The 71,225-nt window shown below is 43.8% G+C and overlaps 2 protein-coding genes and 1 pseudogene across 4 annotated transcripts; all 3 read right to left on the reverse strand.

Moving 5' to 3' along the window:
* Nucleotides 1-2,449: 2,449 nt before the first annotated feature.
* ELK1 (ETS transcription factor ELK1) lies at nucleotides 2,450-17,138 on the reverse strand. Of its 2 annotated transcripts, XM_058714862.1 has the most exons (7): nucleotides 16,966-17,138; nucleotides 9,605-9,662; nucleotides 8,438-8,711; nucleotides 5,777-6,226; nucleotides 4,694-5,140; nucleotides 3,925-4,026; nucleotides 2,450-3,839 (listed from the first exon to the last, which is right to left on the reverse strand). In XM_058714862.1, exons 3-7 carry the CDS (start codon nucleotides 8,645-8,647, stop codon nucleotides 3,741-3,743), a joined length of 1,308 nt encoding a protein of 435 aa, XP_058570845.1. In that variant the 5' UTR covers nucleotides 8,648-8,711; nucleotides 9,605-9,662; nucleotides 16,966-17,138; the 3' UTR covers nucleotides 2,450-3,740. The 2 variants fall into 2 exon arrangements, with proteins under 2 accessions (XP_058570845.1, XP_058570844.1); XM_058714861.1 differs by lacking the exon at nucleotides 9,605-9,662.
* Nucleotides 17,139-18,302: 1,164 nt separating this feature from the next.
* On the reverse strand, nucleotides 18,303-27,187 carry UXT (ubiquitously expressed prefoldin like chaperone). Of its 2 annotated transcripts, XM_058713123.1 has the most exons (7): nucleotides 27,064-27,186; nucleotides 26,775-26,881; nucleotides 25,306-25,387; nucleotides 25,099-25,166; nucleotides 24,721-24,828; nucleotides 18,622-18,685; nucleotides 18,304-18,403 (listed from the first exon to the last, which is right to left on the reverse strand). In XM_058713123.1, the coding sequence occupies exons 2-7, from the start codon at nucleotides 26,870-26,872 to the stop codon at nucleotides 18,350-18,352; spliced, it is 474 nt and encodes a 157-aa protein (XP_058569106.1). In that variant the 5' UTR covers nucleotides 26,873-26,881; nucleotides 27,064-27,186; the 3' UTR covers nucleotides 18,304-18,349. The 2 variants fall into 2 exon arrangements, with proteins under 2 accessions (XP_058569107.1, XP_058569106.1); XM_058713124.1 differs by lacking the exon at nucleotides 18,622-18,685 and having other exon boundaries at nucleotides 18,303-18,403; nucleotides 27,064-27,187.
* An 8,826-nt stretch (nucleotides 27,188-36,013) lies between these two features.
* Nucleotides 36,014-37,529, reverse strand: LOC131502367 (tubulin alpha chain-like; annotated as a pseudogene).
* Nucleotides 37,530-71,225: the final 33,696 nt, after the last annotated feature.

Below are 71,225 nucleotides of genomic sequence, written 5' to 3' on the forward strand. Positions count from 1 at the left end.
GAGTCTGGGCTGGTGGTAAAAATGTGGGCATCGCCGCTGAGGGGATAAGTAGAGTCTCAAGGGCCGGCACTGGAGCAGACTTCCAGGAGACCTCACCTTGTGCCAGGTAAAACCCCGGGAACTCCAGCGTTTCAAGTTTTGGAGAACTGGGAGAAGCCAGCGCAGGGGACAGAAGAGACAGGACCCGTAGAGGAAGTGACTTTCTCCCAGGCCTGGCATATTTGCTCCGTGGTCTCTCATACAGTCTCATTTGGCCTTGGTCATTTTCTCTCACCTTTTTTTTTTTTTAAACACAGTTACACACAGTTCTGGATCTCTAGTCTCTACTAGAGTGTCTTAGGAGCAGGGCTCATTTACATATTTGGTCTCACAGCCTCTCAGACTTACCTTCACACACTCAGGGAGTCATTTTCTCTGTCATGGATTCCTGGTCTCCTACAAACAGCTACACTCTCTCTCTCTCTCTCTCTCTCTCTCTCACACACACACACACACACACACACACGTCTTACAGCCTCCCTCATTTGGCCAGTACCACCACCATGTCCTCTTACCGGTTTTTCACATGCACACAATGCAGTCACGCCTTTAGATGTTTCTACCACTTAGTCACATATCAGAATAGTCACTGATTTATAGCCCCTGCTGGTCTTTCATGAACTTTCTCGCACACAGACGAAATCGCCATCTCTCCTACCTCTTCTCACCCAAGCCCCCATCCATCTCACACAGCCACAGTCGCCGATGGTAGCTAAGGTGCACACGCATGCAGTCATACGGTATCTCAGACACTGTGTCAGTCACCTCGTGTCACGTTTCTTCTCCAGCGGCGTTCAATATACCCAGTCCTGATTTACAGCCTTTAACAGTCTCTTGCAAGGAGGTTCACATACACTCACACCATCTGTATCTCAGATGCTGTCTCAGTCACCTGTTCACTGTCACGGTCATGTTTCTTCAGTCAGCCTCTGCCATCTGTAGTCACCAATTCTCAACTGCTATGAGGCTCTCAGTGTCACTCACACACACACACACACGGTCTCTCATGGCCTTGGTCCTTCACACCATCTTTCCTTAGCAGGGACACTTGAACACAGCTACAGCCTTGCCCGCTTCTCCCACATACCAATCCCATGGCCTCCCAGGGCCTCATTTTCTGATTTTCACACACATTAAAACCTCTAACTAGGGGCACCTGGGTGGCTCAGTGGCTTAAGTGTCCGACTTCGGCTGAGGCCGTGGTCTCACGGTTTGTGAGTTCGAGCCCCACACTGGGCTCTCTGCTGTCAGTGCAGAGCCCACTTCAGATCCTCTGTCCCCTTCTCTCTCTGCCCCTCCCCAGTTTGTTCTCTTTCTCTAAATAAATACACTTAAAAAATATTTTAAAGAATCCCTCTGATTAAAGTCCCACATGAGATGTTTCACAGACTCGCTCACACACTGCTGGGCTGTTGATTCTCTCTCACACAGTGCCGTGTACCTTCTCGGCTCTCACTCACAAACACTTATGTGGTCTCTCGTACTGTTTCAGTCACTCGGCCTCGCCATCATTTTCTCTCCTGCTGTCACAGTCCCCCCTGAGCCTCTGGGCTAGACTGGAGTAGAAACTGTAATCAATCTTCCACTCGTCTCAGGTATACACACACACACACACACACACGCGCGCGCGCGCGCACACAAAGCAAACGTACACATGCACATGCACACTTTGCAGCCTCACGCTTCCCTGGCCAGAGCCATCTTTTCTCAGGTGCTCAGTCTTTGCTAGTCTCACACGAACAGTGTCGACACACACAATCACGCGTTCCTGGATCTCATGTCTCAGGCACCCATTTGGCCTCACAGCCATTTTCTCCTCGTACCATCGACTTTCCCCACAAGGCTGCCATGGCTTCCGTTGCTACCACAGCCTTGCGTGAAGTTTCACACACAAACCATCTCCCGGTCATCTGCTTATTTACAGTGAAGTGTCTCTGACCATCTCCACTGCACCTTCGTGCCCGTACAGGCTCACACATCATTTTGGTCACTTGGTCTGTCTCGCTCACCATCATCAGCCTGTCAGTGTCAGGGGTGTGGCCCCCGCTACCTTTGCCTAAACAGGACTTCACACACACCTCCGGTCTCTTGCACAGTACCTTAATCAGTCATTCCGTCCCACAGTGATTTTCTGCCACACAGCCATAACTTCTCACATAGACACGATGTCGCTTGTGATTACAGCCACCACTCTCTCATACACGGTTTCACACGCATGCATGCACGATCACAGCTCTCCACACTGCTCTCTTCTTCACACATGTGGTCACCGATCTGCAGTCTCTCTCACACACACCGCCATGCTACCTCTCGTAGTCAATTTCACACCCTCACCGCCCTTCATACAAACTCCTGCCTGTCACAGTCAGTCCCAATGGCTTCAGGGAAAAACGGCTAGCAGACTCCAACATCACCTTTAAAAATATATATTTACAGGAACAATTCCCCATTCTCTGGGACTCTTAGAAAAAAAAAAAAAAAAGATCCATTTTTTTGGGGAAGTAAAACAAACGGTGGAGACAGGTGTAGCACCGTCCCCCAAATCACCAACCCCCAGGTCCCCAGGCCCGGGCTGGACCGGTGCTTACAGGAGGTGAGCCCAGGAGTCTTTTGAACCCACCCTCCTCTCCAGCCTGGAATTAAGATAGGATAGGCTTTATGCCCCCCATTCCTCCCTCCCAACTCCAGGGACACTTAAAGGGTCCTTTGTACCCGCCCGCAGGAAATTGGGGGGCTGGGAGGGAGGGAGCTGAAAATACAGGTTTGGTATCAAAAATAAACACTTGGGGGTGGCAGGAAGATTCCCCCCCAAATCCCTTCCTTCCCACCCACCCCATCTCAGATATAGGAAGAGATGCTCCCCTCTCCCCTATTGAAAAGCCCTGTTTAAAAATAGATTATACTATCAAAATGGCAAGGGGTGGGGGACAAGGAGACCTGGAGTACTGGCTGGAGGGGCCCCCCAGACGGGGACCACTCCCCCCAAAAAAACCCTCCATTGGGAGGTAACAGGCAGGACCCCAGGAGTTTGGCAGACACAGGAATGGCTTCTCAGGGGGAGAAGAACAAAAGGAGCATTTCTCCCTGGCCAAAAAGATGGTATCTGAGAGGCTGGGGAGGTGGAAAATCCTATTTCAAGGGTGTGAGACTTCCTCGGCCAAGACTCCCAAACCGTTAAACGGCACAAATTCTTCCTGGACCCTTGGGTATGGCCAGGAATAATAAACTACAATAAGCTACCTCTTCTACCCACACCCCCAAATGGAGACAGGGCTCCCTCAGCTTCCCAAGGGCCGGCTGAGAAATAAATAAAGAAAAGGTCCTTCTCAAGCCAGACCCCGATTATCTCATCTTAGGGGAAAAATGTGGAGATGGGGGAGATGTCCTCACCACCCCCCTAAAAGGGTTGGGCCAGACTCCTCCCAGTGGCCTTCAAAAAATAAATAAATAAACCGCCCCCACCATTGCAGTAGGAGACGTATAAGGGCGGCCACTGGGGAACTGACCAAGAAGAGAGAAGTTGTTGTGTTTCCTGTGGAAGGGTTATTGAGTGATCCTTCCTAAGAATCCCTACCCTACCACGACTAGAACACAAGTCTGTCAGCTGAACTATGTTTCTCCTTGAGACGGCTGGCTGGAGAGAAGTTCAGGGCCATGGATGGAGTGACCCCAGAAGGGAGTGGTGGCGGTGGTGATGGTAGTCATGGCTTCTGGGGCCCTGGGGAGAGCACCACGGGGGTTGAGAGGCCATCCACGCTGATGGAAGGGATGTGCACCTGGGCGCTGCCACTGGACGGAAACTGGGGACAGAAATAGGGAAAGGTCAGGGATGGGGGCCATGCCAGGGTCTCTCACCCTCTCCGAGATGGGGAAAGGGGGTCCTACCTGGAAGGAGAGCTTGGCTGGGCTACGGGGTGCAATGGGACTCAGGGTGCTCCAGAAGTGAATGCTGGGGGGCAGCGAGCTTGGCGTCAGCAGCACCGGGGTCTGTGGGGGAAGGGGTGGGTGGAACTCAAGTGAACACAGGGCAGGTGTGGGAAAATGGAAGGAACTTGGCTCCAGCCCCACCAGATTTCCCACTCGGACTTCTGAGATTATCTTCCCAAACTGCACAGGCTTACACCCTAACTACTAAGGTCAAGCCCAGGACACCTCTCCAATGTTATACAGACCACCCCTTCCAACTCCTGAGAGCCCACCTCCAGCTTCTCTGGGCAAGACCACCTACAAGACCCCATCCACATGCCGTTTTCAACCTCCTAAGTCACCAACCCATCAGCTTACGATCAACCTCCAACTCTTACATCCCACTCAACCATATACCTCACAGGAAACCCGCTAAGGAAATCCCAGACCAAAAAGCCCCACGCAGGTTCCTCAACCCATGCCCCAACCCACCAAACAGTTCCCGCACAAAGCCTCTCGATCCCTGCCCACAAAACTCCCCACACCAGCCCTTCATTCGGACAGCCCAACCCAAGGCACTGGAGACTAGTGGGCCTTGCGTTAATCAAGCCCCGTCCCTCCAGCCTGGGGGTCTCAGTGCAGCCAATCCGGCTCGAAGGCCCCACCCTCCCGCTCATTCAGAGAAACCACACTGGCTCTCGCAGTCTAGCTCCTCCCTCGCTCGCCCCACCCCTGCACAGGCACTCACCAATGTGTGCGTAGGTAGCAGGGACGGGGTCAGCGCTGGCCCCGGCGCCTGCAGCCCGGAGCCAGTTCCCGATCCTGGAGTCCGCTCGGGTCCTGGCCCACCCAGCAGGCTCGGGCTGAGTGGAAGCTCCAGGTCCCGGGGCTTCCGGCCCTTCTGGGGCTGGGCGATCTCCGTGTTGGAAGCAGTGGAAGCCGCGAGACCGCCGACCTGCGCTGTTGTCTCCATGACGACCGCGGGCAACCGGGCCGGCCCACCCTCCGCAGGAGGAACTTCCGGCCCGGCCTTAGTGGCTTCCTGCACAAACCCCGCCTCCCCACCGACAGTGGCTTCCACCTCTTCCTTGGGCCCGTCCACTTTCACTTCGGGGGGCAGTGGCCTGCCCAACCCGGGATCCACATTCATCTCTTCTGATTTAGGGTTCTGGGCCTCGGGTGGGGTCAGGATGACCTGAGAGAGGAGGGCGGGCGGGCAGAGGGGGTGCATAAGGATTGCTGGGCTAGCGAAGCCAAAGACTTCTCTTGGAAAGCAGGACTTTGTAGCAGGGGGCATGATCGCACATCAAGGCAGGTACATCGACAAGACGTGGGGCTTTGCCAAGGATGTGGGGCTTCTTCTGGGGCAGCGTCTCTCCAGGGACAGGGCTGCCCCTCAGGGTGGGCTTCCCGGGGACACTGCCCCCATTCATGAAAGCAGTGGTTCTCAAAAATTTGCTTTATGGATTAGCAGCATGTGCCTCACCTGGAAACTAGTTAAAAATACAAATTCTCGAGCTCAACCCCAGATCCACAGAACCAGAAACTCTGGGGAGTGGGCCCCAGCAATCGAGTTTAAAAAGCCCTCCAGGTGATTCTGATGAACGCTAAGGTGAGAGAGTCTATGCGTTAAGCAAATAAATTCGGGCACCTTGTGTAGCTTCATACTTGCATAGCTCTCCTCCCCAACCCCTTCTCCCAGGGAACTTCTGTGTCCCTCCTTCCACCATATCTAAGTAGGATGTTTATGCTCCTTCTCCCACCAGCCCGCCTCCTCACTTGGGAACTGTATATCCTCCCTCTTACTGAATTTCTATATTCCAGTTCTTACCTGCAGAGGCAGGCCAGCCTCCTCAGCCTCCAGGCAGGCCTCCAGGGGGCTTGGACTGGTGCTCCTGCTCCCAGAAGGGGGCACTGCAGCTCCTGCAGGGGCGGTGTTGGAGAGCACTGAGGCAGGCCGAGAATGAGGGGGCGGCTGTGGCTGTGGCTGCAGGGACTGGATGGTGAAGGTGGAATAGAGGCCTGAGCGCATGTACTCGTTCCGGCTGCTGCGCGCCAAGCCACCCGGGCCTGCCATGCCTGCACCCTTGGGTGTGCCTGGTTTCCCAGAGGCTGTGTCCCCGGGGACAGTGTGTACAGCGGTGGGGGCCACATTTGCCACAGTGGAGGTGATCGACACCTCAGGCTGGGGCGGGCAGTCCTCAGTGGAGCACCTCGCGACCTCGGGGTAGGACACAAACTTGTAGACGAACTTCTGGCCGCTCACTTTGCGGATGATGTTCTGGGAAGGGAGGAGACAGGATAGAGGGCCTTAGAGGAGAGGGCCAGAGTTGGGGGGGGTACGGATGGAGGGTGGAGGGGTGCATCTCCCAGGGTCTTTCTTGCCCCTCTCCTGTCTTTTTACATATATGCCATCCCACCTCTGTGTCTGCCCCTGCATGGGTCCCCCCTCCCAGCCTATCTTTCACCCGCGTCTTTCCCGATTTGGGGGCTCCTCCCTTCTCCTTCAGTTTCTACCTCTCTTCCCCATCATGATTTCCTTCTCTGTATTCTCCCCAGTTTCTCCCCTCTCTCTCCTCTCCCTTCCACAACTCTTCCTTTAGTCTACTGCCGTTCTCCCCCTTCCCCTGTCTCCCCTCCGGGTCTCCTTCCCATCAATCGTCCTCCGAGTCTCCCTGTCACTTCTCATCGCCATCCATCTGCACCCCGCGCCCGCCCCCAACTCAGAGACATACACCCACACCCTGAGGCACCTTTCCACAAGGGGCCCACCTAGGGGAGTCGGTGCAGGAGCAGGCTCCAGGAACCAGGGGTGTCTGGGGGGCTAAAAGGGCCAGGCCTTGCGGGGGTGGCTGCCAAGACAGTGTTGGGAGTGTAGCTGATGCAGTAAGGCAGGAAAACGAAGTAACTGATGTAAATATTGGAAGAGACTAAATTAATATAGAAGAATGTGGTGAGGAATTGCTGATATGGAGAATTATGTAAAGCTATTGATACAGAAGTACAACAGGGCAACGTCACTAGGGAGAAAAGGCTGAGGAGCCTCACTCTTTTTGTTTTGGGCTTTTTTTTTTTTTTTGCTTGTCACAGTTTATTTCTTTTTTAAAAATGTTTATTTGAGTGAGAGAGAGCGAGCAAGCGAGCGCTAGCAGGGAAGGGGCAGAGAAAGAGCTCGGAGACACAGAATCTGAAGCAGGCTCCAGGCTCTGAGCTGTCAGCACAGAGCCTGACGTGGGGCTTGGACTCATGAACCTCGAGATGATGACCTAAGCCAAAATTGGACGCTTAACCGACTGAGCCACCCAGGTGCCCCTCACAGTTTATTTCTTGACTGAGCTGTAACTGAGGAGCCCCATTCTTAATACTGTGGTAGACTTTAAAGCTAAGGCCGTCAGAAAATGGAGTGACTGACAGCAAGTAGATAAGAGCATTAAAATACTGGTGTAAATATTGGGGGGAATCTCAAGGCTGGCTGGGTAGATCACAGACCACGTCTGAGATATTTCAGGGTAGGTCGGGAGGATCTCAGGGATGTTGTGGTGGCCTCATTAATATTGTTTTGGAGGTTTCAGCTAAAGGAATAAAATATGAAAAATGGAATAAATGCTATAAATAATTAAGGGTGGGCAGCATAGGTCCAGGGCTGTCCTGGGGGACAAGAGGCATGTGGGGGGCACTCGGGCACCTTAGAGACCTCTTCATCCTGGTCAGGTATGTCACAGGGTGGGTCTGTGTTTCTCAGAAAAGGAATGAAGAGGGGTATTCATTAATATTGTTTTGGAAGTTTCAGATAAAGAAGAAAATGAAAAAACTGGTAAATTGTGGGGGAGGGGAAACACAGCACCAGTGTGGGAGTCTGAAAGGGTAAGGAAAAGGTAAAATTTTAGCTATAGGAATAGATGATAAAATAATAAACACTGGGGTGGACCAGTGTTGCTCTGGGAATGCAAGAGAATGGGGTGTGCAGCTGGCATTATACATGTTGTTTTGGAGGTTCAGCTAAAGGAATGAGAGAAGAATCGATAAAAATGTTCAGTATCCCAGAGGATGAGGTACAGAAAGGTTGGTATAATACTGTCATGGAGATTTTGATGCTAGGAATAAGAATATTGTGGAATAAGAGCGGATTATGAAATAACTGAGGAAGCCCAGGACTGGTCCAGTTCCAGAAGACAGGATGAGGAAGAGTCATTTTTAATAGTGTTTTCAAACATTTTTAGCTGTAAGACAAGAAAACGAAATGTTGTGTGGGGGGTGGTGGGGTAGGGGTCAGTATTAACACTGCTGTGAAGGTTTCAGCCAAAGTGGTAGCCCAAAGGAAATACCTGAGCTAAATGTTTGGGGTGCCCAACACCAGCGTGAGAGTATCAGAGAACGGGGTAGGAAATAGTAAATTTTGTTTTCAAAGTTACAGCTCCGACAAGTAAGGCAAAAAAATGAAATGATTGACGCAAATGTCGGCAGTTCCAGGTCCTGGCCTCCGAGGCCTTACCTTGTCGTAGTAGTACCGCAGGGCCCGGCTGAGCTTGTCGTAATTCATGTTGGTCTTGTTCTTACGCAGCCCCCACAGCCGGGCCACCTCCTCGGCATCCACCAGCTTGAACTCACCGCCATCCCGGGAGGTCCAGGAGATGATGTGGCCGTTGCCTTGTTCTCTCAGCAGCTGCAGCAGAAACTGCCACAGCGTCACAGAGGGGTCCATCGCTGGGGGAGTGCTCACGCCATCCCAGGGGTACCTGGAGGGCAGACGGCTCAGAGCTGAGAGGCTGTGAACGCAGAAGGAGGCAAAGGTCAGCAGGAGGAGGATTTCTTTTCTCGCCATCTTGGCTCCACCGCTGTCCCCGAAGCCCACCATCATTCCCTAAACCCCCTCAGACTAAATTCTAAGCTCCTCGGCCTGGCTTTGGATGACCCCTCATAATGGTAGGAGACTTTGGGGGACACGAGGATGGTGTGAATGAATTTTGCATGTGGAGCAAATGTGAATCTTTGGGGGCCAGAGGGCAGACTGTGGTAGGCAAAATAATGCCCCTCTCAAAAAGTGTCCACATGCTGGGATGCCTGGGGGGCTCAGTCGGTTAAGGGTCCGACTCTTGATCTCGGCTCAGGTCACAATCTCATGGTTCGTGAGTTGGAGCCCCGCGTCGCATTCTATGCTGACAGCGCAAAGCCTACTTGGGATTCTCTTTCCCTCTCTGCTCCTTCCCTGCTTGTTCTCTCTCTCTCTCTCTTTCAAAAATGAATAAAATAAACTTTAAAACAAAAAAAAGGGAAAAAAATGTCTACCTCCTACTCTCTGGAACCTAGGAGTATATTATGTTACACGGCAAAAGGAACTTTGCAGATGAACTTAAGGTTATAGGAATTCCCTCTTCTCTGCAGGGGATACGTTTCAAGACCCCCAGTGGATGCCTGAAACTGTGGACAGCACCAAACCCTATATATACTATGTTTGTTTCCTATACATATACACACAGGATAAAGTTTAATTTATAAATCGGGCACACTAGGAGATTAACAAAAATAACTGATAATAAAATAGAACAATTATGGCAATATACTATATAATAAAAGTTATGGGACTGTGCTCTCTCTTCTCAATATCTTATTGTTCTGAACTCACCCTTCTTGTGATGATGTGAGATGACAGAATACTTACACAATGAGATGAAGCGCGGTGAATGATGTAGGTGTTGTGACATAGCGTTAGGCTACCACTGTAAGGAAACAAGAGCCCTTAACCCTACAACCTCAAGGAACTGAATTCTGCCAGCAACCTGAGTGAGCAGGAACCAGATGGTCCCCTGGAGCCTCCAGAAAGGAATGCAGCCATGCCCACACCTGGGTTTTGGCCTGGACTTCTGACCTCTGGAGTGCCGACATAATAACGTACATTGTTTTAAGCAGCTGGGTTTGTGATAGTTTGTTATAGCCAGGGTGGAAAACTAGTATAATGCCCTTCACCTGAACGTTTTCATTTGTATCCTCCACCACATCAAACATCAAGTTTTCCAGGAGGTTCCTTCCACTAGCCCCTCGTAAAAGCTGTTCACTCTGTGTGGGGCTCCCTTCTGCCTACAAGTCTCTCCCATCATTCGAGTCCCAGCCACAGGAGCCTTGCCTTTCTGAAGGCTTCCTGAAACTCAATGTCTGCCCTCTCCTGTCTCTCTACTACACATTCCTTGGGCCTGTTACTGTCCCTGTATGTTCTCCTTCTTGAGAACAGCAATAGCCAACGTTTATTAGGTTCATAACACTTGGCTGACATTGTTCCAATCAGGCAATATGGCCTAATAGACAACTGCTCAGGTTCAAGAGCCAGATTGCCAGGATCAGAATCCTGGTTCCGCTACTCATTAGCGGTGTGGCCCTGGGCATATTCTTTAACCTCCTTGTGCCTCAATTTTCCCATCTGTGAAATAGGGATAATAATAATACCGAGTTCACAGAGTTACTGTACAGATTAAATATAATGTGCCTGGAGTACAATAAGCTTTTAATAGCTATTAGTTCCTAATGTGTTCCTGATTCCTTACCTACTATTCCAAAATCCAAAAAGCTCTAACAACAGAAAACTTTATAAGCCTTTGGGTGGCAAAACCAGATTTGAAGTGAACAGGGCCCTCTCTGGTCTTTATTGATCCTCACTCAGTGTGACTGTTCGTACATTTTGCTACAGCGGTGTTATGTAACATCTTGTATGTGCACCTTGTTGCCTTTCTAAAATCTGAAAAATGTGCAATTCTGAAACACATCTGGCCCCCAAGGGTTTTGGATAAGGGCATGTAGACCTGTACTGCTATTTTTATAGGTACTGACTCATTTATCTTTCATCACAACTCTGGAAAGTAGGTGCTCTTTATTATCACTAATTTACAGGGGAGGAAGCTGAGGCACAAAATGTCCAAGTGACGTGTACAGGCCACAGAGCCTAAGTGGCACAGCCAGGATTCGGACCCACGCAGTCAGATTCCAGTTGTCTAAGCCTTTAAACCCTTAGGCTAAACTGCCCCCACACTGCTTCTTCAGCACATCCTGTGGAGAACAGGACCACCCCTGCCCACCACCCCAGAACTGCCCTCTGCTGAGGGTGAACTGGAAATAAACATGGAGCTTCCTATTTATTCTCAAGGAATGAGCTTTCATCAATCACCTGTTCACTGGCTGGGATTGTTGGGTTCAGAAGACCTTCCAAACCAGGTTTCAAAGAACCTTCCTCTATTATTTATAGCTTGATTCTTTAATCTGTAATGAAATATACAGTATGAGCCTCTCAGGTCTGAGCTGTTTTGAAGCTCATTTGGCGGACATGATTTTAGGCTATTATACAAGTCACAGAGCCATGAAGTGTCCACATTTGAGAGTCCTGTCATCAGAGGCTTCACTGGGTTTATTTCAAAGACCTGCCTGTTGCAGAGGCACAAAGAATTCAGTGTGACTCCTGGTGGTGGAGACAGGCAATTTTACCAGTTCCTCTTTCATTCGTGCTAGAACCTATCAATTAAGGTGAAATCCAACCTACCAATTAAAGTGAAATCCGACAGTTTGCTTCAAGCCTCAACAGCACACAGGGTTTTCTATTTTCTTTATCGTATTTCCCACTTGACCCCTAATGAGAGTCCTAGTAATTTGCCTACCTCAAATGTGTTTACTTCTCTTCACCTCGTTCATTTAACAAGCATTTATTTAAAAAAAATTTAAAAAAAAAAATTTTTTTTTTCAACTTTTTTTTTTTTTTTTAATTTACTTTTGGGACAGAGAGAGACAGAGCATGAACGGGGGAGGGGCAGAGAGAGAGGGAGACACAGAATCGGAAACAGGCTCCAGGCTCCGAGCCATCAGCCCAGAGCCTGACGCGGGGCTCGAACTCACAGACCGCGAGATCGTGACCTGGCTGAAGTCGGACGCTTAACCGACTGCGCCACCCAGGCGCCCCAAAAAAAAAAAAATTTTTTTTAAATGTTTATTTTTGAGAGGGAGAGAACGAGTGGGGGAGGGGCACAGAGGATCTGAAGCAGGTGCTGCACTGACAGCCTCATGCGGGGCTCGAACTCACGAACCATGACATCATGACCTGAGTCAAAGTCGGACTCTTAACCAACTGAGCCACCCAGGCGTCCCTAGCAAGCATTTATTGAGCACCAGGTGCTGGGGATATGGCAGTGAACAGACAAAAATCCCTGCTCTAGTGGAATTCACACTGTAGTGGGGAAGACAGATAAGAAACAAGATAAATGAGTACAAAAATATGTCAGATGGTGAGAAGAGCTATGGGAAGAAAATGAAGCAGGGAAAGGAGTTGTTATTTTTGAAAGGGTAGCCAGGGGAGGGTAGGCACTGAGCAGCTGACATTCGAGCAAAGGCCTGAATGAGACGAGAGAGTCAGGTTTGTGATGACCCCGGGAGCAGGTCGATCCAGGCAGAGGACACGGGGACACAGCCAGGGTGAACGACCCTGAGGCTGGAGCAGTGCTGGGCAGGTCAGAGGAAGAGAAAGGAGTCTGGCAAGGTCAGAGAGGAGGGAGTAAGGGCACAAAAAGTGGTAGGAGGTGAGAACAGAGGGGCTAAGGGGGCCAGACTGAGTGAGGCTTTTTCGGGCCCTGCAAGGACTGAGTGAGAGGAGAGCCACAAGAGGGCTGTGAACAGAGGCGTAAGAGGCTGGGACTTGGATTTTAACAGGATCCTTCTGGCTGTTGTGAAGAGACCAACTGTAGGGATAGGAGAGGCTACTGCAATAGTCCAAGTGAGAGATGGTGGCGGTGGCAGTGGAACTGGGGAGGGGTGGCTGAGTTCTGGACAAAATGTGAAAACCGAGTGAACAGGATTTGCTGACAAAAAGGATGGGGGTGGGTGAAAGAGGCATCATCAAGGGTGATTCTAGGTTTGTGGCCTGATCGCCTGGAACGATGGAGCTAGGACCAACTGAGATGGGAGCGCTGCAGGAGAGCAGGTTTTGAGGCGAGACTGGGAGGTCAATTTTGGAGATCGTCTCAGAGGCCTTTTAGACACCTATATGTATGCTATGAATAATAATATTGATTTTAAAAATAGTCCTACAGCGCTGGCTGTGTGCCGCATATCATTTAAATCACTTGACTCAATCATCAAAGCAACACTGTGGGGTGGGCATTATCACGATCCTCCCATTTTCCAGATGAGGAAATAGAGGTGGAGTTTGCCGGCTTGACCCAAATCACACAGCCGGAAGCTGGCAGAGCTGGGGTTCAAACCCAGGCAGTTTGGCTCCAGGCAGTGATCCCAGCACTTTACAACACCAGTTCTCTTTGACAAGAGACAGAAGGGGAAGACCCTAGAGGGTGACAGGGATGGTATTTTTACACAGGGTGAGCAGGGAGGGTCCCCTCCTGAAGGGGGGGAGGGAGCAAGCCATGCTGACCTCTGTGGGAAGGGTCTTTGTACACAGACTGCTGTACACAGACTCTAAGGTGGCCACAAGTTTGGCACACTACATCACGGGCACCGTGAGTTCATCCAGGTCCCACCTCTGAGGATATGAATGTGCCCTTCCCTCTTCTCACACCTGATAAACCCTTTATTCTACTATCATCAAGTTCCAGTATCTCCCAGGCAGAATTAAAATTCTTCCTCTGTGTGAGCCAATGTGACGAACAACCTGTCTGCTCTCGCAAATCTGTTCTCTCTGGGTCTTCGGTCTCATACTCCTCTGCCCTGTTCTAGCTGTGTGACCTTGAGCAAGTTACTTAACCTCTCTGGGTCTGTTTCTGCAACTGTAAAATATCCTCAAAAGATACTATTCTCAAAGGCTTTTGTGAGGATTAAATGGCAATATATGTAAAGGACTTAGAAAACTATCTCTGGCATGTGGGAGACACCCAACAAATGTTAGCTCTTAGCTTGTGTATCAAGCTAAGATACACAGCCACCCCTCTCCAGTTCTCCTCCCCCCCACCCCCCCGCCTTATATATCACCATGGCCTATACCATCTGGCTCTTATCACCACTCTGACCTTGCCTCCTGCCTTCTCCCTCCACTCTCCTCCAGCCACACTGGCCTCCTGCGTGTTTCTTCTGTTTTTAATGTTTATTTTTGAGAGAGCGCGAGTGGGGGTGGGGAGACAGAGAATCCCAAGCAGGCTCCGTGTGGTCAGTGCAAGGCCGATGTGGGGCTCGATCTCACGAACTGGGTTCGATGCTTTACCGACTGAGCTACCCAGGTGCCCCATCCTCCTTCAGGTTTCTTTCTTCCTTTTTTTTTTTTTAATGTTTATTTATTTTTGAGAGAGAGACAAGAGTGCAAGCAGGGGAGGGGCAGAGAGAGAGGGAGACACAGAATCTGAAGCAAGCTCAAGGCTCTGAGCTGTCAGGATGCGGGACTCAAACCCATGAACTGTGAGATCATGACCTGAGCCAGAGTCGGACGCTTAACTGAGCCACCCAGGTGCCTCCTCCTTCATGTTTCTTGAACCCTCTAGGCACAATCTGACCTCAGGGCCTTTGCACCGGCTGTTCCTTCTGCCTGGTACACTCTTCCCCTGGACATTATGGCTCCCTCCCTGACCTCCTTCAGGCCTTAATTCAAGAGTCACCTTCTAAATGAGGCCTGCCCGGTGCCTAAGATTTCAACCACCCCCATACTCTATCCTTGTCTTCCCTACTTCATTTTTCCCCCTTGGTGCTTGTCTAACATACTAGATCTAATTTTACTTACTGTTTTATTTATATAGTCCATCTCACCCACTTTTAGCAAGCGTCTGCTCCACAAGGGCAGGAATTTCTGCCTGTTCTGTTCCCTCCCGTATCCCCAGCACCTAGAAGAGTGCCTGGTACCCAGTAGGTGCTAAGTGTTTGCTGAATGAACAATCCCAACTAGCTTCTTAACGAGCTCTCATATGCCCTCATCATCTCTATCTTCCTCCCCGCCACCCTGATTCGTCTGAAATTATATTTTTCACATTCATTCATGCAACACATTCTTATTGAGCATCTACTATATACTAGGTATATTTACCCAGCAGTAAATAAGCAGACAAAAATTGTAAGCCCTTATGGGACTCCCGTTCTAATGGGGAGAGACAATAAACACAATCAACTGGTAAAGTGCACAGTGTATCTGATAGTGATAAGGGGCAAAAGGATCAATAAAGCAGAGAAGGGACTTGAGTTCTGCTAAGTATGCAGGTTCAGATGGTCAGGGATGGGCTGACATTTGAACAGAGCTCTGAAAGGAATCATGGCGAGATCAGGGCTACAGTGTTCCAGGCAGGAAATATAACGAACACAAAGGCCCTGAGGCTGGATCACATCTGATGTGTTTGAGGATGAGTGAGGAGCTCACTGTGGCTGGAACAGAGCTGAGAGGACAAGGTGCAGGAGGTGAGGCCAGACAGGTTACTTGTTTTATTGACTCCCGGGCATTCTTTACACTGGAGGGGAGTCTAGCTCTGATTTCTCCGTTTTACAAATAAGGAATCGGGTGCAGGGAGGAAGTGGTTAAATCACTCAGGTCACAGAGCTGCTGGGATTGGGGGTGGATGGGTGCTGACACAAGGTGTGGAATGGAGGCAGCTCTGCAGGCAGGGGGAACAGCAAAAACAAAAGCTTGGAGATGAGAAGTCATTCGGTTTTTAAGGAGAGGGGTCTCACATGAGATGGGGTGAGGTGAGAGAGGGGAGCCTCAAAAATTATTTTGTGTTGAGGGGTCACCTAACTGGGGACTTACCTCTGAATAAGGTATTGAACCCTTATGCCGAACTTTCCTCACTACCTGTCTCATAGGGTGATGGTGAGGATTAAATGAGCTCATTAATATACAGCCCCTTGCCAGGTCCCTAGTAGGTGCTCAATAAATGTTGGCTACTAATGGCATTATCACTATCTTTAACGTATCCATTTATTGGAATGAGACCGAATGTCTTAGTGGTTAATGATGTATATGAGGGGGTGTGTTCTAGAGTGAAAAACACCTGGGTTCAACAGGCACACAGGGTGATCCAATATTAAGAAAGAAGGATGGTAGGGGTGGGGGAGAAGGCCACGGACTGATCCACCACAAGGAAAGGGAGAAGATAAAAGCACCTCCTGCGGGAGGGATTACAAAGCTCTGGACTCAGGGGAGGGTATGGGGGTGTGTGCCTGAATGCAAGCACATGGGTGACAGGAAGGCCAATGAACAGATCCACTGCAAAGGTGGGGGTGGGGGGAGTGCAAAGGCTCATCTAATTTACTGGGGGCAAGGGAAGCAGAAAGGCACACAGACTGCACAACAGTAGAGGAGAAAAGCCATCACACAGACTGATTAAAAGAAGGGAACGAGGCCATGGACTGGGCTACTGAAAATGGGGCGATAAAAAGCACTAAACTGACCCACTATTAAAAGGAAGGGAGAAGCCCAAGGACCGGAGCTACAGTCTACAAAAAAAGGAGGACAGGGCAATGGGCTGATAACTAGGGGGATGTGAATACAAGCCTTTAGACTGATCCACACTAAAAAAAAGATGTGTGAGAGAGCCATGGACTGATGCGCTGGGGGACTGGAGGAGGCAGGAATACAACTTCACAGATTAACTCACTGTTAAAGGGGGTGGGGGTGCACAACGCCACGGATTGATTCACTACAAGGAACAGGAGTGGTGGAACAAACAAGGCCACAGACGGGGTCCTTGAAAGTTGAGGACAGGCGAAATAAGAACACTCAGGTGCACCTACTGTCAAGGAGTCGGACAATACCAGAGACTGCTCCCCTCTAAGTGGGGGTGGGGGCAAGACCGTGGGCGAGTCCACTGTAAGGTGGGGTGGGGAGAAATATAAGCACGCAGACCGATCCATTATCAAACAGGAAGGGGGGGTCAGGCCACGGTCAGCTCCACTACAAGGGGCGAAGGGAGGGGACAATACCACAGGCAGGTCCACCAGCCGTGGAGGTGGCGGTGGGCAGTCGAACACAGGCAGGCCACGGGCCAAGCCACATCCCTCGCGCGGGGGCGGGAAGGATACGTGGGGTCACGGACTGGCCCTCCACCCTCCAGGCCCCGGGCTCACCTGTGTGTAGCGCAGTGGCAGTGTTGGCAGCTCCGGGGGGCGGGGGCTCCATGCGCAGCCCCACCGCCCCCCAGGCCCGGGCTCCGAGGCGGCGGCGGTGGTGGCGGTGGTGGCGGTGGCGGCGGCGGCGGCGGCAGCAGCTAGAAGCCGCCCCTGCGTTTCCTCACCGCTCACGTGGGACTACTGAGGAGGGGCCGAGCATTCTGCCGCTCGTTGATTGGACAGAACACCGAGGATCGACCGCGCGGCTTCCAAGGCTGGGGAGGCGGGCCCTGCCCCACAGAGCTACGCCGTGATTGGCCCAAGGGGAATTGATGGAACGCAGATGGCCGCCTGGGTTCCGAGGGGGCGTGCCGGGCCTCTCCGGTGCTTCACGCTAATTGGCTCAAGACTGACAGCCGTGGGCGATTGACAAGATCCTGGGGGCGCCTGCCTCACATTGATTGGCCTATATGGAAGACAGCCTCCGAGGATAGGGGCCGATGGACCCTGCTTTCTGCTAATTGGTGGATGAGGGACTCCTAGACAGCTGCCAAAACACCAACGGGGCGGTGCTGCACTCCACGCTGCTCAGCGGAAGCTGGACTTGTATGGAAGTGGGCGTAGCAGCCGCCTGGAAGGGGGTCGGGCCAGGGCTGTGCGTAGGTGGGCACGGTAACTCTATAGTGATTGGCTAGAAAAGACGAGTTTAGAAGGGGACAGAGATAGGAGGGCTGGACAGCCGCCAGGCACGCAAAGGGACGTTGAGTGGTGGAAACTAAATGCCTACGAGGGTAGCGTCGAGCAGCAGCCAGTTATAAACGGGCAGAACCTGGCTCTGCATTGATTGGCGGAAGCTGGACTCAACCTAGAATAGGGGCCGGACCAGGGAGGGAGGGATTCGGCTTTGTGCCCATTGGTGGAACTGGAACTATTTAGAAGCGGGGTGAGGCCAAGGTTTAGCCGAGACGGGCGTGGGTGTAATCTAAGGTACCCCAGTAATGATTAGGGTGTGGGAGAGGGGCAAAACTTAGGGCCAGGAATGAGTGTCTTGGGAACAAACCTCCACCTTGAACGGGCCCATTCTCTATGATAATTCAAAGAGTTATGTCCAGGAAAAGAAACAGAAAGAAGAGCCAGGTGGGGGGCCCAGGTTGCCAAGGCGACAGAAGATAGGGCAGAGCAGAAAGTCAAGTGGCAAATGCTGCTAGGCAACAGGCTAGAGGCGGGACTTCAGGGGTGCTTTAAAGGTTTCACACGGAGACTGGATCTCTGGGCCTCCTGATAACTTTGTGCTTTAGAAACAGGGCACTTGAGCAAACAGCAGGGGTTGAGGTGGGGAAAGAAGGGCCATGTGACTCAAAGGCATTCAGGCTCTTTAATGTCTGGGGAGGCAGGGAAGAAGTCAATGGTGAGGTGTCTCCGGGAAATTCTGCAGGCCTTGCAGCTCTCTAAGCCCCTGAAAAAAGAGGACAGAAGAGATTGAACAGAGACTGGGTCCAGGCACCATCCCAGGCTTGCTCTGACCTCCCCTCCCTCAGAGCCAGCCTGGCTCCAGCTTGGCTCCAGCTTAGAGAGAAAGATGGTCTTTCTCGTCCCTGGCTCTCTCCCTTCCTCAGGTCACCACCCTGAACACATTCGGAGACAGAGTCTGGGAGTGGGGTGAGCTGCTCTCACCTCTAGCAACATGTGGATATGGGCCTTGATATTCATGGAGTCCTTGGTGAGGCTGTCGCTGAGCCTGGAGAAAAGAAACAAGAAAGGGCGAAGTGGGCCCCACTTAGGCTCATGAGGATGCTGCTTCCTCATCACTTCCAGAACTGTGTCCTGGATGACTTCCATGTGGCAGGTGGAACCTACTGCCTCACCTGCTCCTATGTGGAGATGCCCTGCCACCACCTGGACTGCACTGATTCAGAGACATTTATTGAATCCCCTACTCTATGCCAGGCACTTTTAGGGACTGGGGAGAGAACAACAAACGCAACAAACACAAATCTCAGCCTTATGGAGCTTGAGTTCTCATTAAGAGGGACAAATGGTGGAATGACATACAGAGTGTGTCGGATGGCTATAAGTAAAATGAAAAAGTCAAATGATAAGAGACGATAAGGAGTGTGGGAGTGGGGCTACAATTCTAATTAGAGTACTTACAAATGACTGTACTGAGAAACATTTGACTAAAGACTTAAAGTGGACCACGTGGATCTATGGAAGATGAATGTTCTGGACACAAGGGCCAACACATGCAAAGGTGTGAGTGTACCTGGCATGTCTGAAGGATAGCAACGAGGCCAGTGTGGCTGGAGAAGAATAAGCGAAGGGGGACTGTAGGAGGGGAGGTCAGAGAAGTAAGCCACAATCGTGTAAAACCCACCAGGCCATGGTAAGGACTCTGACTTTTACTCTAAGTGAGATGGGAGCCAAGGGAGGCTTGTGATCAGAGAAGGAATGTGAACCGACTAGGGTTTAAGAGGATTCACCTGGCCGCTTTGTGGAGGACTGGGGATAAGGAAAGCTAATGTGGGAGCAGGAAGTCCAGTGAGAAGGCTACTGTAATAGTCCAGGTGAGAGATGGAGACTCAGACCGCAGTGGCAGCAGCTGAAGTGATGAGAAGTGACTGGATTTGGAACATACTTGGAAGGTAGGGTCAACAGGATTTAGCAAAGGTTGGATATCAGGTGTAAGAGGACTCAAAGAAGATGCCAAAGCCTAAGCCTGGAAGCTTAACTGGGCCTAACTGGGAAGCTGGAGTTGTCTGAAACCACTCTGGCTCTTGACTACGGAGTTACATAAACCAGTCAATTCCTTATATCTTAATGTTTGTTTATTTTTGACAGAGAGAGAGACAGACAGAGCATGAGCAGGGGAGGGGCAGAGAGAGAGGGAGACACAGAATCCGAAGCAGGCTCCAGGCTCTGAGCTGTCAGCACAGAGCCCGCCGCAGGGCTTGAACTCACAGCGAGATCATGACCTGAGCCGAAGTCTGACGTTCAACTGACTGAGCCACCCAGGTGCCCCTCAATTCCTTATATCTTAGAAGCCAACTGGGATAAGTCTCACTCAAAAGAATCCTAACTGATACCAAAGGTCAAGGAAGGCCCTTTTGAAGAATGAAGAATGAGTAAGAGTTAAACAGTAAGAGGGTCTTTTCCCCCCAAAAGGCCAAGAGGCAGGAAAGAGCTTTTGGAAGAGCTGTTCAGGAAGTCAGAGTGTTAGGAATTAAGTGAATGGTGGACAGAAAGTCCAAGATAAGGTCCAAGAAGTAGGAAGGGGCTAGATCACGCAGGGTCTTGATACTGTGATAAGGAGAAATATGGATTTTATTGTGCTGAGCTATCACAGAAGTCAATTTTAGGCAAATTAAATACAGTAAGAAAAGTATAACAACATAGAATGTTGAATTGGAAAAAAAAACAGTATTGTAAACCCATTTGTATATCAATGTCTCCCAAATTTATATTTTCAGTCCAGACCCCTCTCCTGAACTCCAGCCTTGGGGGTTTTAACCACATCTTCAAAAACTTCCAATGTTAAACAAGCACCCCATGCTTAACAGGTCCTAGATTGAACTCCTGATCTTCCCCATCCAAATCTTCCCCTTCTCTATCTTCTCCCTCTCAGATAATGGCAACTGCATCCTTCCAGTTATTCAGCCCAAAACTCTTATACCCTACATCCTATCAGGCATTCTATTTAAAATTACAATCGCTCCATCCCAGGCAATGTGTCTTTTCCTTTCACTATTAAAGTATAATTGGTACAGAACAGAGTTTCAGGGGTACAACGAGTCAATATTTATACACATTGTGAAATGATCACCACAATAATACTAACCCTAACCTGTTACCATACAAAGTTACAAAAAAAAGTTTTCCCAGTGTTTCTTCTCTCCATTCCATGCTTTTCTCTGTAGCATAGTCAACCTGTGTGACATACTGTATCATTTACTTATTTTTTATTATCTGGCTCCCCTGACTAGATAAGCTGTGTAAGGGCAGAGAACAGATTGGTCTGCTTTGTGCCCTGCTGTATCCCTAGGAACCGAACAGTGCATGGCACATAGTAGTCACCCAATGTACGTTGAATAAATAATTAAGTAACTACTCTGTTCAAAGGAACCTGAAGTCCTCAGAAGATGGTTGAGTCTATGTTTAAAGACAAGAAATAGGGGTGCCTGGGTAGTTTAGTCGGGTCAGTGTCTGACTCTTGATTTCTGCTCAGGTCATGATCCAAGGGTCGCAGGATCAGACCCTGCGTTGGGCTTTGTGCTCAGTGTGGAGCCTGCTTAAGATTCTCCCTCTCTCTCTCTCTCCCTCTGACCCTCTCCCTGACTCCTGGCACTATTTTAAAAAAACACAAAAAAAGACAAGAAATAAATGAAGCCTGGTATTGTTGTCAGAGAGCAAGAATGCTTTCAAGAATATCTGGGGTAGGGGCCCCTGGGTGACTCAGTCAGTTAAGCATCCAGCTCTCGATTTTGGCTCGGGTCATGATCTCATGGTTTTGTGAGTTTGAGCCCTATGTTGGTCTTTGTGCTGACAGCCTGTTTGGGATTCTCCCTCTTTCTGTTCTTCCCCTGCTCATGCTCTCTGTCTCTGTCTCTCTAAATAAATAAATAAATAATTAAAATTTAAAAAATAAAAAAACTAAAATAAACTCACAAAAAACATATTAAAAAAAATATCTGGGGTGGTACTCAAAGAACAGAGCAGTGAACCTGATCAGATTCTAAGGGCAATTTGAACATCAATGAAAACAACAAAATTAGTTAATGGTACAAGCTTAGTCTATGAAAGACTATGAGTTGCAACATTTTTTAAAAAGGAGAAAAATACAAAGTCTACCAAATGCTAGTTGTAACACAAATGGAAGATGTTTATTTTTTTGCTACTGATTTAAATATGTAAGGCAGTGTTAATGGTAAAATAGTTATTCTGTCTCTCCTTTTTAAATTAATTAATTAATTATTTATTTATTTTTAAAGTTTGAGAGTGAGTGAGTAGAGGAGGGGCAGAGAGAGAGGGAGAAAGAGGGAATCCCGAGCAGGTTACACACTGTCAACGTGGAGCCCAACACAGGGCTTGAACCCATGAACTATGAATGAGATCATGACCTGAGTCGAAACCAAGAGTCAGACATTTAACCGACTGAGCCACCCAGGTGCCCGCCCCAAATTCTTTTTTTTTTTTTTAAAGATTTTATTTATATTTTTATTTTATTAAAAAAAATTTTTTTTAATGTTTATTTATTTTTGAGACAGAGAGAGACAGAGCATGAACGGGGGAGGGTCAGAGAGAGGGAGACACAGAATCTGAAATAGGCTCCAGGCTCTGAGCTGTCAGCACAGAGCCCGACGCGGGGCTTGAACTCACTGACCGCGAGATCATGACCTGAGCCGAAGTCAGCCACTCAACCGACTGAGCCACCCAGGCGCCCCAAAAGATTTTATTTTTAAGCAATCTCTATACCCAATGTGGGGCTCAAACCCACAACCCTGAGATCAAGAGTTGCATGCCCCACTAACTGAGCCAGCCGGGCACCCCTATTCTCTGTCTCTTCTATAGTTACATGTCTCTTTATGGTGTGGATGTGTATTCTTTTCTGTGTAATCAAGAAAAATATACACAAAGATAAGATCCTCCCACTCCCCCCAAAATAATACTAAGAATAGGAAGGACTGACAGGCCATTTGGTTACATAAAAAAACAGAGGGGGTGTGGAGAGGGGAAGTTAGTTCAAAGTGAGTTGCACGTAAAAAAGTCTTTTCAAAATGAGAGTGAACTACCCCACAAATTTTCATCTCCTAGAAAGATTAAACTTCTAGAAGCCTTACTAATTACAATAAACTAATAAATGATTCAATCACATTTCTCATCACAATAACCAACCAGGCACTGACAATATATTTATTAAAAATTTTTAAAAAATGTTTATTTATTTTTGAGAGAGAAAAAGAGAGGGAGAAGAGCAGGGGATGGGTGGTAAGGGGGCGGGGGGAGTCCCAAGCAGGCTCTGCGCTGACAGTGGAGGGCTCGGTCCCACAAACCATGGGATCATGACCTGAGCCGAAATCAAGAGCTGGACTCAACCAAATGAGTCACCCAGGTGCCCCAGGTACATTTTGGGGGAAAGACAGCAAGTCTCAAAAAAATTAAAATCTACCTGAAGGCTCAGGAATCCTGTGACATACAAAGGAAAACTTTGTTATAAATAAAACAAATGGATGTGGTCTAAATGACCAGTAGTTCAGAACTGTGTTGGCCCATGAAAGCAGCCCCTTGACCCCTCCACCAATTGGTCTGATCACTAAGATTAAGAAATCTCAGCAGGTCTGAGGCTCTTTTGGGTCTACTAACTAACACCGAAACCCTGGAAAGGTTTGAAAAGAGAAGAATCACTAAAACCACAAGAGAGGCAATGCTGGAAGAAATGAATGTAGGAATAAATATAACCCAGAAGGAATTTTAGATGAGTGGTATTCACTCTTATGAGATGATATTAATCTAAATGCATTGCTCAGTGTCCCCTCTCTTGGCAATTCTGCTACATGGCTGTCACAGTGGTCCTCTTGCCAGGAAGGCTCTTCCCCAGATAGCCCCTGGGAGGCCTTCCTTAACTACATTTCAAACCTCTCATCCACACTCCCAATTTCCCTTCCCTGCACAAAGCCTTAAACTCAATTGGAGCCCATACTTTCTCCCCACATTACCTCCCTGCTGCCATCACCAGAAATCTGCTTCAATCCCCACTTCAATCTGTTTCCAACATACCCCTTAAAAAAAAAAAAAAGTTTGTTTATTTTTGAGAGAGAGAAAGAGTGCGAGCTGGGGAAGGTCAGAGAAAGAGGGAGACACAGAATCTGAAGCAGGCTCCAGGCTCTGAGCTGTCAGCACAGAGCCCAACACGGGGCTCGAACTCACCGCAAGATCAGGACCTGAGCTGAAGTCAGACACTCAACCAACTGAGCCACGCAGGCGCCCCTCCAACATTCGACAGACACAGAATGCCTACTTTATGCCATGTACTATTCTGGTCACTTGGGGGTATGGACAAAATATCTCCCTTTGTTAAGCTTACATCCTAATGGGCAAAGGCAATGAATTTTAGAAAGAAGTAAAATTACACAGTAAACATTGAGAGGTCATAAGTAGAACAAGGGAGGGGAATGAGGAGAGCCAGGGGTCGTGATTTGACAGTTAGGCTACGGAAGTCCTCATTGAGGAGGTGACATTTGAGAAAGACTTAAACTGAGTTAGGGGAAAGGAAGCCAGGCGTGTACCTGGGGAAAGAGTGTTACAGGCAGAGAGCACAGTCCCTGCAGTCAGGTGGGCTTGTTCTGAGGGTGTTTAAAGAAGCCTGGGAAGGTCAGTGTGGTGAGAGCACAGTGGATGAGCAGACAACTTAGGAGGAGGTGAAGTCAGAGATAGTTTGTTTTACTGTTACTGATTTATAGGCCAAAACCTCCTGGATCTGGTCAAAATTAGGCCTTCAAAAAACCCTTCTGTCTGCCTCCCCGCCACCAAGTATGGAGCCTGGCATACAGCAGATAGCCAATAAATGTTTGTGTGGATGGACAATACAAAGACCATTTATTGACTGCTTACTATGTACTATACTTGGGGCTCAGCTTTGTATCTCCACTGTCCTCAGCCCTAGCCTTGAGGAGGAGGGGAGATGGGCCCTGAAGTATCATCCCAGGCAGCCATGGGGAAAGGGAGAAGGGTGTTGCAAATGGTGCTATTTTAGACACTATCCTCATAGAATGGACTTACTCTGTGAGGAGGTTGCTCTTACGATCAATGAACTTGAGGGCTTCTGCCAGGGTCAACTCCAGGAAAAAACCATATCCAAGGGCCACATAGATTCGTGAAGTGTCTGGGCTGAGGAAACAATGGTTAGAGGAAGAGCGGGATGTCCTTATCACTGCATACTATACAGTTTATTAGAGAGGGTTTTTTTTTTTAATCCCCTCCTCCCACCTTCCCCAAATTGAAGCTCTGGGAGGGCAGGGATTTTGTCCTATTTGATTTACTGTCACATCCCCAGCACTTAGCACAGTGTCTGGTAAATAGCAAATAGTCAAAAAAATATCTGTTGAATGAAGAGGGGAGCTGAACCCTGTGGGCTCATAGGGGCAGGTAGACACTCACACAACTGTGTCAACGAAGAAGTTACAGCCCAAATCCACCTGCATATATAACTCCGAGGGCTTAGCTTCCTGTGGGGCCAGGGAAAAAGAGGTAGGGGTCAGTGGTCAACTTTTAGGTCAGCTGACAGGTTTTGGTCTGGGGTCTCTCTTCCCATCCCCCTCCCTTGTCCACATACACCAAAATGGTACCAAACCTTGGTGTCTTTACCTGAAGTCGCTCAATGACATTTCTCAGTTGAAGGTATTTGGCCAGCTGCTCATATACCTTGTCACGATGGTCCAGGACTTTTCTGATGGGACAAGAGGAGAATGGTGACCAACAGGAAGCCCTGGCCCTCTCAGAATACCTCACAGTATGACCCTCTGAGACCCTTATGTCACCATGCCCTAAAGAAGCATTTTAGTGCAGAAGTGAAGGTTTGGATTGTGAGTCAGACTGCTTGGGTTTGAATCTAGGCTCTCTTTTTTGACTAGTCGTGTGACTTTGGCAAGTAAGTAACCTCTTTAGGACCCAATTTACCTACCTATAAAATAGGGATGACAATTATTACCTCAGAGTCATAAAGAGAATTACATGAGCGTTTACTATAAAGTACTTATAGGGGTGCCTGGGTGGCTCAGTGGGTTAAGCACCTGACTCTTGATTTGGGCTCAGGTCATGATCTCACAGTCGTGAGACTGAGCCCCAAGTTGGCTGCCCACTGAGTGTGGAGCCTGTTGGGGATACTCTGCCCCTCTGCTGCTTGCACACTCTCTCTCAAAAATAACATAAAAAGAGCACTTAAAATAGTGCCTGCCAAATAGTAAGATCTATGTATGTATTAGTTAATATTTATTAGTATTATTATTAAAAAATTTTTTAATGTTTACTTTAGTTTTGAGAGGGAGGGAGGGAGAGAGGGAGAGAGAGAGAGAGAGAGAGAGAGAGAGAGAGAGAGAGAGAGAACTGTAGGTGGGATCCAGGCTCTGCGTTGTCAGCATAGAACCTGAGGTGGGCCTCGAACTCACAAACTGTGAGATCATGACCTGAGCCGAAGTCAGATGCTCAAGGACCCAGCCACCAAGGCGCCCCTATTTCTTAGTATTGTTATCACACTGCCAATGCCTCTTTCCAATCAGAATGTCCCATTCTCTAGAAAACTCCTCCATCTCTTTTAGGATGTTCAAGGTCCTATTTCTGAATACTCTATTTCCTACTCAGACTAGTAAGGATAGTAATAATTTTTCATGCTCATTGAGCCTGTAGTATCCATATTAAATTCTTTACAAGGAATGGACACAATGAAAACTCAAAACAACCCCGAGGAAGGTCCCATCAACTTTCCCATATCACAGATAAGAAAACTGAGGCACAAAAAGGCGAGACGGGGTACACCGTCTTCACAGGATGGAGAAAAGGCCAAGCGAAGGATTTGAACCCAAAAACTACCGGTTTGGAGCCCAACTCGGCCCGAGATGGGAGGCTGCACATGCGCGGACACACCCTCTGCTAAGACCGCCACATCCCAGTCCAGTCGCACCCCGGATGTCGTCGCCCCTCCTTCCCCGCTCGATGGGCGCACGGGGCCGACCTCCGAACGTCTTCCCCACCAATCAGAAGGCTAGGCCCTGACTTCAAACGCCCCGCCTCCCCACGTGGAACGTTCCAAACGCCCGGCCCTCCACACTGTCACTCACCGCAGGTCCCGCTGCAGCACGTCGCAGATGAAGGCCTCATAGCGCAGCACTTTCTCCCCTGTGGATTCCAGCGCCCGCCGTTTAGGGGGCGTCGCCATGATGGGCTCCTGAGGAATGTGAGGGGGGGCGGGCAGACCACGTTGATCACTCAGTTTGGCCTCAAGCACGGTACATCTGCACCCCCTCAACAGCCGAAGTGGGCTCGTCCGACTCCTGCCAGGGGTTCTGCCTTCAGCCCCTCCCAACTCTGGGACCTTGCCACCCAGGGACACCCAAACGCGGCCCTCACCTTAGAGCCGCCGGCAATAAGAACAGTTGCTATAAACCGCGGCTTCCGGGTGGCGCGGGTGAATGACGTACGCTAAGGGCGAGGGCCAACCAAATAGCCAGGTGGGGAGGGGCCGCTCTGAAGGGATGAAAACCGCCGAAGCAGAGGCGAGAAGGGCGGGGCTTTAGGGAATCCGGTGAGAGTACTAGACAGCAGCGTGTGGGAACAGGGATGCGCGCGGAGCCTGTGGGGACCGCGCGTGGCTCGCGGGGGCGGGCCTTAATAGGATTTGGCGGGTTCTGGGTGAGGCGGGGCGTGCAGGTGGAGGTAGAGAGAGAGTGAAGTGTTTGGTATTTAAAAGTCAGAGCTTCGGAAGCAGCCAGACAAGAATTGATTTTGGTTCTGGTTTGTAAAAAGGAGAGAGTACATCCCTGTGATCTATCGCCGTGGATTTGATTCTTCACACGGGAGATTTGGGTTTGGCTCCCGGTAATGGGGATGGATGTGAGCATTAAAAAAATTTTAAATGGAGACAGAGGTCCTAAAATTCATCTTTGGTAACTCCGGCTTTGCAGCTCGCAATTCCATAACCAGGATCCGAGCAGATGCTGACAACACACTATGTCTATTACTTCATTTAGTAGAGGCGTCAAGTGGCGGGTCGCTGAAGTCCTCTGCTCGAGATCAGCTACTCTGTAGTTAGAAATAGTTCCAATGTCTTTATTTAAATGTGTAAACTTTTTATTCATTCGTATGCGCTGAAGCTAATGAATTTATTTTTCTATGTTCGATTTTCAAATAATAGCATCAAACCCAGCAAGTTCAGGCTGAGCCTGAAGGAGAACCCACATGCCAGATCCCTCAAATGCTACTCCCGCCTATAGGGCCTAGAGCACTCACCCCTACCAGGGAAGACTTCTCAGATACTTTGTGGGTTTCATGTGTAAAAGCAAGTTTTTCTTTCAAATGCTCAAAACCTAAGTTTTCTTTGTTCTTAGAACATGATTGGAAAAGAAATGTGATTTTAAAAAAATACGAAATTTTATAGAATGTCAATTACTCAATACATGTAAAAGATAAATGAGCAGGACATTAAACAGAGTGCACTTAGTTATGGATACCCTCCCCCTCCCCCCCCCCCCCCCCCATCTCCCTGGACATAAATGAACTCATCCACTGATTGGCAGATGAGCTACATTTGCTGACATCCTGGCCCGCTACCCTAAAAGGGTTAGCTTTCTGCCACACCAGCAAAGACTCTCAGGACTCACGGTTCACACTCTGGGCTGGGAATCCATCCTGGGGAACAAGGTAAGCAGACGCTGACACAGCTGGGCCAGTATGGCCTTAGTCCCCTCCAGAGGTGTCCACCCTGAACATCGCAGCATTTATAGAAGGTGGTCATTGGCTAGTCTGCAGAAGCTGCTTGAAATAGGCAAGAGGATGTTCGCATTTAGGACATGACTCTGCACTGGAGTCAACATTCTCCCAGGCAGGTGCTCCACCAAGCACATCATCCACTTCTTTCAGCTTTGGATACTTTGTTTTGTTACCTTGCAGGTGATGTTGTGCAGGTAGGGGCACGTGTTGCAGGCGAAGCGGCGGGAGCACTGTCCCTCCTCCACGATCAGCCCATTCCTCTAGTCCGGGCGGAAGAGTCAAGGGAACGTGCTAAAAAAAAAATTGTTTTTTCTAAATCTTCTCTTGTTACATATAGTTAAAGTTGCATTTGGTGTGGTTGAAACAGACTCCAGGTAGCTAGACAACTATTACTGAGTTAATCTACAGTATATTCCTGTGGGGTAAAAAAGGGTGTTATACTTATCATCTTTATTTAACACAAAAGAACACAGAGTTCTGATGAGCTGGAGATGGGTCTCTGCAAATCTATTAAGTTACATTTCACAGAAACGTTTTTTTACTTTTTCAAAACATGTTTCCAACTTTATTTTTACATTTCAAACCTACAGAAAAGCTGGCAGTGAACACCCATATAGCCTGCATTTAGACTCGCCAAATGTTAATATTTGACCGTATTTGCTTTCTCTGTTTCCAGACTCAGCAATAATTATTGACATGACTACATAGAATTCCACGTTTTAGACGACCTCAGATTAAAAAAAAATTCTAACATTTATTTATTTTTGATAGAGAGAGAGAGCGAGCAAGCACGGGCATGAGCGGGGGAGGGGCAGAGAGAGAGGGAGACACAGAATCCAAAGCAAGTTCCAGGCTCTGAGCTGTCAGCACAGAGCCCAACAGGATGGCCTCAGATTTTTGAGCCACTCCTATGTTATTGGATGTTTGGATGTGTCCAGTTTTTTTCTGTGGTTAACGCCCAGGATGGGATAACAGTCTTTGCTTTCATATTTTTGTTTAATACCATGATTATTTCCTCATGATAAATCTCTAAAAGTAAAATTATTGATCTAAAGGATGTCACTGCATTGTAAACCAAGTATTGACAATTGTACACATAGTTCCAGTAACAAAGTTCCTCATCTAAGCTCTACATCATTGGTTTGCTGACCTTTGATGTTTTTCTACAGCCTGCAGTCTAAGAACACTGGTTTCACTTTTTTAAATTCTTGAAGAAAGTAAAAAGAATATTTTGTGACATGTGAAAATTCTATAAAATTCAAGTTTCAGTGTCCAATAATAAAGTTTTATTGGAACACAGCTATACTCATGTCTGTGGATGCTTTCATGCTTCTAGTGGTAGAGTAGTTGCCAAAGAGACCATATGGCCTGAAAACCCTAAAGTATTTACTATCTGGCCTTTTATTTTTTTTAATGCTTATTTATTTATTTTGAGAGGGGGAGAGAGAGCCAGAGAGAGAGAGGAAGAGAAAGAATCCCAAGCAGGCTCTGCGCTGTTAGCGTATATAGTCTGACGTGAGGCTCGATCTCATGAACGGTGAGATCATGACCTGAGCCTAAATGAAGAGCTGGATGCTTAACCGACTGAGCCACCCAGGCGCCCCACTATCTGGCCTTTTATAGGAAAAGTTTGCCAACCTCAATCATGTCAGCTCTATACAACCATGTTAATCACCAATACGTATGCTGGAGCTCTAAGTATGTGGGCCTACCAAGCTTCAACTGGTGACCTCTCACCTGGCTTACGGATACGGGTGTTTTCAGGCTGGTGCTTCTGGGAGGTATGAGGCCGACACTGTCTGTCATCTCCATTTGTATTTTCTCTCCCTCCCAGCCAACCTCCTGCCCACAAGCCTCCCCCAGCTTTGACTTAGAGATCTCTGTCTTGCCCTTACCTAGGAAGAGCAAGAAATGACTGAGGCCCAGATGAATTAGGGCTAAACTCTTGATTCACTGCCTCCTTTATTTTCCACTGGGTATTTGGAACCCGTTAAGAATAAATCTCATAAAATTGAAAAATAAAGGTAGGCTCACAAAAAGTATAAAGCAAGTAGAAAATTAACGTCAGGGGAAATTGGGATGTAGGTATGAAATTCACTTCCGTGCTTAGCTGTGAATTTGTCTCTAATCTTCCTACAGCAGTAGCAAAAAGGGAAATGAGGTTAGTTATGTGACGGGTATTGCCCACGAGGAAAAAGCATACCAGTTCATCAGCAGAAGGATATATTTCATGCCATTCACCAGGAAACAATAAAATTAGAACTCTCCCTCACTTCCTACACTAAAATAAATTCCAGGTGGATTAAAGATTTAAATGTAAAAATGGAACCATCAGTGTGCTAGAAGGAAGAAATGGGAGAACATTTTTTATTATTATCTTAGAGTGAAGTCCCTTCTAGTCATGACATAAAATTGGGAAGTCATGAGAGAGTATATTGACACACTGTGTTCATAAATTTTTTTGTTGCTTAGAAATATTTTATTTTACATAGACTTATCAGACCATAGACTAATGTTAATAGCATCATTATTCTATGCAATTTAAAAATGCATATAAATATACTGTATATCTAAAGTGATTAATTTAACCAGTTCCCTGTGTAGACATTTAAATTATTTAGTTTTCCTGTATCAGAAACCATAAACATGCTTTTGGCTAATCTCTATGTATGAGTCTAATTTTTTAATTAATTTTTTAATGTTTATTTAATTTCAAGAGAAAGAGACAGAGCAGGAGTGGGGGAGGGGCAGAGAGAGAGGGAGACACAGAATCCAAATCAGGCTCCAGGCTCTGAGCTGTCAGCACAGAGCCCGATCTGGGGCTCGAACCCACGAACCGCGAGATCATGACGTGAGCCAAAGTTGGCTGCTTAACCATCTGAGCCACCCAGGGGCCCCTATGAGTCTAATTTTTAAAACGTTTTTTATTATGGAATCTTTCAAACATATACAAAAGGGTAAGGAAAAGTGTAATAAATCCCCATGAATCCATCATTTAGCTTCAAGAATTATCAACATACAGCAATCTCATCTCATTTATACCATTCCATTGTCCTCTCTCACTTATTGAAGCAAATCTCAGATATGATACCATTTTATCCTTAGATAATTCAGTGTGTACTTCTAAAAGATAAGCACTCTTTATAAAAACTGTGGTTGTCTCATGTCTAAACCATATGTGTGTTGTAGAAAAAATTGGGAATAGTAGATAACTGTGTTAGTTTTCCATTGCTGTGTAACAATTTACCCATCGTGTTCATAAAATTAATGTATGCAGGGTTAACCTTAAAAACCCTGAGGCCAAATGGCAGATTGCAAAAACAAAAACAAAATAAACAAAACCATTTGCAATGGATGCAGTCAATGGCTGGTTAATTAATACGTAAAGTACTACAAATCTATACAAAAGCCCAACAATTTAGAAGAAACAAGACAGACACAATTCACAGATATGCAAATCACTTTTGAATACATGAAAATGTGTTCATGCTCGATCATAATAGAGAAATGCAAAATAAAACATGTGAAATGCTGTTTTTCATCTACAGGGTGGAAAAGACCAGAAGGGTTTGTAATATACTGTTGGTGTCACAGCTTAAGTTCTTCAGGAAGCAGATACTGACATGGGGGTTAGAAGTCCAGGTCTATAGGGCATCCGTGAAAGAAAAAGGGGCAAAGCAGGATTGAGCGGAGGGACGTTCAGACCATGATGCCAACCTGACAAACATGGAGTTCAACATGGATCTCAACATGGAGCTCCAGAGCAAAGATTGCCCGTTAGGGGAGTCCCACCTAGTCCTTTGAATCTCCTCATTGCTCGGTCATTGCCTAGAGACAGCTCTGATGATAGCTGGACCCTGGTGTGAGAGCTGAGGTGAAGCCCAGTGGAGCTAACTGGAGACTGACTCTCAAGTAACCCCGCTTCTCACAGCTGGGCCCTGAGCCCTTCCCTGAAGAGGAATCTGAGAAGCTCCTCTCCACGTTGGCTGCGGTTGACAGGTATGTGGGGAGGCTAATACTGTTACATACTTGGGGAGTAAATACAGAAGTACTTTTTAAAAATTTTACCTTTCTTGGGGCCCCTGGGTGGCTCGGTCAGTTAGGCAGCCGACTTCGGCTCAGGTCACGATCTCACGGTCTGTGGGTTCGAGCCCCGCGTCGGGCTCTGTGCTGGCAGCTCGGAGCCTGGAGCCTGCTTCCGATTCTGCGTCTCCCTCTCTCTCTCTGCCCCTCCCCTGCTTGCTCTCTGTCTCTTTCTCAAATAATAAACATTAAAAAAATTTTTTTAAATTTTACTTTTCTTTATTGTGGTGAAACACACGTACTATAAAATTTGCCATTTTAGCCATTTTTAAGTTTACTTCAGCGGCATTAAGTACGTTCACATTTTGGGGCACCCATCACCACCATCTGTCCCCAGAACTTTTTCATCTGGAATATCCTTTACCAGTTTAAAGTATACTTACTTTTTGATCTATGAATTCTGCTTCTGGGAATTCATCTTACAGGTATATTAACACCATTATGTATCAAAGTATTACCAGAGCACGCATGGCAGCTGGAAACAACCCAAGTGTCCATGAATAGTGGATGGGTCTAATTAATTAAGGTACATCTATACAAAAGAACATGAACAATTTGCCAGAAAGTTGTGGTCCGGTGCCTGGATGTACCTAACAACATGACCTCAAAATAATACATTTTTAAAAATAAAATTCTTTTTTTAAAAAAATTTTTTAATGTTTATTTATTTTTGAGACAGAGAGAGACAGAGCATGAACGGGGGAGGGGCAGAGAGAGAGGGAGATACAGAATCGGAAGCAGGCTCCAGGCTCCGAGCCGTCAGCCCAGAGCCCGACGCGGGGCTCGAACTCACGGACCGCGAGATCGTGACCTGGCTGAAGTCGGACACTCAACCGACTGAGCCACCCAGGCGCCCCTAAAAATAAAATTCTTTTACTAGTTCTTGTCAGCCAGGTAACCTAGCAAAAACTTCTCTCTGTCTTTGTTTCTCTAGGAGCATATTTTTGTTTCATTAAAATTTTTTTTTTCTTGTTTAAAAATAATTACAGCTTCACCAGGATTTGGAAAGATAGCACAGGGAATTCCTGTATACACTTTGCCCGGTTTCCTATAGTGGTTAAATCGTATATAACTATAGTACAGTGTCAAACAAAGGAAGCTATCTGACATCAGCCCAATGTGTGTGTGTAGCTCTGTGCTCTTTTTTACTATGGGTGTACATTCGATGAACCTCTACTACAATGCAGAAATATCCTCTCACTGTAATGATCTGCCTCATGCTACCCTTTTGTAGTCACCCCTACCCCTCTTCCCGCTATCCCTAACTCCTCACAGCCACTACTCTGTTTTCCATGTCATAATTTTCTATACTTTATAATTCCTATAAGTTTGTCATTTTGAGCATGTTTTATAAATAGAATTATACAGTATGTGTCCTTTTGAGATGCACTCTTTTTTTTTTCTTCTCACTCAGCACAACACTCTGGAGATCCATCTAAGTTGCAGGTATTAATAGTTTCTTCCTTTTATTGCTGAGTAGTATTCCACGGTGTGGATGTATCACAGTGTATTTAACCATTCACGTAGTCCTCACTTGGACATTTAGGGTGTTTCAAATTTTTGACTAGTACAAACAAGGCTGCTATGAACGATTGTGTACAGGTTTTGTGTGGACTTAAGTTTCCGTGTCTGTAGGATTAATGTCCAGGAGCGCAACTGTTGGGCTGCAGGAGAAGTGTATGTTGAATTTCTTTAAGAAAATGTCAAACTATTTCCTAGAGTGTCTGTACCACTTTACATTGCCATCAGCAATGCATGAGAGATCCAATATCTCCTCACCCTCACTAGCATTTGGTATTGTCACTGTTTTTTTAGTCTGTTCTAATAGATGTGTAGTGATATCTCATTGTGGTCTTAGTTTTTATTTCCCTAATGCTAATGATATAGAACACATTTTTATGGGCGCATTTTACCTATGTATATCATCTCCAAAAAATTATTTTGGGGGCGCCTGGGTGGCTCAGTCGGTTAAGTGTCAGGACTTCGGCTCAGGTCATGATCGCGCAGTTCGTGGGTTCGAGCCCCGCGTTGGGCTCTGTGCTGACAGCTCAGAACCTGGAGCCTGCTTCGGATTCCATGTCTCCCTCTCTCTCTGCCCCTCCCCCGTTCTTGCTCTGTCTCTCTCTGTCTCAAAAATAAATAAAAGTTTAAAAAAATAAATTTTTTTAATTTTTAGAGAGGGAGTGTGTGTGTGTGTGTGGGGGAGGGGCAGGGAGGGAGAGAGAGAGAGAGAGAGAGAGAGAGAGAGAGAGAGAGAATCCCAGGCAGGCTCTGCACTGAGTGGGGCTCGATCCCACTACCATGGGATCATGACCTGAGCCAAAATCAAGAGTTGGATGCTTAACCAACTGAGCCACCCAGGCAACCCTGTATGTCATCTTTAAATTTTTTTTAATGTTTATTTATTTTTGAGAGAGAGAGACAGAGCATGAGCAGGGGAGGAGCAGAGAGAGAGAGGGAGACACAGAATCCAAAGCAGGCTCCAGGCTCTGAGCTGTCAGCACAGAGCCCGACGCAGGGCTTGAACTCACAAATCGTGAGATCATGACCTGAGCTGAAGCCGGATGCTTAACTGACTGAGCCATCCAGGCACCCCCTGTATGTCATCTTTAATGAAATGTCTCTTCATGTCCTTTGCTTATTTATACATTATATCAATGGAATAATACAGTATGTTACCTTTTGGGATGGATTTTTATTTATTTATTTATTTATTTATTTAAAAAAAATTTTTTTTAATGTTTTTTATTTATTTTTGAGACAGAGAGAGACAGAGCATGAACGGGGGAGGGGCAGAGAGAGAGGGAGACACAGAATCGGAAGCAGGCTCCAGGCTCTGAGCCATCAGCCCAGAGCCCGACGCGGGGCTCAAACTCATGGACCGCGAGATCGTGACCTGGCTGAAGTCGGACGCCCAACCGACTGCGCCACCCAGGTGCCCCTTGGGATGGATTTTTTCACTCAGAAGTCCCTAGAGGTTCATCCAAGTTGTTGTATCAGTAGTTCAATCCTCTTTATTGCTGAGTAGTGTTCCATGGTGTGTATGACCATAGTTTAACCATTCACCTGTTGTACAACATTTGGGTTGGTTACTATAAACATCAGGGGACAGGTTTTTATGTGGACATAAATTTTCATGTCTCTGGAATAAACACCCAAGAGTAAAGTTGCTGGATCCATGTTTAATTTTATAAGAAACTGCCAAACTGTTTTCCAGAGTGGCTGTATCATTTTACAGTCCCACCAGCAATGTATAAGTGACCCAGTTTCTCTGCATCCTCCCTAGCATTTGGTGTTGTCACTATTTTTTAAAATTTAATCATTCAGCTAGGTGTGTGCTGATATCTCATCATGGCCTTAGTTTGCATTTCTCTGATAGCCAGTAATATAGAACATATTGTCACATGCTTGTTTGTTATCTGTATATCCTTTTTGGTGAAATGTCTTTTTACATCCTTTGCTCATCCTTTTCTAATTGGATTGGTTTTTTCCCCCTTTCTTAAAAACCTTTACTCTGAGACATCATGGAAAAATCTGACAGGTACACATGGAAAAGTGAGACATGATCACAGTTAAAAGTGAAGACAATCTAACCAGAAAGGTTTAATGACTGTCAGCTAATGTTGAAGCTAAAGTTCTGAGTGTGACATGCTTTGGGGCTGAGAGGAATGGTAATTAGTATTCCTCTCCTTCCTCTTCACCCTCTCCTTCAGTAGAATCCAAACCAACCTCCTCATAATCCTTCTCAAGGGCAGCCATGTCCTCACGGGCCTCAGAAAACTCTCCTTCCTCTATGCGCTTACCCACATACCAGTGAACAAAGGCATGCTTGGCATACATCAGGTCAAACTTGTAGTCCAGGTGAGTCCAGGCCTCAGCGATGGCTATGCTGTTGCTTAGCATGCACACAGCTCGCTGTACTTTGGCCAGGTCTCCGCCAGGTACCACAGTGAGAGGCTGGTAATCAATGCCAACTTTGAAGCCAGTGGGACACCAGTCTACAAATTGGATGCTGCACTTGGTCTTGATAGTGGCAATGGCAGCACTGACATCTTTGGGAACCATGTCGCCATGGTGCAACAGGCAGCAAGCCATATATTTACCATGGGGAGCATCATATTTCACCACCTGATTGGCTGGCCCAAAGCATGCAGGTGTTCATGGTAGACTTCTCAGCAGAGATGACAGGGGCATATGTGGCCAGAGGGAAGTGGATGTGGGGATAGGGCACCCGGTTGGTTTGGAATTCTGTTAGATGAACATTCAGGCCTCCATCAAATCTAAGGGAAGCAGTGATGGAAGACATAATCTGGCTAATAAGGCAGTTAAGGTTAGTGTAGGTTGCACGTTCAATACTGAGGTTTCTAAAACAGATGTCATAGATGGCCTCATTGTCTACCATAAAGGCACAATCAGAGGGCTCCAGGGTGGTATGGGTAGTGAGGATGGAGTTGTAGGGCTCAATCACAGGAGTGGAAACCTGGGGGGCTGGGTAAGTGGAGAACTCCAGCTTGGATTTCTTGCCATAATCGATGGAGAGATATTCCATGAGCAGGGATGTGAACCCGGAACCAGTTTCCCCTCCAAACCTGTGGAAAAACCAAGAAGCCATGAAGACCTGTGCACTGGTAGGCCAATATCCGAATTTGGTCCAAGACAAGGTCAATGATCATTTACCTTGATCACTGATCCTTGCCAGTGGTGTAGTACCCTCAAGCATAGTTATTGGCGGCATCTCCCTTGCCTGTGGTGAGCTGCTCAGGGTGGAAGAGCTGGCGGTAGATGCCAGTGAGAACTTCATCAATGCTTGTGGGTTCCAGGTCTACAAACACTGCCCTGGACACATGCTTGCCAGCACCCGGCTCACTGAAGAAGGTGTTGAAGGAGTCATCTCCCCCAGGGGTCTTGTCACTTCGCATCTGGCCATCGGACTGGATGCAGTGTTCCAGGCAATAGAGCTTCCAGCAGGCATTGCCCATTTGGACACCAGCCTGGTGAATGTGAATGGAAGTGCACTCACACATAGTGGCTATGGGTTATCAGGCACAGGAGACAGGAGTAGACACTGGGTCCCAGATACTGTCCTTGACAGGCTAAGAGTCAAGGTAAGTAATGCACTAGTTTGTTTGTTTTTTAACTGTTGAGTTTTGAGAATTCTTTGTTTACGCTAGATACAGGTCTTCTGTCATATATTTGGTTTGCAAGGATTTTCTCCTAGTCTTTTTGTTCCTTTTTAAAAGGATATTTTTTCTTTAATTTAATTTTGATGGCTGAGCAGAGAGAGGGGGACAGAGGATCTGAAGCCAGCTCTGCACTGACACCAGGGAGCCTGATGCGGGGCTCAAACTCACGAACCATGAGATCACCACCTGAGCCGAAGTCTGATGGTTAACTGACTGAGCCACCCAGGTGCCCCTCTTTTTGTTCTTTTAAACAAAGCAACAGGTTTTAATTTTGAAGTCCAATTTATTGATTGCTTTTTCTTTTTTGGATCATGGTTTTAGTGTCATGTCTTCACAAGACAAAACTCCCATGATTTTTTCCCATGTTTTCCTCTAAAAGTTTTGTAGTTTTATGTTTAAATTTACAATGTTTTTTAATATTCTTTTTTTTAAGTTTGTTTATTTTGAGAGAGACAGAGCGCGAGCGGGAGAGGGACGGAGAGAGAGGGAGACACAGGACTCAAAGTGGGTTCCAGGCTCTGTGCACAGAGCCCGATGTGGGTCTCGAATTCACAAAACTGCGAGATCATGACCTGAGCTGAAGTTGGACGCTCAACTGACTGAGCCACCCAGATGCCCCATGTGACTTCAGGTGTTCTGTCTTCCTTTCTGATGTTTTGCAATGTATATTATAAATTGTAGACAGTATTTCAATTTGTGGTCTTAAAAATGAATTGTAATTTCTTTCATTTTTGTATTTTGTCATCTGTAATGGTTATACACAAATACTTCTTTAAGTTATTTTTATTTCTGTTTTTGTTAGTTATGTTTGAAACTAAGCGCTACAAAAAAAAAAAATTAGCAGTCCATCCAAAACTTGCTTTTAAAAAAAGTCTGCCAATACACTCCTTTGAAAATTTGACTTTGTTAAGTGATTTTTAAAAATCAGTTTTTGTGATGGGGCACCTGGGTGGCGCAGTCGGTTAAGCGTCCGACTTCAGCCAGGTCACGATCTCGCGGTCCGTGAGTTCGAGCCCCGCGTCGGGCTCTGGGCTGACGGCTCGGAGCCTGGAGCCTGTTTCCGATTCTGTGTCTCCCTCTCTCTCTGCCCCTCCCCCGTTCATGCTCTGTCTCTCTCTGTCCCAAAAATAAATAAAAAACGTTGGAAAAAAAAAATTTAAAAAAAAAAATCAGTTTTTGTGAGAGCATAAAAATAGCAATCATTTGATTTTATAAAGTAAAATATTTCAGATTACCGCCAAACAACGTTCGAAAGCAAATTTGTTTATGGATAATACAAAAGGGTTATTTAGAATCATGGACATATAGGGCAGTGACCACCGGGTATAATACATAGTAGAAAGATATGCTTACTGAACTATTAATTAGTCTGCTGAATTCATGCTAATCAAACTGAATTATCAATATATCTTTATAACTGGGTTCTAATAGATAATGGGCATAATTTAGTTAAGTACTATATAGAATGTTAATAATGAAGCTAAATATTTAATGTATGGATTTATATATTCTGAACAATTCTCTATGGCCCTTTCTCTGTAAAAGGATGAGAGAGTATACATTTTAGGCTTTGAGAACCATCAAAAGACATAGAATGACTGAATGGATGAAAAAAGCAAGACCCATCTATGTGCAGCCTACAAGAGACTCATTTCAGACTGAAAGACATCTGCAGATTGAAAGTGAGGGGACGGAGAAATATCTATCGTGTAAATGGATGTTAAAAGAAAGCTGGGATTGCAATACTTATCTCAGACAAAATAGACTTTATTTTTTTTTTTTAATTTATTTTTGGGACAGACGGAGACAGAGCATGAACGGGGGAGGGGCAGAGAGAGAGGGAGACACAGAATCGGAAACAGGCTCCAGGCTCCGAGCCATCAGCCCATAGCCTGACGCGGGGCTCGAACTCACGGACCGCGAGATCGTGACCTGGCTGAAGTCGGACGCTTAACCGACTGCGCCACCCAGGCGCCCCCAAAATAGACTTTAAAACAAAGACTTTACAAGAGACAAAGAAGGACACTATATAATAATAAAGGGGACAATCCAACAAGAAGATATAACACTTGTAAAGATTTATGCATCCAACATGGGAGGACCCAAATACATAAAACAGTTAATAACAAACATAAAAGAACTAACTTATAGTAATACAAAAATAATAGGAGACTTTAACACCCCACTTACGTCAATGGACAGATACTCCAAACAGAAAATGAAAAAGGAAACAGTGGCTTTGAATGACGCACTGGACCAGATGGATCTAATAGATATATTCAGAACATTCCATCCTAAAACAGCAGAAGACACATTGTTTTCAAGTGCACTTGGAACATTTTCCAGAATAGATAACATGTGAGGCCACAAAATAAGTCTCAACAAACTAAAAAAAATTCAAAGTCATAATGGAGAAACATGTGGAAAAGACTTAGAAGCAATAGTCAGTGCAGTGGCATTGAGAATTCCTAGTGTCCGGAGGGGAGCCTATATATATATCATTGCCCACTAAGAGCAATCAGGGATCCTTTGTAAAATGAGTGATTTTAGGACTGTAGAAAGAAGTGTGTGAGATGATATCAGACCATCTTGTTATTCCAGCTAGCCAGCAAGTTTTCAAAAGCTACTATAGTCATGTCAAAAGAACTCAGAAACCAAATGAAGAAGCTTCCACTGGTGAAAGATGGGACAATTTGAACATCATTAGGGATAACTGCAATGGTTTGAAGCACATTGAATATGTTTAAATCTAAGAGTTCATATTGATACAAAAACAACTCTTAGGTCACATTTGGAGATGCTCGTAAACCACTTCATTAATTTAAAATTTGCTTAAATAAAGGGGAAGAATCAAACATTTATTCTGCTGTTCTTGTATGATTTTTTTTTTACCAAAGATAACAGAATAATTGATGAGAGAAGAGTTTTCTTAATAAAAGTGTTTTTCTAACAAGTGAAGAAGAGTGATAGAAAATCATTACTTTGCGAACCATTTTGAGTTAGTGTAACTAGGCAATAACCACCAGTTACTGATAAAAATCACAAAAAATGACAATCTAACATCCCATCCTGATGAAAGCACATTGGTCACACCACCTCTGAAGCATTTGTGACAAAAAGTTGAATCAGAATCTTATCAATAGATCAATTTACCAGAAATGTAGAAAACAGAGGAACATGTGAACTAACACCATGGGATGCATTTGGAAATTCATTCCAAGTACATTAATTTTGAACTTCTTCAAGACTATCTCTTCTCATCAACAAATACATGCAAGGAGGGATAAAAGAGGTGGGTAAGTACTATAGATTAAGAAATTTAAGAAAGCTATCAACCAACCAGAATGTGAGAGCCTTATCTGTATCATGATTCAAACAATTCACTTAAAAATGTGTGATACATGGAACACCTGGGTAGCTCAGTCAGTTAAGTGTCTAAGAGTTTGGCTCAAGTCAGAATCTCGCGGTTCATGAGTTTGAGCCCTGCATAGGGCTGTCTGCACAGAGCCCACTTCAGATTCTGTCTCCCTCTCTTTCTGCCCCTCCCCCGCTTGTGCATGCATGCACTCTCTCTTTCCGTCTCTCAAAAATGGATGAACATTAAAAAAACTATGATACACTTGGGGAGATTTGAACACTGGATATTTGCTGTTAAGCTGGAATTGTAAAATTTTTAAGTGTGATAATGATATTATAGTCATTATTTTCAAAGACATCCTTATGTGGGGGAGTAACATTAAATACACATGGTGTCTGCAATTTGCTTTGAAATAATCCAGGGGAAAGCAAGCAGGGATATAGAAAAAAAGTCCACACCTTGTATCGGTTTCCAGTCATAACAGTTTCCTCCCTTTTTATTTATTTTATTTTATTTTATTTATTTTTTCCTCTCTTTTTAAAATGAAATTGATTTCGTGGAGAATTCTGGTCATTGGCTCTGTAGAATGTTCCACAACCTGGATTCAATTGACTTTTTTCCATCATGGAGCCTTCTTTGTTTTTTAACATTTATTTATTTTTTGAGAGACAGAGATAGAGCATGAGTTGGGGAGGGGAAGAGAGAGAGGTAGACACAGAATCCGATGCAGGCTCCAGGTTCTGAGCTGACAGCACAGACCCTGACACAGGGGTCGGACCCATGAACCAGAAGATCATGACCTGAGCCGAAGTTGGACGTTTAACCGACTGAGCCACCCAGGTGCCCCCATCATGAAGTCGTCTAATTTGATTTCCCATTATTCGTATTTCATGTAAATGTGACCTATATCTGGATGCTGGATTAAATTTAGGTTCAATTTTTTTTTTTGTGGTCATTCTTCATAGGTGGTGTTGTGTGCTTCCCATTGCCATGTATTCTTGTTGACAGACATAACGTCTATCATCTGATCTTTAGTGATGCTAAGATTGATATGCAGATTCAGGTGATACCAACCAGGTCTTGAGTTAATGGGTAATTGTTTACAATATTCTATAAATGTTTTAAAGTAAATGTTATCTGTAGTTATTTCTCCCTTTTCATTCTATTTTCAGGATGCCTTTTCTCTCCTTTTTTTTTCCTAATTAGCTTTGGTACATGTTTACCTTATTAAATTTTTCAAAGAATCAGAATGAGCTTATTGTTCTTTAAAATATATTTTATGGTTGGAGCGCCTGGGTGGCTCAGTCGGTTGAGTGTCCGACTCTTGATATCTGCTCAGGTCGTGGTTTTGCAGTCGTGGGATTGAGCCCCGCATCGGGCTCCATACTGAGCATAGAGCCTGCTTGGGATACTCTCTCTCTCTGCCTCCCCTCTCTCTGCCCCACCCTCAAAATAAATAAATAAACATTTAAAATATTTTTATGATCGTGGAGAAAATAGTACAATGACTCCACCTTGTACTTACCATCCAGCTTCAATAGGTATCAACCTTTTGCCAGTATTTGAGCTGAATTGTTTTTTAAAAAAACAAACCTTTGGGGCGCCTGGGTGGCGCAGTGGGTTAAGCGTCCGACTTCAGCCAGGTCACGATCTCGCGGTCCGTGAGTTCCAGCCCCGCGTCAGGCTCTGGGCTGATGGCTCGGAGCCTGGAGCCTGTTTCCGATTCTGTGTCTCCCTCTCTCTCTGCCCCTCCCCCGTTCATGCTCTGTCTCTCTCTGTCCCAAAAATAAATAAAAAACGTTGAAAAAAAAAAAAAACAAACCTTTAATTTGGAATCATTTTAGATTTACAAAAAAGGTGCAAAGATAGTAGGAAGAGTTTCTGTATAACCCTTGCTCAATTTCCTCCATTATTCAAGATCTTACATTTCCATGGTATATTTTTTGAAAATGAAGAAATAGTGACACATTGCTATTAATGAAACTCTACACTTTATTTGGATCTCACCAGTTTTTCCCATTAATGTCCTTTTTCTGTTCTAGAATCCAGTCCAGGTACCATACTGCATTTAGTTGTCATGTCTCCTCAGTCTCCTCTGGTCTGTGACAGTCTCTCACTCCCTCCTTGTTTTTTGTGACCTTGGCAGTCTTGAGGAGTACTGGCCAGGTATCCTGTAGAATGTCCCCCAGTCTGGGTATGTCTGATGTTTTTCTCTTGATTATACTAGATTATGAGTATGAGGAGAGGGATAACAGTAGAAGGTATTTTTGGCATGATGACTCTTTAAACACATATTGTCCTGCCTCCCTCCATCTTGGAAGAAGACTCAAGTTCTGCCCTCTGCAGATGGAAAAAAGGGCCAAGAACTATTTGGTTCCAGCACCTCCTGGTTAGGGTAAGTTGAAGTATATCAACATCAAAAATCTCTCCTGAGATTTTGTAAAACTATGATATTCTAATTCTTTCTAATGATTTGGGGATTCAGTAACAATTTTTGAGCAAACCAGGTCTCAATTTATAGTGCTCTGTGAAATGGTTATGTACCTTTCTGCTCAGAGAAACATTTATTTATCTTAACTGTCTCAGAACCAGTCCTTCCTCTCAATACTAATACTCTTGGATGTGTGTTTGTCTTTGGCACCTCACTCCTTCAGCCTGCTTTTTTTTCCAGCAGAATTTAATATCACCCAATATATAATTTATTATTAGTTTAATTTCTGCCCTTCACCAGTAGAATGTAACTTCTCTGTATGTGCTGTGGTTTGTGATCATTCACTGATGAATCCTCAGCGCCTCTATGTAGCAAGCTCTGAATAAATAGCTGAATGAACTTAATAAGTGAGTGAGCCAGACATAAGCACCTAAATGCAGGCAGTGGGGCCTGAAACACAGGTATTTTGCCAGCAGGAGGAGCTGCATTTGAGTGGAATGGAACATTTCATTGACTAGTGCTTTATGGTGCACAGCAAAATTCTAGCCAACACTTCTCTGATTTGACCATGCACCTGAAATCCCTGAGGATCTTTCTTAGGATCATGGTCATTTTTAAAAATGTTTTTTAATTTATTCTTGAGAAAGAGAGAGAGAGAGACAGAGAGAGACAGAATCCCAAGCAGGCTCCAGGCTCTGAGCTGTCAGCACAGAGCCTGACACAGGGCTCGAACTCACAAATCGTGAGATCATGACGTGAGCTGAAGTCAGATGCTTAACTGACTGAGCCACCCAGGTGCCCCAGGATCATGGTCATTTTTATTCAGGAGGTCTGTGTTAGGACTCAAGATTCTTCATTTCTAACATGTTCCCAGGTCATGTGCTTGGTTCACACACTACACATGAATTAGCAACATTGTATGACCATCTCCTAGGTATATTAAGGAATAACAACATCCCCGATAATTCCAAAACTTTAAGTTTCTTTTTATAGACGTAGTGCTTGGGAGAGTTTAGGCTTTGGAGACAGACAGACCTGCATTCAAATCCTGACTCAGACTATTTCCCACTGGGCATGTTAATAATCCTGTCTGTTTTAGGTTAATAATCGTCTGTGTCCATGTTTTCTCAGCCATTAAGTGGGGGAAAGAATATGTACTTGGCAGAATTATAAGAATTGAATGGACAAATGCAGGTAAAGTTCTCAGGATGATCTCTAGCACATAGTGAGTCTTCAGGAAATAGCACTTTAAAATAATCAATATGAATATAGTAGAGCACTTTACATTTTACAAGTCTTTCCCAAATAAGATAGAAACAGAGAGGGAGGCAAACCATAAAAAACTCTTAAATATAAAGAACAAACTGAGGGTTGCTGGAGGGGAGGTGGATGGAGGGATGGGCTAAATGGGTGATGGGCATTAAGGAGGGCACTTGCTGGGATGAGCACTGGATGTTGTATGTAACTGATGAATCGCTGAATTCTACTCCTGAAGCCAATACTGCATTATATGTTAACTCACTTGAATTTAAATAAAAAATAAAAATAAATAAAAGACTTTCCCATGTGTAGTCTGGTCCACTGCCGTGGTATAGCTAATGATTTAGGTTGCATTACTGCTGGCTGATGGTTGTTGATGAAGCAAGACTACAGATACCACTGGATCAAGTAGGAATGAGGTTGACCTGGCCAGCTACATTCTCAAACTTGGAACTGTTAATCTCTTCCTCATGGACAGCCAGATTGAGTCCTCTTTACTGATGCTGGGTGAGACACGACTACCCTGAATTCTTATGACAGCAGTGTGTGAATGTGTAGGGAGAGAGGAAGAGCTCAAAATTAGTGTGTGTGGAAGCATCCAGGCTTGTGACTGTGAAATGTGAGAAGCCTGGATTCTCTTGGCTCTACTGTCTCAGTAGCCTGCCTGTTTCCTGAAAAAGACTCAGGGGAGGAAATAATGACTTCTGGATTGATGACAAATTTGTCACAAGTGAATAAGAATTTGATCTTTCTCCAAAAGGTAGGCACCAGGCAGACATTTCTCCTTTGCCTGGCAAGGAGTTTCTGGAAGCACATGGTAGCAACTGTTACCTGGATTCCTGATCATGTTTTACCAGGTCTCTGGGCCACTTGTGTGTAGGGAGTGACTACACAGACATGCTCCCATTCAACTCCTCACCCAGGCTATCTGCCCTCCCCTGTGGATCACGTTCTGCTGAGTGCTGTGGTGGGCACTACAGGAGGAGATAAATATTCTTTGTCTCAAGAAATTCATGTTCTCACTGGGGATATCACTTTTCAGTTGTTGAGTGTTTTGCTCATGTGTACATTGTTTTGGGGATTGTGCTCAATTTTGGAGAAAGAGAGGAGTAAGTCTGGAAGAACTGAGTCCAGTATTGGAAATATAAGTGAAGGCATGTTTTAGAAGTGCTATTAGAGTTATGAGACTGGATACGTTGCCTTGGGAGTGAGTGTGGACACTGAGACTTAGGGTAGAAGACCCATCTAAATTTCTGCTGAATCGGGTCTCCATGCCACAGGGCTGTCACCTCACTCATCTTCCTATGAACATTAGAGGAAACAGTATCTCACTGAGACAGAAGTGTGTGTGTTTTTGGAATCAGTGGCCTTCAGGTATGTGGCTATGGACTTCCCCTGAGGAAGAGTGGGATTTGTTGGACCTCACTCAGAGGACCCCATACAGAGATGTGACATAGAAGAACTACAGCAATCTGATGATAGTATGCAAAAATGGCATCATTCCTTTACTTACTCATTTATGGGGCAAGTATCTCCTAAGCACCTATTGCATTCCTGGATGTGGGTTGAGGATTGGGAAAACACCAGTACATGAGACAGAATGATCCTTGCTATCATGGGGCTTGTTGTCTAATGACTTCCCTACGAGATGAAGACCTGTACTTTTCACTGACTTTTCGTTTCCTCCATGGTTAAAAGGCTTGGGGTTCTTTAAATGTGTATCTAAGTTTGGGCATGAGTTTCAGGTATCAGAGACCCTCACAGTATATTGGGAGCACAGAATGGATATTTGAGTTTGGGATCCTTTTGAAAGACTTATATTGGGGGTGCCTGGGTGGCTCAGTTGGTCGAGCATCTGACTTCAGTTCAGGTCATGATCTCATGGCTCGTGAGTTCAAGCCCCACACTGGGCTCTCTGCTGTCAGTGCAGAGCCCACTTCAGATCCTCTGTCACCCCTTCTCTCTGCCCCTCCCCCATGCTTCTTCTCTCAAAAGTAAACAAACATTAAAAAAAAGAAAAAAAAGAAAGACTTATATTGGATTGGTGAGAAATTTGGTTTGCTCATTTGCCACTTTTACAGGCATATTTGCTTGTCTTTAGAACCCCTGAGAGTGCAAAGGTTGGCGGTTTCATGGGAGCTCTTCTTATCCTCTGTGCAATTGTCCCACATCATGTACTCTTTCTCATGAGCAGGACATCAACCATACAAACCTAATTTCAGTGAGAGACCTATTTATGTTAAGTTTAACATTTTCATATGGGCTCTTAAACAACTTCTCCCCACTGGGGATTTCTTTTTTGTTTAACTTTATTTTTTATTTTTTAAAATTTACATCCAAATTAGTATATAGTGAAGCAATGATTTCAGGAGTAGATTCCTTAATGCCCCTTACTCATTTAGCCCATCCCCCCTCCCACGATCCCTCCAGCAACCCTCAGTTTGTTCTCCATATTTATGAGTCTCTTTTGTTTTGTCCCCCTCCCTGTTTTTATATTATTTTTGTTTCCCTTCCCTTTCCCCACTGGGGATTTCTGATAACTTCTTTTTGTTAACATCAATCACAATTGTCATAGAATCATTGTTAGTAAATTACCTAAAACGTCTACACCTTATCCCTGTAATTGCCAATATGCCTATACAGCCCAGGCTCTAAAAATCTGTCTTTTCTCATAATTGCATGTTTCCCCATTTAGGGTCTGTATTTTGAATTTGGAAGAAATCTATATTGGCCATACTGACTTTTTTTTTTTTTGGTATATTACATCCCCATGACTTATTTATTTTATAACTGGAAGTTTGTACCCCTTGACCCCACACTGACTTTTTAAATCTTCATTCTGGCATTTCTTTCTCCATATTTTAAATATTTGTCAAGTTTGTTTCAGACTGAGGTTCTACTTAAGCACCCAGGGTCAATCTCTTAGCAGGGCATATTTGGGCATCAACCATGCAATGACCCGAGCATTATACGAGTCACATGGGGTGATTCTTTGTCCTTTACATTAAGAGAATACTGGAAAGGCTCTGAATTAGAAAAATTCATGTGTGGTAGGCTTCCCCAAAGACATTCAGGTGCGAATCTCTAGAGCCTGTGAATGTTGCCTTATATGGCAAAAAAGGACTTTGCAGATGTGATTCAATTAAGAATCTTGAGGTGGAGAGAGTATACTAAATTATTCAGGTGGGCCCTAAATGAAATAACCAATGTCTGTATATGAGGGAAGCTGAGGTGACTACAGAAGAGGCGAAGGTGATGTGATGACAGAAGCAGGCGTTAAAGATGGAGGAGGGGCCCACAAACCAAGAAATACAGGCAGCCACCACAAGCTGAAAAGGGTAAGAAAGTAGGTTCTTTCCTCAGAGCCTCCAGAAAGAACAAGCACTGCCAACACCTTGACTTTAGCCTAGCAAAATCGATTTCAGACTTCTGACCTCCACAACTGTAAGGTAATACATTTGTGTTGTTTTAAGCCACTAAGTTTGTGGTAATTTGTGGAAGAGGCAACAGGAAACTAATGCACCATCTAAAAACTGGGAAAGGCATCTAAGCAAGTGGAATTCACTCAGGAGAAAGCAGGAAAGGGCCTATGAATATTATAAACTTAGCTCAAAACACATTTCCACTGAAAATTCATGTATGTGTTTCCATTAACTTGACTCAGATATTGAGTGTTTATAAAATAATTAAGCCTTAAACCATTATAAAATCTGTGTATGAAAATAACAAGCATGCCTCATTGCAGAAGAATCACCCTTTCAACTTGGTAAAAAACTTAAGGGAGGAGCCATATACACGCACAGGAAATCATTCAAAAATATAATGTCCTTCATAGACATAATGGCAGGACAGAATTCCAGTGAGGATGGAATGAATGGGTTGAAAGCAATGAATAGAATTTCTGCAGTCATCACTCATCTCTTCATCAATAGGAGAGACTGTATTCTGAAGAGAAACCCAATGAATATACCATTTCTTTTGAAGTTTTCAACGTAAGAGCTAACTCTTTACTCAGTACCAGAGAATACATACCAGGCTGAAGGTCTATGAATGCAATGAATTTGGGAAAACCATCAGGGATTTCCCTACACTTAGGAATCATGTGAAAACTCACACTGGAGAGTATGAAAATTAATAAAAGGAAACCTTACGTAGAATGGACTTAGGGAGGCCAGCAGGGGAAGCTCTCATGCCCTGCCACTTGTCAATTGCAGACCCAGCAGGAAGAGAGTAACCTTGCAAGCTAATTCTATTTTACTATTCCAGCAGGAGGAAGTTTTCTTCCTCCCCCACCAATAGCCCAGCCAATGAAAGACAGTCATAGCTCAGCCAATGAGAAACCACTATACTTGGAATTCCCAGTTTACTCCAATAGGCTTTTTGTTTATAAAAGCCTTCCCAGGGGTGCCTGGCTGGTTCAGTTGGTTACGAGTCTGACTCTTGATTTCAGATCAGGTCATGATCTCATGGTTAATGGGATCAAGCCCTATGTCCGGCTCTGTGCTGACAGCAGAGAGCCTGCTTGGCATTCTCTATTCTGATCTCTCTGTCCCTCTCCCACTCATTCTCTTTCTCTCTTTCACTCTCTCTCCCTCCATCTCTCTTAAAATAAATAAATAAACTTTAAAAAATCCTTCCCAACTTCCCCTTTTCCTCTGTAAAAGTATTCTTCTCCTTTGTACTCCAGACAGAGCCCATATTTTTGCTGCAGCTTGCTTGTCTCAGATTGCAAATCTTTGCTATTCCCAAATAAACTCCTCTTTTTTCTGGTAAAACAACTGAAGTTTTGGTTTTAAGATTAATAGGAGAAATCCTTTGGATGTAGTCAATGTGGGAAGACCTTTAGTGTAAGCATATCCATTAAGGCATACATGAGAATTCACAATAGAGCAAATCATTATGAATGAAATCAATGTGGAAAAGTGTCCAACACAAATGCTTACCTTAAAAAGCAAAAGAGACTCTGTAATGGAGAAACTGTATGGATGTTAGGCTGAAAATACCTCTGGTTGTCCCACATCGCTTAGGAGTCACCCAAAGATGCACACTGGATAAAAAATCTTATGAGTATAATCAACAGGGAAAAGATTTCAGTCCGAGGTCTCAGGATAATACACATTGGGGAAAAACCCTATGAGTGCAAAATTTGTGGAAAGACTTTGGTGATTCCTCTTCCCTTAGGAAACACGTGAGATTTCATGCTGGAAGGAAACTAGGGATGTTTTCACTTACTGTACACATGGGAACTTAAAATGGGAGTGAAACCTTATAAATGCTATAGATATGTAATTGCCTTTATCAGTATCTCACCTTCAGAATGGACCACTAGGTCATTAATTTTTGTTCTTTTGCAATGTAAACATTTAAGACTATAAATGTCCCTTTAACTAATTCTTTAGCTACATCACACAAGGCTTATTATTTACCATTGCCTTCGAATTTCATTCTAAATATTGTCACATTTCCATAATGACAACTTAAGTGATACATGGTTTATTTCAAAGTTTATTTACTATTTAATATGTGTATATTTGAATTACATTTTTGTTTTGTAATATCAAATTGTGTACAAAGAACATTATCTTTATTAAATTGATTCTTTGGTATTTGTTGGGGCTTATTTTCTGCTCTAGTATGGCAAATGCTTCTAGCTACTTATCTATTATCCATTCTTCCCTTCTGCCATGCTTAGGGAATACTGATTTTTCTCAGTTTAGTAATATGCACTATTATGAGTAAATTATCTCCCAGCTTTTAACAGTAATAAACAGATCCATCTCTGCCTGTCTGTTTCCTGTGTTTCTCGGTTCTGAACTTGAAAGTAGATAAGATAAGATAGGTGTTATTTCTACATAGTTTGTGTGTCCTCTGTCCACTTATATATTCATATTGTCTCCTGAATGTCTGTATGGGCCTATTTCTTAACAGTGCTGATTGACTAGGCATCTCTTTGTGTGCACATCTGTCTCCAAAGGAGACATCCAGATGGCTGACAGACACATGAAAACATGCTCAACATCACTCATCATCAGGGAAATGCAAATCAAAACCACAATGAGATATCATTTCACATGTGTCAGAATGACTAAAATAAAAAACTCAAGAAACAACAAGTGTTGACGAGGGTGTGGAGAAAAAGGAACCCTCATGTACTGTTGGTGGGAATGCAAACTGGTGCAGCCACTCTGGAAAACAGTGTGGAGGTTCCTCAAAAAGTTATAAATAGAACTATCATGTAATCCAGCAATTGCACTACTAAGTATTTACCCAAAGGATACAAAAATACTGATTCAAAGGGGTACATGTATCCCAATGTTTATAGCAGCATTATCAACAGTAGCCAAACTATGGAAAGAACCCAAGTGTTCATTGACTAATAATGGATAAAGAAGATGTGGTGTATATATATACAATGGAATATGACTCAGCTATCAAAAAGAATGAAATCTTGGGCGCCTGGGTGGCGCAGTCGGTTAAGCGTCCGACTTCAGCCAGGTCACGATCTCGCGGTCCGTGAGTTCGAGCCCCGCGTCAGGCTCTGGGCTGATGGCTTGGAGCCTGGAGCCTGTTTCCGATTCTGTGTCTCCCTCTCTCTCTGCCCCTCCCCCGTTCATGCTCTGTCTCTCTCTGTCCCAAAAATAAATAAAAAAACGTTGGAAAAAAAAAAGAAAATTAAAAAAAAAAAAGAATGAAATCTTGCCTTTTGGAAGACAAGAATGGAGCTAGACTGTATTATGCTAAGTGAAATAATACCATATGATTTCACTCACATGTGAAATTTAGGAAACAAAACAGATGAACATATGGGAAGGGAAAAAAAGAGAGAGAGGGAAACAAACCATAAGACACTCTTAACTATAGAGAACAAACTGAGGGTTGATGGAGGAAGGTGGGTAAGGGATGGGCTAAATGGGTGATGAGTATTAAGGAAGGCACTCGTTATGACGAACATTGGGTGTTATATGTAAGTGATGAATCACTGAATTCTACTCCTGAAACCAATATTACACTATATGTTGACTAACTAGAATTTAAATAAAAATTTTTAGATTTTTTAATGTTTATTTTTTTGAGAGATAAATGTTTATTTACTTTTAAGAGAGAGAGACAGAGCTTGGGTGAGGGAGGGGCAGAGACAGAGAGACAGAGAATCCGAAATGGACTCCAGGTTCTGAGCTGTCAGCATAGAGCCTGATGCGGGGCTCGACCTCAGGAATGGTGAGATCATGACCTAAGCTGAAGTCGGACGCTGAACCGACTAAGCCACCCAGGTGCCCTAAATAAAAATTTTAAACAATAATAAAATGAAAAGAAATGATAGCCTTTAAATAAAAAGAAGAAACGTTGAAAGTCTAAGGATGGTGTAGTTATATTACCAGTAGACAATATAGACATTAAAGTCAAAATATTAAAAGAATAACTGCATAATGATAAAAAAGTTCAAATCACTAAAAAGGCTTAATTCTAAAAGCATATGCACTTAATACACATATAATGCTCTCAAAACATACAAACCAAAACTTGATAGAAATACTAAGAAAAAATGGGAAATCTGTGATACTACACTTTACCTGTTTCAGCTATCACTTGCTGTCACTTGATCACAGCTATCATTTGTTGGGGAACAACTCAGATTTGATGCCTCTAGTGAACATCTTCAGGTATCACTACCACACTTATAGATGTTATAGTAGGATCAAAGACAAGGCGTTGGGGCCAAAAAATCTGGATTGTAAACTTGGCTCAATCACAGAATTCATAAAGATTCAGGCATATAATCTAAACTCTCTAAACTATACCTGGATCAGTAAAATGGCAATAATAATCCATATATATATATATATATTAGGATTTAGTGGGAGAATAAATTAAATAGTTCATGTGTTGGAAAGTTTTTTCTGCCTATCATTTCCCTAGCTTGTTCTGTCCATGTGAAGTTTTCACAATATGTACAACAGAGGTGACATACTTATCATAGCAGAATGTGGACATGATGCTCACTTGTGGCCAATTATGTAGGGTGAGGTACTCCAAGTGTTTTCTCTCTTCCTCATTGCCACCCCCATGAGCTATGCCTCATAAGCCCTGGGAAAGACTGGACACGGTCATTCCCTGATTGGGATCTGGAGTACTCATACCTACATCCTTGGCCTCTTTGCTATTTTCTAACACTTTCTATTCTCATCAGCTAAACAAGAAACTGGGCTTAAGATCTCCTCCTGTCCAGCCCATGCAATAACAAATCACAGAGAAGCCCTGCTCTGTGGGGTGAAGAAATCCCTTCACTTTGGTACATTATTTAGGGAGCCTATTCTGGAAAGTCTCCACCCTGCTTTCCTGAAGTTGGTTAAAAAACACCAAAAATAACCAAACTGGTTAAACCTTGCTTATCTGTTTATTTTTTTTTGCTAGGTCCCCTGTATAAGCCACAAAGACCAAAGCTAGCTTCACAACCACACTCCTTTCCAAGTTGCACTTTCTTTCACTTTCAGTGACTTTAGGCTTCTTGTTTTCCTTCCTTGACCACAAGAAAGAAATCAAGGATGGAGTTATAGTGAATCTAGTAAATCTGATAATTCATTCACAATAGGGAAAAGCAGGAAGCAGCCTAAATTTCCAATAACTTGTGAATGGGTAGACAAATTTTGATACATTCATAGGATGGAATATTACTCAGCAATGAAAAGAAAAATACTAACTGATACAACATGGATGAATGTCAAAAGCATTATGCTGAGTGAAAGAAACCAGACACAAAATACTCCATATAACTACAGATGTATGGATTCCATATGACTCTATGACCCAATATGCAATACTGTGTACTGTGTGATTACCTGAAAGTCTAGAACAGATGCATCTAGTCTACAGTGACAGAAAGAAGGTCAGCAGTTACCTTGGTGGGAGGCAGTGTGTGGACCAAAAGTGTCATGAGGGAGACTTCTGGGGAATATTCTATATCTTGGTTTGAGTGAGTTGTCAAAACTCATCAAACTGTACACTTAATACTTGAGCATATTATACACTTTACGGTGTATATTATACTTCAATAAAAGAAAAGTTAACAAGCAAAACAAAACGTAGAATACAGGATTTATCTCAGAACAATACCAACTCACACCTTTTTGAAGGAGCATAGGTCTGTTTCTCCTGAGCATATTGATGCTTTCACAGATTCTGCTTCTCTAACCTTTGCACCCATGGGGATCTTCCTGTTGTCCTCTCCCTGCCTGAAGTTTCACTTGAGGGTGTTGGGGACAGAGTAGTGACAGCTGCAGGAGTAGAGAGGATGGATCAGTTTTTTCTCTCCTCAGGGCTACAACAATGCCTGGACCAGGATTAGTGCCATAAATATATGCTGAGTGAATGATGTCAGAAAGTCTCCCACAGTCACCAAGAGGTCATTTCACTTCATGGAATATTTAATTTTTTAATGTTTATTTATTTTTGAGAGACAGAGAGAGAGAGAGAGAGAGAGAGAGAGAGAGCACGAGTGGGGGAGGGGCAAAGAGAGAGGGAGACACAGAATCTGAAGCAGGCTCCAGGCTCAGAGCTGTCAGCGCAGAGCCCAATGCGGGGCTCGGACCCATGAACTGAACCATGAGATCATGACTTGAGCGGAAGTTGGGTACTTAACCGACTGAGCCACCCAGGCGCCCCACTTCGTGGACTCTTTAAAGTGCACAGTTCCCCATGACTAATTTGGTTAGTATGCAAGAAAAATCTTTTTCACTCCGAGAAGGAGGGATGCGGTAGTGTAGAGCAGTGAGGACGGTTTGCTAGTCTTTTCCCATGATTCCATCTCCACTGGGTTACCAGCAGGTGTTTCCCAAGAGTCGGTACCCTACAGATTTTACATAGACATGCATACAGGTAACTATCTTGTTGGTACAAATTGACCCAAAATATATATTCCCACATATTTCTATTTTTTAAATTTGGAGTATAATTTACATACATTAAAATGTTCCCGTATTAGGTATGTAGTGTGTTGAGTTTTCATAAATGTATAGACCCATGTACTTTCACCCTGACCAAGATATTTTCATCACTCCAGAAAGTTCAGTTATGGCCTCTTCTCAGCCAATCCTCCCCATTCAGTGGTAAGCGTTATTCTGACTTCTATCACTATGGATTAGCTTTGTTCTAGAACTTCATTTATTAAAAAAAAAATTTTTTTTAACGTTTATTTATTTTTGAGACAGAGAGAGACAGAGCATGAACAGGGGAGGAGCAGAGAGAGAGGGAGACACAGAATCTGAAACAGGCTCTAGGCTCTGAGCTGTCAGCACAGAGCCCGATGTGGGGCTCGAACTCACGGACCGTGAGATCATGACCTGAGCCGAAGTCGGACGCTTAACCGACCAAACCACCCAGGCTCCCCTAGAACTTCATTTAAATGGAATCATACAATATGTACTCTTTTCTTTCTGGCTTCTTTTACTCAGCATATTGATTTTGAGATTCCTCTATGATGTTGCGTGTATCAGGCTTTTGGTTCCATTTTATTGCAGAATAGTATTTCATTGTATGGATATACCACAGGTTGTTTATATAGTCTCCTCTTGTTGGATAGTTTGGATCTATTATGAATAAATTTTTTATGAACATTTATGAGGGACACTGGGCTGGTTTCTGGAGTGGGAGCCATAACCTATGTCCATCAGGAATGGTCAGTGTTTGGCCTCTCCATAAGTCACTTTTGGAAACTGTGTGGGCCAGTGATTGACAGTCTGGGAAGAATGATGATTGGAAACCTGCTGGGGGCATGGCACTGGCATGCCTGTGCTGCGTATTATTTGAAGTTCCCGTGGAAAGCAGATAAGGGCTGTCTCTTGGATGTAGTAATTGGCCATCACTGGATTAATGATGTGAGGAGCCTGGGACATGCCAGTCATTGGGGACTTTGAAGTGTCCTCTGGCAGTCCCTGTAGTCCAGCCATGGGTGGCTTCTGCTGCTCAGCAAATGATAGGCAGCAAGAGGAATCAGAGGTATGGTCCCAGGGAGCGGGGCCTGAGGTGACCACAGATCAACAGTCCTGAGTTGGTCTGTCACTGGGGGACCTGACGTACACCTGATTTCCAGGGTCCAAGAAGGAGGTGGGGAGGGTGAGTTTGAGTTTTCCTCTCTGTCACAAGAGGGAGGGCCATGTAGATTGCCCTGGATGTGCACTGAAATATGCAAAAGTTCTGTTTACGTACATGAAATGTTGTCACCTCTCAGCCTGAGTGCTTTGAAGACAATAGAAAATAGAAATGTCGTATACTGGGAACTGGCCCTGTATGGGATTCACTATTGCAGAGTGTGGACACTTTGGAGCCAGCTGACCTTGGCTTACATATTTCCCTGTCCTTCCATTTGCTGGCAGCGTGACCTTGGGGCAAATGACCTAGCATCGTTGCACTTCGGCTGCTTCTACTGTCAAATGTGCCTAATGATAGCCATTGTCATCTAGCTGACAGGGTTGCAGTGAAAATAAAGTGAAATACTCATTAATGGTCACCAGGGCCTCAGGGGAGGGGCAGGTGGGTCACAGAAGCAGCAGATTCCAGACTTGCTGCCCCTGAGACAGCTCACCATCCTCCTGCTGAGAGTGAGCACCGTGTGGTTGATGTCCCACATCCAGAGACTTGTGTGTCTCAGTGGAAAATGTGACGCAGCTGATGGAGGAAAGGTGGGATGGGAGGGTCAGTCCCACATCTGGGGAAGGCAGCTCCCTACAGAGTGTCTGCAGGCAAGGTCCAGGTAGGAGTGGCCAATGGCCCTAGGCAGGGAGATGCTACCTCTGATCCCCAGCACAGGCCATGCACTATCCATTGGCTCTTTGCAGATGCTCAGCTGATCCCCACTAGACCTTCCTTTTCCCCTGGCACAACACTGTTAAACCTAATTCAAATTTCACCAATTTTTCCACTGAGATTTTTTTTGTTTTGTTTTGTTTCAGAATCTCCTCCAATCTTTAACAGTTCCTATCTTTCCTTGTCTTTCATGACCTCAACACTTTGGAAGAGTACAATTCAAGCATTTTGTAGAATGTCTCTCCGTTTATGTTTGTCTGATGTTTTCTCATGATTAGTTGAAGTTATGCATTTTAGCAAGAATACCACAGAAATGTCCATCTCAGTGTACCTTATTAGGAGGTACATGATGTCAATGTTAACCTTGAGGTTAAGGTAGTATCTGCTGGTTTCTCCATTGTGAAGTTTCTAATTTTCATGTTGTATTTAATAAATATCTTGAGGGAGATACTTTGAGACTATGCAAATATTCTGCTTCTATTCCAACTTTTGTCCACTAAGTTTTTCATCCATCAGTGGATCTTTCCAACATACATATTACTGTGGTGTTTGCACAATAGTTATTTTGTATTTTCCTCATTTCTTCTATAGTTATTAATTGGATTTCTTCTGTATGAAAGAGCTATTCCTTCTCTTTCATTTATTAAATTTTCTCTATATATCAGTCTGAACTCATGGATAGTTATTTAATTCTCTGGGTTATCCTCCAATGCTATCATTATTTATTGTGTCGTTCAAATTGTTTTAACTATGGACATTGGGAGTGCCTTCAGGATGGCTCCTGTGTCCTTTTCTTATTTTGAAATAAACTTTTTATCTAGAATAGCTTTAGACTTAGAGAAATGTTTCAAAGATAGTACAGAGAGTTCCCACGTACCCATCCCCCAGTTTTTCTATTGTTCATATCTTACATTTCTATGGTACATTTGTCACAACTAAGTAACCAACATTATCACATTACCATGAACTAAACTATACACTTTGTTTGGATTTCACTAGTTTTAAACTACTCTCCTTTTTCTGTTCCAGGATTCCATCCAGGACGCCACTTTACATTTAGTCATCATGTCCCTTTGCCTCCTGTAGAGTGTAACAGTTCCTTAAAATTTCCTTGTTTGCGATGGCCTTGACAGTTTTGAGGAGCACTGGTCAGGTGATTGATAGAATGCCTTTCAGCTGGTTTTATCTGACATTTTCCTCATTACTAGATTAGGTTTTGGATTTGGGAAAGAATACCACAGAAGTAAAGTGCCAGGCTCATCGCTTCATATCAGGTGTACATTATCACGAATAATGTCAACCTTGATTACTTGACGGGTGTTTGCCAGATTTCCCCATTGTAAATTTACTCCCCTGTCATTTCATACTCTACTCTTGGCAAGCAAGTTACTAAGAATACCCCCACCCCCGGGGGTGGGGGGAGGATGTTAAACACTGCCTCCTGGAAGAGGGAGTATCTATACAAATTACATGGAATTCTCCAAGTTATTTGTCTCTCTTCCCACACTTATTAATTTATTCCATCATATATTTATGTCAATATGGACTTATGGATATTTATTTTATTCCATGGGTTATAATCCAAGAATATAATTTGGCCATTAGGAGCTCCTCCAGGTTGGCTCCTGTATCTTTTTGACTTGCCCTGTCCTTTTTGGGGACATATTCTTACTTTTTGGCACCACAAGATGTTTCACACTCATCTCGCAGTCTCCCTGTTCTAGCCCTGGACTCAACCATTTTTCTAAGAAGCAGATTCCTCTTATTGGAGAACAGTATTGAGAGACCAAAATCTGAGCACCAAGTGTGCTCATTGACTAGTCAAATACTATTTTCCAGTGTTACCTAACACATTCTTAGACTCCAAACCAAGAGACAGAAACCACAGAGTAATTTTAAGAGAGAAGGTTTAATATATGTAATGATTAACTATGATTATTTATTTAAAAAATTTTAAAATGTTTATTTTTGAGACAATGCGGGAGACAGAGTGCAAGCAGCGGAGGGGCAGACAGAGGGAGACACAGAATCTGAAGCAGGCTGCGGGCTCCGAGCTGTCAGCCCAGAGCCCGACGCGGGGCTCGAACTCACGAACCACCAGATCATGACCTGATCCGAAGTCAGAGGCTTAACCGACTGAGTCATTCAGACACCCCTAACTATGATTATTTAATAGTAACTAAAGTACTTAAAGTAATAGAAGATTGTCTAGTAAGAAGTAAAGAGAACTCTAAAGAATAGAAGAGCAGTAGCATATATGTGGAGTAACCATTATCTCTAGTGCTGAGATAAAACGTCTGAAAGAGGCCACTGCCCATGTCTCCACCCTGGCTTAGAACTGGATCTCACTGTCTGGTATGGCAGACACATTGGGTGGCAGAGAAGTTCTCTGATCTGCTGTGCCGATGGGGCTTGCCCTCTGGGATACAGAGGAAAGCTGTCCACAGGCAGGAGTCACACTTTGGAACTCACAGCAAAGCCACCCAGGGGATGCTGGGGGACGCTGTTCATGGGATGTGCCACATGCTGCTGGGTTCTGGGTGCTGCTGGCCACCTAGAGATGAGTTGCAGAAGCCATGGGTGCTGTGGGAGCCCGGTGAGAGGAGCATACCAGAACTAGGAAGAGAAATCTTTTCCTCATTCTGTGTCTTTCTAGTGCCCTCTACTGATAATTGGAACACTTAGGCCAATTCTTTTCTTTCTCCTCGTCTTCAGTGTCCTTATAATATTAATTTTTAATATAGGTATACCAGGCACATTAATTTGTTAATTTTATGCAATTTATGGTTCCCTCCACATTGTAATTTTTTTGGAGTATGTGACACAGTGGGTTTCCATGAGTCAAAGCTATACCAAAAAGATATATTCAGAAAATTGTCTCTTACCTTCTTATTCCTACTACTCTGTCCTGTTTCCATTTATCCCCTCTAGGTAAATAAGCTCTTTAGTTTCTAGTTTATCTTCCCGTGTTTCTTTCATATAAATGGACAAGCACATGTATGTCTTCTTATATCGCCTTCTTTCTATGAAGTGTAGCCTACTCTAGATACTCTTTAGAGCTTTGCTTTTTTTCACTTAACAGTATGTTCTCAACAATGCTTTATATCAGTTCGTAATATTCCTTTTGTTGTAGATAGGGTATATTTCTAGACACGGGACTGCTGATTTAAGAGGTAAGAGGAAATGTAATTTTGTCAGGTATTGCCCAATTCCCTGCCAGAAGGGTTGAACCAGTTTGCGTTCCTATCAGAAATATACAAGTGTTTGTTTACCCACAACCTCACCAGCACAATATATTGTTATACTTTTAATTTTTACCAATATGACAGATAAGAAATGGAACCTCAGTGTTATTTTGATGTACATTTCTCTAATCGCAAGTGAATTTAAACTTAAAAAATGTGTTTGCTGGCCATATTATATCTTTTTATGTGAATTGTCTGTTCATGCCTCCATTTTCATGAGGTTTTTGAGACCCTTGTCTCTCAATTTCTCAGAGTTCTTTAGGTCAGGGGTCAGCAAAGCAGATCCCATAGGCCAAATCTAGTCCGTCACCAGTTTTTATAAATGAAGTGTTGTAGCAACACAGCCAAACTCATTTGTTTACCTATTGTTTATGCTGCTTTTACACTACAACTGCAGAGTTGATTGGTTGTGACAGGGACCATCAAAGCCAAAAATATTTACTACTTTACATAAAAGGCTTGCTGGCCCCTGGTTTCCATATTACAGATTAGCCCTTGACTGTGCTAAAATATTGCAAATATTTTCTCCAAGTTTGCCATTTGTATTTTGACTTTGTTTCTAGTGTATTTTGCCATGCACGTTAGTTGTTTGCAAATGACATATCTTAAAGGGTTAGTATCCAAAATACATAAAGAATTTACACAACTAAACACCCCAAAACAAATAATCCGATTTAAAAATGGGCAGAATACATTAATAGACATTTTTCTAAAGAAGACAGAGATGGCCAACAGACACATGAAAAGATGCTCAATATCACTCATCATCAGGGAAATACAAATCAAAACTACATTAAGCTATCACCTCACACCTATCAGAATGGCTAAAATTAACAATACAGGAAATAGCAGGTGTTGGTGAGGATGCACTGAAAGGGGAACTCTTATGCACTGTTGATGGGAATGCACACTGATGCAGACACTGTGGAAGACAGTATGGAAGTTCCTCAAAAAGTTAAAAATAGAACTACCCTGCAATCCAGCAATTGCACTACTAGGTATTTACCCAAAGGATACAAAAGTACTGATTTGAGGTGATACATGCATCTTGATATTTATAGCAGCATTATCAACAATAGCCAAATTATGGAAAAAGCCCAAATGTCCATCAACTGATGAAGAGATAAAGAAGATGTGATATATATACAATAGAATATTATTCACCCATAAAAAGGAATGGAATCTTGCCATTTTCGACAACACGGATGGAGCTAGAGAGTATAATTCTACGCAAAATAAGCCAGTCAGAGAAAGACAAATACCATAGGATTTCACTCACATGTAGAATTTAAGAAACAAAACAGATGGACAGAGGGGAAAAAAAGAGAAGTAAACCAGAAAGCAGACTCTTAACTATAGAGAACAAACGAAGGGTTATCAGAGGAGAGGTGGGTAGGAGATGGGTGGATTAAATGGGTGAAGGGTATTAAGGAGGGCACTTGTTGGGGTGAGCACTGGGTATTGTATGTAAGTGATGGATCACTGGATTCTACACCTGAAGCTAATGCTACACTGTATGTTAACTAACTGGAATTTAATAAAAGCTTAAAACAAAATAAATAAACATAATCAAATAAATCAATCTTCTGTCTTTTTTAAAGTTTTTAAATTTTTATTTATTTTCTTAAAGTTTTTATTTTAATTCCAGTTAGTTAGCATACAGTGTTATATTAGTTTCAGGTATACGATATAGTGATTCAACAGTTCCGTACATCACGCAGTGCTCATCACAGTAAGTGTACTCCTTAATCCCCATCACCTATTTAGCCCATCCCCCCCACCCCTCTCCCCTCTGGTAACCATCAGTTTGTTTTCTATAGTTTAAGAGTCTGTTTCTTGATTTCTCTCTTTCTCTCTCTCTCTCTGTCATTTTTCCCCTTGCTTGTTTTTTTGTTTGTTTGTTTCTTAAATTCCACATATGGGTGAAAGCATATCACGATTGTCTTTCTCTGACTAATTTATTTTGCTTAGCATTATACTCTCTAGCTCCATCCATGCCGTTGCAAAAGGCAAGATTTCATTTTTTTTATGGCTGAATAATATTCCATTGTGTATTGTGGAGTTATTTCTAGAGAGTGTATTGTAAGTCCTGAATGGTGAATGGGGCAATAGCTGAAATATCAGCTCAGACTAATGTTCTAGTCTCAAGGCTGTCGAACGCGATAGCATTATGAGATACAGAACCCCATGATCCCCCAGAGGACAGTTAGATACAAACTCCACTGTAACTCCCCGGCACTCCTTGAAACTACATGTACTCCCTGCATGCCTTCACGTAGCCACCAGGTGCATGTCTGATTAATGTCTAAAGATCCTTTGTGTTCTCTTTCCATGCTTTGATATTTTTTGATACTCATATCTAAGAAAATACGAAATAAAATCTGTGTGTAGTCTGCTGCTTCTGCTCTCCCGCAGAGCAGCCCTGGACATCCACTCAATCTAGTGTCCGAGAACTTTTTCTTCAGTGAGCGGCCACAGTATGTATATACCACTTCTTCTTTATCCATTCATCAATCGATGGATGCTTGGGCTACTTCTCTATCTTGGCTATTGTAAATGATGCTGCTATAAACATTGGGGTGCACGTCTCCCTTTGAATGAGTGTTTTTGTATTCTTTGGGTAAATATCCAGTAGTAAGATAGCTGGGTCATAAGGTACTTCTATTTTTAACTTTTTGAGGAACCTCCATACTGTTTCCACAGTGCCTGCACCAGTTTGCATTTCCACCAACAGTGCAAGAAGGTTCTTCTTTCTCCCCATCCTCACCAACACTTGTTCCTTGTGTTGTTGATTTTAGCCATTCTGACAAGTGTGAAGTGATATTTCATTGTAGTTTTGATTTGCATTTACCTGATGATAAGTGATGTTGAGCACCTTTTCAGGTGTCTGTTAGCCATCTCTATGTCTTCTTTGGAAAAATGTTTATTCATGTCTTCTGACTATTTCTTAATGAATTAGATTATTTGTTTTTGGGTGATGTGTTTGATAAGTTCTTTATAGATTTTGGATACTAGCCCATTAGCAGATATGTCATTTGCAAATATCTTCTCCCATTCTTTAGGTTGACTTTTAGTTTTGTTTTTTGTGTTCTTTATTGTACTGCATCCTTTAATTTTGATGAGGTCCCAATAGTTTATTTTTGCTTTTGTTTCCCTTGGCTCAGGAGACATACCTAGAATGAAGTTGCTATGGCTGATGTCAAAGAGGTTACTGTCTGTGGTCGCCTCTAGGATTTTTATGGTTTCAGGTCTCACATTTGTGTCTTAAATCCATTTGAATTTATTTTTGTGTACGGTGTAAGAAAGTGGTCTAGTTTCATTCTTTTGCATATTATTGTCCAGTTTCCTCAACACCATTTGTTGCAGAGATTGTCTTTCTTCCATTGGGTATTCTTTCCTGCTTTGTCAAAGATTAATTGACTGTATAGTTGTGGGTTCATTTCTGAGTTTTCTCTTCTGTTCCATTGACCTATGTGTCTATTTTTGTGCCAGTACCATACTGTCTTTATCACTACAGCTTTGTAATATAACTTCAAGTCCAGAATTGTGATGCCTCCAGCTTTGCTTTTCTTTTTCAAGGTTTCTTTGGCTACTTGTGGTCTTTTGTGGTTTCATACTAATGTTAGCATTGTTTGTTCTAGCTTTGAGAAAAAATGCTGTTAGGGATTTCATTGAATGTATAGATCACTTTGGGTGGTAAGGACATTTTAACAATATTTTTTTTTTCTAATTCATGAGCATGGAATGTTTTCCCATTTCTTTGTCTCACCTTCAATTTTTTTCATCTGTGTTTATAGTTGTCAGAGTACAGACCTTTTACCTCCTTGGATAGGTTAATTCCCAAATATCTTATCGTTTTGGTGCACTTGTAAATGGGATCAATTCCTTGATTTCTCTTTCTGCTTCATTATTGGTATATAGAAATGCAATAGCTTTCTATATGTTGATTTTGTATCCTGCAACTTTACTAATTTCACGTGTCAGTTCTAATAGTTTTTTGTGGAGTCTTTCGGGTTTTCTACATATAGTATCATGTCATCTGCAAAGAGCGAAACTTTTACTTCTTCCTTGCTGATTTGAATGCCTTTTATTTTGTATTGCTGTCTGATTGCTGTGGCTAGGTCTTCCAGTACTATGTTAAATAACGGTGGTGAGAATGGACTTCCCTGTTTTGTTCCTGACTGTAGAGAATTTCTCAGTTTTTCCCAACTGAGGATGTTGTTAGCTGTGGGTTTTTCATAGATGGCCTTATTATGTTGAAGTATGTTCCCTCTAAACCTACTTTGTTGAGGGTTTGTATCATGAATAGATGTTGTACTTTGTCAAATGCTTTTTCTGCATCCATTGAAATTATTATATGGCTCTTATCCTTTCTTTTATTATGTGGTGTATCATGTTGATTGATTTGCAAATATTGAACCACCCTGGTAACCAAAGAATAAATCCCACTTGATCATGGTGATTTGTTTAATATTTTTATTGGATTATGTTTGCTAGTATTTTATTTAGAATTTTGCATCCATGTTCATCAGGAATAATGGCCTGTAGTTCTCTTTTTTTAGTGGAGCCTTTATCTGGTTTTGGTATCAGCATAATGCTAACCTCATAGAATGAATTTGGAAGTTTTCTGTCTTTTTTCTATTTTTTTTTGGAAAAGTTTAAGAAGAATAGCTATTATCTCTTCTTTAAATGTTTGGTAGAATTCATCTGTGAAGCCATCTGGCCCTGGACTTTTGTTTGTTGGGAGTTTTCTGATTACTGATTCAATTCCTTTGCTTGTTATCAGTCTGTTCAAGTTTTCTATTTCTTACTGTTTCAGTTTTGGTAGTTTATATGATTCTAGAAATTTGACTGTTCCTTCCAGGTTGTCAAATTTGTTGGCATATAGTTTTTCATAACATTCTTGGCATGTAGTTTTTCATAACATTCTAATTGTTGTATTTCTGTGGTGTTGGTTGTTATTTTTCCTCTCTCATTTGTGATGTTATTTTTTTGGTCCTTTATCTTTTCTTTTTGATAAGTGTGACTAGAGGTTTATGAATTTTATTATTTTTTTCAGAGAACCAGCTTATTGTTTCATTGATCTGTTCTATTTTTTTTAGTTTCTATATCATTTATTTCTGCTCTAATCTTTATTATTTCCTTCGTTCTGCTTGTTTTAGGTTTTGTTTGTTGTTCTTTTTTCTAGCTCCTTTAGGTGTAAGGTTAAGTTGTTTATTTGAGATTTTTCTTGCTTCTTGAGGTAGGCCTGTATTGCTATAGACTTCTGTTGATGTTGATGGGATTTCTCTGCCTCCTGAATCTGGATGTCTGTTTCCTTCCCTAGATTAAGGCATTTTTCTGCTGTTATTTCTTCAAATAAAATTTCTGCCCCCTTTTCTCTCTGTTCTTCTTCTGAGACTACTATAATACAAATTTTATTACATTTGATGGAATCACTGACTTCCTTAGGTCTATTCTTACGTTGCATAATTCTTTTTTCTCTCTTTTGTTCAGCTCCATTACTTTAAACGCCTTTTCCTTCTAGGCCACTACTTCATTCCCCTGCTTCTTCCAGTCAGCTGTTCATTGAAGGAAGCCTGTTTCCAATCTCATTTATTGCATTCTTCATCTCTGACTGATTCTTTTCAAACTAACTTATCTATGTGGTAAGGGTCTCACTGATGTCTTCCATTCTTTTTTTTTTTTTTTTAATTTTTTTTTCAACGTTTTTTATTTATTTTTGGGACAGAGAGAGACAGAGCATGAACGGGGGAGGGGCAGAGAGAGAGGGAGACACAGAATCGGAAACAGGCTCCAGGCTCCGAGCCATCAGCCCAGAGCCTGACGCGGGGCTCGAACTCACGGACCGCGAGATCGTGACCTGGCTGAAGTCGGACGCTTAACCGACTGCGCCACCCAGGCGCCCCTGATGTCTTCCATTCTTTTCTCAAGCCCAATGAGTATCCTTATGATAATTGCTTTAAATTCTCCATCAGACATGTGACTTTTATCTGTTTCACTTAGATCTGTGGCTGTGCCCTTATCTTGTTCTTTCATTTGAGATTAATTTCTCTGTCTTGGCATTTTGTCTAAGTCTCTGACTTCTGTATGTTAGGAAAGCCAGTTATGTCTCCTGTTCCTGAAAGTAATGACCTTATGAAGAAGAAGTTATGTATTTCCCAGGACCTACTGTTTCAGGGAGTGTCTCCAGTGTGTGCTGCATGTGCTCTGCTGTTGTATTTTGGCTGTTGTATCTTTCAGCCAATCGTTTGCAAAGGCTACTTGCCTGCAGTGGGCAATGTTTGGTCCCTGGCCTGAATGTGGCTCATTTTAACTTGGTGTGCTCTGGTCTGCCTGTGAAATGAGACCTGGTAACAACTCTACCAGAACTGAAGCCCCACAGAACTCTCTGGTCAGGAGATGTGTGGTCAGGGCTTGTGCTGGTCTTCTGGGGAGGAGCCTGCCATGCTGGTACGGAGGAAATCTTGACTAGGAAGGGCAGTCCCACAATATCACAGGGGCCTGGGCTTGGTGTAAGCAAGTTAGGCAGCCAGTGTCTGCACTAAGCTCTTTACCTCAGGTGGCTCTGTGTTTATGCTGAGGGGTGATGGAGGGAAATGGCACCAGATATCTTCTTTGTTGCCAGAGAGGAATCTCCATGAATGCTGCCTGCCAGGGACAAGCCCCAAGAAGAGCAAATAATCTTCCCACTGTGTGTCCCAGATGTTTTTCAGATTGCTATTTCCATGCTGTCTGCCCCAGGTTGTTTGCCTGCCTTCTTTCCAGGAACAGGGCAGTGCTCTCCAGTCTCTACCCACCAAGCCCTGTGACCTTTAACACTCTGGGTCTTAAGCCCCATTGGTTGCAAGAAACTCACAAAATTCAGCCCCTCTCATCTTCCAAGCTAATGGCTCTGGGGAAACATTCTCCTGTGCATTCCCCTGTGTGCTCCTCACTCTCTAGCCCTTCTCTACAATCACAGCTCCCTCCATTCCATAGCACCTGTGATCCATTTCTCCACTAGACCACATCTCTGCACTATCTACCTTCTTTGATGTAGACTTTCCTCTCCCTTTAATTGTGGAGTTTGTTCTGCCAGTCTTCAGGTTGATTTCTGGGGTGTTTAGGATGATTTGATAGTTATCTAGTTGTGTTTGTAGGATGAGATGAGCCTAGGGTCCTCCTACTCCACTGCCATTTTGAAAAATCTCCTTAATAGTTGCATTTTTAATGTATTAGTCTCTGAAATCATGTAAAAAAATAAGTGTAGTTGTGCACCATTATTTTAATAATACTACCTTTTATAATTTCCCATCTGTTTACCTTTACTGAAATCTTTTTTTAAACATTTATTCATTTTTGAGAGACATAGAGAGACAGAGAGCAAACAGAGTGGGGCAGAGAGAGAGGAAGACACAGAATCTGAAGCAGGCTTCAGGCTCTGAGCTGTCAGCACAGACCCTGACAAGAGGCTCGAACTCACAAACCATGAGATCATGACCTGAGCCGAAGTCAGACACTTAACCGACTGAATCACCCAGGCGCCCCTGAAATCTTTATTTTTTTTGGTATGGCTTCAAGTTTCTGTTTATTGTCCTTTCATTTCAACCTGCAAGACTCCCTTTAGCAGTTCTTACAGGGCAAGTCTAGTGGTAATGAACTCTGTTAGCTTTTGTTTACCTGGGATTGTCATAATTTCTTTCTTACATTTGAAGGACAACTTTTCTGGAATAGAATTCTTGGTTGACAGGTTTTTTTTTTCTTAGCATTTTGAATCCCTTGTATGTGATGAGTCACTACTCTCTTGCTGCTTTCAAAATTCTTTGTCTGCAAAGAATTTTGCAGACAAAATTCTGCAATGTGTCTGCACATTTTGTTTGCAATGTGTCCTGATGTAGCTCTCTTTAAGTAAATCTTACCTAAAGTTTACTGAGCTTCTTGGATGTTTATATTCATATCTTTCATCAGGTTATGAAGTTTTTGGCCATTCTTTCTTAAGTATTCTCTCTTTTCCAGAGTTCTGAAATAGTTACACCAGGAAGATTCTGCAATTGTTGTCTAGATGGGAGACAGATTTCTGGTGCTTCCTACTCCTCCATCTTCTTAGAATCCTCTTCTTGTCAACTTATCTTTTAAAAATTGTTTATTTATTTATTTTGAGAGAGAGAGAGAGCAGGAGAGGGACAGAAAGAGAAGGAGAGAGAGAGAATCCCAAGAAGGCACTGTGCTGTCAGTGCAGAGCCTGACATGGGGCTCAATCTCATGAACTGTGAGATCATGACCTGAGCCAAAATCAAGAATTGGATGCTTAACCACCTGAGTCACCAAGGTGCTCCCTTATCAACTGATTTTTTTTAATAAAGTGCAAAGTATTTTTGATTGAGAAGGGGTTGTCTTTTCCTTTTTAAAAATTTTTTAAATTTATAAAATTTTTAAATTTTAAAAATTTTAAATTTAAAAAAAAATTTTTATGAATATAATTTGTTGTCATATTGGTTTACATACAACACCCAGTGCGCACCCCCAACAAGTGCCCTCCTCAATGCCTATCACCCATTTCCCCCTCTTCCCCACCCCAGCTCCAAAGTTGAACACTCAGAGACACCCTTAGTTTGTTCTCTGTATTTAATAGTCTCTTGTGGTTTGCCTCCTTCCCTCTAGGCTTGCATCTATTTTTCCCCCTGGTTTTTCAATAAATATTTCTGGAGGGGTGCCTAGGTGGCTCAGTCAGTTAAGTGTCTGACTCTTGGTTTCAGCTCAGGTTATGATCTCATGGTTTTGTGAGTTTAAGCCCTGCATCAAGCTCTGTGCTGGCTGTGGAGCCTGCTTGGGATTCTCTCTCTCTCTCTCTCTCTCTCTCTCTCTCTGCCCCACCTCTGCTTGCACTGTCTCTGTCTCTCTCAAAATAAGTAAATTTTAAAAACTTAAAAAAATAATTAATTCTGGAGAAATTGAATATCCATATAAAAAACTCTCAAAAAAACCCCAAAACAAGATGAACTTCAACCTACATCTCACATCTTATACAAAAATTAATTCAAACAGATCATGACCTATATGTTAAATATACAATTATAAAACTTCTGAAAGAAAATATGAGAGAAAATCTTTGTGGTCTTGGATTAGGCAAAGAGTTTTTATATATGATACCCAAAGCATGATCCATAAGAGACTTTTTAACTTATTAGATGTTATAAAAACCAAAATTATATGTACAGAAACAGTCTGCAGAGGAAAGGTTAAATTTAAAGTATCCACTCCTGGACTGGTTCATGTTCTTGTTCCATCCCGTCTGGATGGCCATTCTAGTGTTTGTCTCTAAGGAGGTGCTCTTTCTTTCTCACAAAGCACTTAGCATCTCACATATCTGGGAAGTCAGAAGAAACCAAAGCAATAAGTCAAGAATCACTAGCAATTGTTGTAGGAGCACTGGGCTGGGAGTCAGGGCATTCACATTCAGCTTTGCCTTAACTGTGTGGTGGAGGAGAGAACCCTGCTATCCACACAGTGATGCAAAGCAGAATGACAGAATTGCTGTGGAAAAACCGAAGAAGGAAGAGAAAGGGGTTTGGAGAAGGTATCCTAGTGGGGCAAGCATCTGAGCTTAGTTTTGGAAGATAAGCAGAATGTTGACAGGAAAAAACAGATAAACATGGAACAGATATGAGAGGTATAATCAGCAACCCCCCATCCTTTATAATCCCAGGATTAAAGTAAAAGGAACACCACTCACTGTTATAACTATGCCCACAAGTACATTCGAAAGAGACACAGGTCACCCAGTTGGAAAAGAAGTAGAGGGAACTTTACAGGTGGTGGTGCCAAAGCTGAGTCTTGAAAGGTGAGCAGAAATTAGCAAAAAAGAAGGGCAGATCTGAGCAAAGGCCTGGTATGTGGAGCCTATGCTGGATTGACAAGAGAGTGAATATCCAGGATGCCCTGAGTGTTTGACACCTGGAGGGCCTGGGAAGAGGACGTGTCTGTCTCAGGGAAGTGGGCCCCTGTCATACAGAACTTTGAGGGGAACATCATAGAGTGCAGAACTGATTCTGATTCTGGGGATCTAAGGAGGATTCCCAGGGAGGATGGTGACATATTTATCTGTAGCCCTTTGGGAATACAATCCTGGAGGCAAAATGGATCAGCCAGCCACATTGCAGAGGAAGAAGTTCATTGTGATGTAAAATATGAGAAACCTAAACTAGTGCTGTGGAATTGAGAATGAAGGAAAACAGCAGTAAAGAAACATTGGAGAAGTAGGTATGAAGTCAGAGGTGAAGGAGAGCAAAAAGCTGTCCAAGACTCACTGAGTTGGCCACAGTCTTGAAAAATAATTCAAAGAGAAGTTAAAACATTAGCTTGGACACCACAAGTAGTGCTTATAAACTTTCACGACCATAACGAGTGGGTTAAAATTTTCTTTAGAGCTCACAGACTACTTCTGAGTTCAGCCTGGATTTCTTATCTCTTGCCCAGATCCCTAAACTGGGTTTGATATAAGCTGTGAAGATTTAGCTAGGGGCATTGTCATTAGATGCCAGGCTTGAATCAAGGAAAAATAGTTTCTTCACAGAAAGATCTTAAACATTTTTTGAACACTGATTTTCTTGTCAAAGATATTTAAAACATAACTCTAATGTAAATTACAGCGTATATTTGCTTTTATCTTCAAGGAATAATACAGAACCAGATAAATTACAGTAATTTTCCATTTTGCAACAACACTTGAGGGGCAGGGCCCCTGATACATTCCTTTGATCATTGTTGGTCATTGGACACCCATGTGTGCCAGGCAGTAAACTGGGCATTGGGCAACCAGAAGTGACCAAGACCAACATTGTTCCTACCTTCATTTCTAGTGAAGAAGACAGGCACAAAACAGGTTGAAGAGTTCAGACAATGCCCCCATTTCTTTCTTAATTTCAAGATTAAAATAAAAGGAACTTCCTTGCTTTTATAATTATGTCCATGGGTACCTGGGTGGCTCAGTCGGTTAGGTGTCCGACTCTTGGTTTTGGCTCAGGTCATGATCTCACAGTTTTGTGGGTTTGAGCCCTGCATTGGACTCTGTGCTGGCGGCGTGGAGACTGCATAGGATTCTTTCTCTCCCTCTGTCTCTCCGCTCCTCCCTGACTCATGCTGTCTCTGTCTCTCTCAAAAATAAATAAACTTAAAAAAATAATTATGTCCAAAAGTTCATTCAGAAGAGAGTCTGGTCATCCAGATGAAAAGGAAGCAGAGAGAGCTTTGCAGATAGTGATGCCAAAGCTAAGTCTTGAAGAGTGAGTGGGAATTGAAAGAGCAGTGGGGTTGTAATATTCTATAATGGGAATATTTGTTTTCTAAATCACCTTTTGTTCTAATATATTTTTCTTTATACTTATTTTACACCATTTAATTGTGTATAAGATTGAATTTTTTTACATATTCATGATGAATCATGTCATTTTGAAATTACCTTT

The sequence above is a fragment of the Neofelis nebulosa genome, chromosome X, assembly GCF_028018385.1.
Source record: "Neofelis nebulosa isolate mNeoNeb1 chromosome X, mNeoNeb1.pri, whole genome shotgun sequence".
Lineage (NCBI taxonomy): Eukaryota > Metazoa > Chordata > Mammalia > Carnivora > Felidae > Neofelis > Neofelis nebulosa.

What these genes read in the sequence shown, in the direction of transcription:
- ELK1 (XM_058714861.1), bottom strand. Translation starts at nt 8,647, where the DNA reads ATGGACCCCTCTGTGACGCTGTGGCAGTTTCTGCTGCAGCTGCTGAGA. An exon ending in TGCGGTACTACTACGACAAG is followed by an intron (nt 6,227 to 8,437) that starts GTAAGGCCTCGG and finishes CTCCCTTCCCAG; the next exon opens with AACATCATCCGCAAAGTGAG. An exon ending in AGGCTGGCCTGCCTCTGCAG is followed by an intron (nt 5,141 to 5,776) that starts GTAAGAACTGGA and finishes CTCCTCTCTCAG; the next exon opens with GTCATCCTGACCCCACCCGA.
- UXT (XM_058713123.1), bottom strand. Translation starts at nt 26,872, where the DNA reads ATGGCGACGCCCCCTAAACGGCGGGCGCTGGAATCCACAGGGGAGAAA. An exon ending in ATGTCATTGAGCGACTTCAG is followed by an intron (nt 25,167 to 25,305) that starts GTAAAGACACCA and finishes CTGGCCCCACAG; the next exon opens with GAAGCTAAGCCCTCGGAGTT. An exon ending in ATATCCACATGTTGCTAGAG is followed by an intron (nt 18,404 to 18,621) that starts GTGAGAGCAGCT and finishes CTCTTTTTTCAG; the next exon opens with GGGCTTAGAGAGCTGCAAGG.